We start from the raw sequence: 71,749 nt of genomic DNA on the forward strand, positions 1-71,749 counted from the left end.
TCAGACCCCGCCAGGCTCGGACGCCCGCAGCTGGGCTCGCCGCACGGCCGCCGCGGCTCAAGCCAACGCCCAGCTTCCGGCTCCCAAGGGCAGGCGAACGCCTCACGGCCCAGCCCGCGGCGGCAGCACCGGGCACAACCGGACCCGGCCCAGGCGCTCGGGAGGCGGCTCCCTTCAGCGCCGGGCCCGGGCCCCGCCGGGGGGGGAGAACAGGCCCCGCCGACCACGGCCCCCGAGCAACCCCCGCCCGCCCCATCGCCCTACCCGGGATGGCCAGGTTGGAGAGCGGGTAGGAGCGCAGCGCCGCCGGCAGCGAGCCCATCCAGTCCGCGCTGCTCTCCGCCATGGCCCCCGCGGCCCAGCGCCGCCGCCGCTGCCGCCGCCGGCCGCCCTCCCTCCCGGCCGGGGGCCTCATCCCCAGGCCGGGCCGGGCCGCGGCGCCGAGGCCCGCAGGGACGGAGCCGCCAGCGGCCGCCGGCCGGCCCCGCCCCCTCCTTATGTAACAGGTGCGGCCCGTCCGGGCGCGGCGCCGTCACGGCTGCCCGGCGGCCAGCCATTGGCTGCCCGCTGCTCGCCCCGCCCCCAGCCCCGCCCCGCGGCGGGCCGGGCGGCCGTGCCGTCAGCAGCCGTGCGGGGTCTGGGAGCTGTTCGGTGCGGGCAGCTGGCTTCCGCGCTTCTCACACGGGGCACGGAGGGGAGCGGGTGCGCGGCGCTGCGGTCTTGCCCCATCGTACGCCGGTGGAAAAGAACCCGAGCGCTGCTCTGAAAGGCAATTGCTCGCTGTCAAATTAGCGACCGTTGAACAGCGAGGGCGCAGATGGCAGATGTCCTCTGCTTCGTCTGTAAGGAGGCATTTTTTAAACAACCGGGTGTTCTTCATCTGGCGTGTTAAAGTTTGCACGTTATTCACAGAATGCTTTCATTAATACACAGTAAAGCTGCTAATTGAACTATATATTGAAAATATACGTTAAGTATCTGTAAATACATGGTAACTATGTATTTTCACAGAATCATAGAATCATTAGGTTTGGAAAAGACCTCTAAGATCATCGAGTTCAACCATCCACCCACCACCACCATGTCTGCTAAACCATGTCCCAAAGTGCCACATCTACACGTTTTTTGAACACCTCCAGGGATGGGGACTCCACACCTCCCTGGACAGCCTGTGCCAATGCCTGACCACTCCTTCAGTAAATAAACATTTCCTAATATCCAATCGAAACCTCTACTGACGCATCTTGGGGTCATTTCCTCTCGTCCTATCGCTAGTCCTCTAATACAGCCAGAATCCATAAACCTGTGGTTTCCTTTTCAAGGAAGCGAACAAAGAGGTTTTGCTTTTAGAGCTTTGATATTAAACAATCTCGAAAATAGTGCAATATCTATGCCAGGAATTCACCAAGCCCTCCTGACCTCGGACCCCTCATGCCCGAGGAGGAAGGCGGAGGACGGGTTTGCGTGCGTTCAGCTGCCCCGCAGCACCATTCCCCCTTCCCGTTAGGACTGCTCTGACGTAAGCAAGAGGAGGCCACGCTAATCAAAGCCGTATGTACGGGATCAGCAACGATTTCTCTTGTAATTAAATTTATATCTTCAACTGAAAGACAGATTGTTATGTGGGAGCTCCAGCCCGTATCTCTGCGAGTTTATCTCTTTAAATGACTACTTTTCACTCTCTTTCTCACGTTCCCACCATCGCAGCTTGGGACCACCCAGCAAAACAGCGCTCGTGAGCTCATTAAATACGGCTGGCATCCACGGCTGTGTCACAGTGTGGCTCTCCAGGATGCAACAGCTTTGCAGTACAGGGGTAGCTGTTTCACTGGGGTTGATACGTTCTCGATGACGTCTTTGCATCTTCGGGGCAGCACTTCACTGTTGTCAGTGAAACTGTAAGCACTGGAGCTGTAGTCCAGAGCCAAAACTATCCAGACTGACCGCTGACACGGTACCCTTGGTGTCCTTGCCAGGCCCCATCCTGGATTCCCCACCTTTCAAATGATGTAAAGAAGACGGAGTGTGTGTGACAGACAGCGGAGCCTGAAGGGGAACAGGCAGGGTGTGCTCTGGTCTAGGAAAAGAGTCGAATCGCCTCTACCACGAGGGCAGGTCTTAGCAGTCCTCTGCCATCAGATCAGCTAGAAAAGAGGAGCGGTAAAGCTGGAGGAGGGAGAGTCTCAAACCTTCTCCCTTCACAGCCTGCCAAAAGTGTCTGACCCTTTGCCATCACTTTGCAGGAGTCCTGGAGCATGTGACAGCATTGGGGTGCCTCAGTGCTACCGCAGCACAGCGACTTTCTCACTCGTTCATAGCTCGTTCCCCCGGCTACGGCGTGCAGCAGGAGTACTCCCTGGCTCCTGTGGTTAAGGTGGTTTCTAGACCTCCAAGCTGCAAGGGTCATTTAGACTGTGCGGGATGCCAACAGCTCGAAACCAGAGTGACGAGGGGAGGAGGAGGTGCACCCATTCAGCGCTGCGGGGTGTGCATTCAGCTGTGAGCACCAGACGTGATGCACAGGTAGTTGCCGGCAGTAACCGCTAGCAGAACTTTCTTATGGTCCAAAAACCCTTCCTGTGCTTTTCTAGAAAAAAAGAGCATTGAACTACCTGTTCCCTACCCCAAAACCTCAACCTCTTTCCATCTCCACAAAACTCTGTCATTTTGTTCTGTAATCAGGACCGAACCCTGCAACGATGAACATCAATTGCGATGGCCGGAGGGAACAAATGTGCATTAATAGTACCATTTTATTTTCTGTAGACTAAACCCACAAATTATCTAGGGTCTTGTCACTTGAGACCGTTCAAATGCTCCACTTCCAGCATGTGTTTAAGTGGCTGCAAAAACGAACGCCTAAGCAGGCAGGACAAACATCATGCCATTGATGTTATTTTTAAGTTCTGTTTCAAGGTCAGTAGGTTGTTGTATTTTTCCACGTTTCTGGAGCATTCACATATGAATCACGTTCAGCAGTGACGATGGCCTGACTAAAACTTGACTATCCATTTTTCCCCACGGGTTATATAGCCATATTTATGCCTTATGTGGATTTACTGAAAGAGCTCAGCTATTCCCTTGTGCCTCGGTGCAGAGTACAAGCCAATGTCATGGGCAGCCCAGACAATCTAGCAGCTCAAATCCCATTCCCACACCCTAACCCTCCTGTTTTCAAATACATAGTAAAAGGATTAGCTGTGCGGATCAGGCTGATGCAGTTTAAGCAGTAAGAGGCGTCTGGGTTTCACTGTTAACCGATTCCAAACACACAAATGCGTTTTATTTCAATTTTAACATGTGGTTAGGTTGCTGTATACAGAACATAAAGCCAGAACAACAGACTTTTCGAAGTGCTTTAAAGCAACTGAAACCAAGTTGATAACGTCAAGTGCTACAGGGACCTTAGCCTCCTTCTCCTCACCATGTTGAATACCCTGATGACACATGTCCCATTACCCAACAGGGTGCATCGCTACTGTTAAAAAGCTTCCAGCTGATGTTTTCAAAATCTTCCATTTCAGCCCAAAATCTACTGTGCCATGTAAATTCCAAATCCTTACACGCAATTTATCAGCAGACAAAAGATCACACAAGTTATTGAAAGAGCTTCTGTGTCATCCGCATATTTTAAAGGTCACTTCGCTACTGATGAGAAGAAAACTGCAGGATTCACTCTCACAGAGAGAAGCTAATTGCTCAACATTTCATGTAAGTGTACTCAGACTCTTCCAAGCTGTTCATTACCACTTTTGCCCTGACTGTAATGGAATTATTTAACATTTAAAACCATCAGACACACTCAATCACAAAGCTCTGCAGACATCACTGCATTTAAAACGCCGCTTCTTCAAGCGCAGTAGACCAAAGAGCGCTGTTCATTTCCCGTTGTACATTCAAGTCAGAAAAACACCATGACTGTCACAGCACTTTCTGCATTTCCTAAGTCCATTGCAAATACTTGGATGCCTATCATATAATACGCCCTTCGTCATACTGTCTTCCCCCCGCCTTTTTCTGTCCACTGCTCGGAGCCTTGGTGTCAGTTCGTATCCGTGTATTACCTGCTTCTCCCTCTCACCTTTGTTTGCTCATTTCTTTAAACCAAGCCCTGGCATCTGCGAGTCGACTGTCTGACAAAAGCCAGCTATTCAATACTTCATTTACACCACATGAGGGTGTTTCAAGCTGTGTAGGATGCCAGAATTAATTTGGAAGTCCTCCTGTTCGGAAAGGAACCAAGGGGCAAACAGATACATTTGTTTTCCGCTGATTAAAAGTCTTACCAGGGCAACCTGGTGCGGGAGACTTTGACAGGAAAGAGATGAAACATCATACGTGAGAAACAGATGGAAGAGGAGTTTGAAAGACATAATCCGATGTTCCCTGAAATCAAATAATCTTTGCTGGGGACTTGCCCGAGCTTTGTCTTGTCCTTAAGGAATCATTTTAAATATAATATGATTTCATATTATTTCCATTAAAATCTCCTTAGACAGGATTAAGTAATCATTATCCCCCTGCAGAGCTTTTTAGAAGCTTTCCATTGGCTTATTTCTCAAAGTTAATTGCAGAGTCAGGAAGAATTACCTACTCACATGAACAATAAATAAAACAAAATTTCTCCTTTATATACCATTTCTTCTGGAGTTTAAGTGTACACGGATCTGTCTAATGATTGCCTGCTCTGATAAGTGATGATTTTAGATCCCGCAAAGGGCATGTAAGGTAATTAATACCCTGTTCTGGTTAGCAAGTATAATTTCTGTAGACAGCTTTTTAAAACAAACACATTCGTTCACACACAGCCGGAGCACTTCCCAAGGCTTTCAACATGGCTGCAACGAGGAAAGCATCTCCCTAAAAGGGAAAACTCTGTGGGTCCGATTGGAGGTGGGCTGTTCCGCCGGGAGATCCCAGGCGGCAAAGCCTGTTACCGGCGGCTGCAGGGCTGCTTCTCACATCCGCAAGCCACACTGAATTAGTTTACAGGACCAAAAGGTGCCTTGTAAGAAAAGCCACTGTAAAAGTAAAGACGTGTGACTCGGGGCAAGGCGAAAGGTGATGCAGGACACAGGTACAGGGATGCCTTGGCCAGGGCATTCCCTAAGCCAGCAGCTGACCCCTTGGCTGCCGGAGCCGTGGGAGCCAGGCAGAGGCGAGAGGCCACCAGCCCCACGCACCCACCCGTGGGCTGGGGGCTGGCAGCCCTCCCCTTGCCCTGGCCAGCGGGGCCCGGCACCGCCCAGGTGCAGCCAGTGGGGACAGGGGCTGCGGAGCACCGGGAACAGCCCTCGTCCCGCTGAAGTCCCCGGGCCCTGACGCTGGCTGCACCGGGCATGGCAGTAACTGAAAACAGATTTCTTGCTTTTATCCTTTGCCCCCTCCCCGCAGCATTCGCTGTCTCCCCGGAAGCAGAGGAAAACCACGTGTACGTAAAACCACCTCGCTGCTCGGCTTTCCAGGGTGTTGCTCCTACAGCTGCGCGATGCACGTGCTAAAGGCCGTTCTACAGCAGACCCAGATAAATTCACAGCATTACATCCGTGTCGTATGTGACCTCAGATTCCGGCTCGGGTCTGCGTCATCGATCTGCACTGAGCAGCGTAATGCTCAAGCCTCTCGTAATAAAAAGCTTTTCTACCCATGCAGCAAGCTCTGAACACCTTACTCTTACAGAAGGGCTTTTATCTGACACCCCTGTAGCCACCGTCAAGCATTGGATAACTTGATCTGGGCCAAATTATTCCGGGGTTGACAGCACCCAAGTCCAAGCTGAATGACTGAAGCCTGCACACTGGGGCAGCTGATGCCAAAAACAGGGGCTTGAAGGTCTTTTTTTTTCCTTCTTTAAATTAAAGCAGGAGTCAATTTTGAACATAATCACAGCTCTTGAGTAACTAAATATACGTTACACGCTTATGCCGGTGGGGAGCAGACGGAGTCAAACAGAAAAACAAACTGCCCCACGCTCAGTTTAGCGGCAGAAATGGAAATTTGGGGGCTGGCAGGTGGGGATCTCCTCTCCCTCTTTCTCCGCCCAGGTCCCGCGCTGGTGGCAGCCCCTTCCCCTCTTCCCTCGCTGGGGCTGGCAGGGGCCGGCAGGCATCGTCCCCCAGCCCCGCTCTGCCGGGGCCACGCACCAGCCCGCGCCATCCCTCTCCGCCATCCCTCCGGCCGGGTCCCCCGAGGGGCGGGGCGGAGAGGGGCGGGGCGTGAGGGGCGGAGAGGAGCGGGGTGAGGCTTGAGGGGCGGGGCGGGGAGGAGCGGGGCGGGGCGAGCTGCGCTCGCCGCCGGCTGCAGTGCTGCGGCGCCACCTGCTGGTCATCGGCGGGAGCGCGGGTGCGGTGCCCGCCGGTACCCCCCGGCGCAGGGCGGGGACACGGCTCCGAGGGAAACCACAAGGAAGAAAGCCGGGCTCTCCACATCCCTTGGAATATGGCTGTCTGGCCCTTTTTTCCTGCTTTTTTTAAGAACAAAAAGGTGCCTCCTTTTGCAGTGACTGACGGCACGACAGAGGTTAAACTGCTTTGCTTCTGCAAGCCCACACAGACAAGAAATGCTCCGATTAGTATTAAGCCTTCCATGCATGCAAAGTCCATACAGCTCTGTAGGAAGGAAGGCGTTTTCTGTTCAGCACAGATATTCCCTTAGTGATGGATTTAGACCTGCTTGTGACGTGGTAAACAATACCACCAAATACTTTAAAAAGGTCTGTCAGATCATTCTTTCCAGTCAGTCAGTCATCCATCTAAAACCCTGGGAAATACGGTGCTCTGCAGCCTGATACTCATCGACCAGTCTTTAGCAGTAAATAAAGCAAATCCCACTCCTAAATCAGAATACCTATTTTAAGCTTGACAGGATTGAGTTTTAGTTGATTTCCATTAATTACAGAAATACCACCGTGGTAACGATACGTTTTCCAACAGGCTTGGAGGGACAGTTTCTTGGCTGGCTGAAGGTGATGTAAGAACACACAGCTGCCAAAAGCAGCGTTCCTGCTGCAGCGCTCCTGCCTGGCGTTGACATCACGCAGCTGCTGACCCGGCTGAGAACCCTGCAGCGGGCTGAGCTGATCCCACCCTTGTTCAACCTCTAGTGCCAATGAGAGGAAACATGCAGCCCGGGCAGGGTAGGGGTAAGTCTGGACCGTCCCTTCCAGAGGCTTAAGCCACCTGAGAAGCTACCCCTGAGGCCTTGAAAAATGTGAAGATAGCAAGTGACAGAAGCTCATTAAGACCAAAGGGGAATAAAATTATTATATTCCTTTTTTTCTTCACGTGTACCGTGGATATAATTTCAGAAAAGCAGACTCAGGAGTAATTACTGTTCCAAAGGCACAGCACTTCCAAAAGGACTGGCACTTCCTATTGCCTTTAGAATCCTTATTCACTTCAGTCTTTAAATCTCTGGTCCACAGATGGCTTGCGCATGAGCCCGGAGTCAACTCATTCTTGTGACTTCACCACAGGTAACTGAGTCTTCTTCGCAAACACTGCCACCAGGCCTGCACTGTGCCCTGTCATCTCACCAACACGTCCCCGAGATCCTGTGCTGTAACCCCATGATGACAGATGCAGACTGTTTTCTTTCAGTGTAAGGTGAGAATTATTTTTTGTTTGGTTTCACAGTTATATATTGGGTCATATTAGTCAATATTTGTATAGTAAAAACTAACATTTGTGAGAATGGCTGATGCAGGTATCAAAAAGCTTGTGTTAAGCCAATGCTTCCCGTTTAATCGTGGTGTCCATATGGCAGAACTGTCATCTCTATACACGTAGTAGAACACAAAGCTTCAACACTCTTCAGGCAGGCTGGCGGAGTGATGTGTTAATCTGCTCCCATTAACAAGACAGCAAATACCCAGTTGACTGCCTAATTCAAATTAAGCACATGTAATCTCACGGTGACACTCGCTATGGTGTTAACGTAACGCATACATCGAGATAGACTGGATGAAGTAAGTGTCCTCAGGAGTGCTCAGCTTCCAACATTAATATCATTCAGGCGCTCTGAATTTTAATATGGGTCATTAACACCAAACTCCTGTAATCACTGTTTTAAAGACAGAGCCTTTTAACTGTGTCTGTCTTCTGCGCGCTGCGCAAGGGGTGCAGAGGCAATGTTACAGGTTTTCCAGTTCGTGGCAGGATGGGGGAGTCCCATCCGACTCCACCATGGATGTGTACTTTATGGGAGGTGGCGGCGGCTTGAAAGATGGAGGTCTGTTCATACTGAAACAGTAGAGAAAAAACAGGCCATCACACAGAAGCCGTATAAAAGACAGTTGTAAAATGTCTGTTTTTACAGGAGGAGGTAGATGGACACGAAGTCATTATAAGAGCACTTGACATTTGCTCTCACATACCGCAACTTCCCTGTTTCTGTTCTACAGCCCCAATGCACCTGCCGGTATTCATTTGGCTTTCTCAGCTCTCACTTAGCAATTTTACTTTATTCATGCTTCGAAAAAATGGATCACGGTCCTAGTGAACCATTCAAAACCCTCACAGATGTCTTCTGCTCACACGGCTCTCTGAAGGTATAGTTAAAGACTCCTAACATTTTTTTGTCACTTTATAGGCCAAAATAAAGTAAGATCCCACCCCAAAACAGTGAAAAAAATCAATTACTTTTTTTACTTTTGATATGCAGGATTTGCAGTCGTGTTTCGAAAGGGTTTTGTAGAACCACAAATGATTCATGATCACCATGAATTTTTCAAACATTTTAGTAATGTTAGTAAGACTAAACATAATTGGCTCTTAGACACTGCTTCCATCAGTAGATCTCTGAGTGCTTTAGTAGGGAATTAAACTTTGGTAATAATTACAAACTCAATGCTTCTTTGACTGGAATTAAGTTTCAGGTGGCCTACTTTCACATATATTATTCACAACTCGAACAGAGTCGCCCTACAAGTACAATTCCATTAAAAGATGTCCTCAAGTAACCATGCAAAAGGAGAGAGTAAACGCAGCTGGCAGGGAAGCTAATAGAAGTGGGGGGCTCTGGGGAAAAATAATGACTTGTATTCCTCCCTCACACCCTGGAGCTGCACCGCAGCTCTGTCTTTAAAGTTTATTTTATAGATAAGTTGAAAGGACTGGCGTTTCGTACTGCTGTATGAAAAAAAACGACATTAGCCATCCATGTACTTGAAGGCCTTGTGCACTATGGGTGGTCTCAAATAAAAATGTATAAATCCAAATGGCTGGGTTAGAGTTTATGCTGTCCCCTGTGTCACCTCTCCCACCCCTGCAGTCCCCTCCCTGGTACTTACATCTCTTTCTGGTACTGACACCATTTCCTGATGCCCAAAGCTATCAGAAAACTGCAGAAGAGGAGAAGGACAGCTACCACTGTTGGCCAGGGGAAGCGACTGGCTTTTGTGTTCCTCATGCCGCCTGGAAGGGACACAGGAGACAGCGCTCAGCCAAGCGTCCTCGGGGATGAGGGAAATCCCTGCTTGCTGCCTGTGCCTCGCTGCTGTGAGAACCCAGCCCCAAATCAACACCGAACTGCCAGGTTCCCAGCCTGAGGATCCCAAACACTGAGCACTGCAGCTCTGATCGGTGGACTTCAATCACTCTTGTTCTGACTGGGCATCCCCATGCGGCCCCAATTGCCGCTCCCCACCATGGTGCTGGAATCCCCCAATGCCCCCTCCTGCGCAGCCACCCTCAGGGGTGCTGGTGGCTGGAAGCGGTGCCCTCGGGGTCCCCGCTGCGGGGAGGAAGGCGAGGAGGAGCACGGTCCTCCTGCAGCCGCCACAGAGGGTGCAGCGGTGGGCTGGGTGCCAGAGGGGCTGGAGCACAGGAGTCACTGGGTGACACTGCTTCAGTGTCACCTCCCATGGTGCCGGCGTCACGACCCTTTGCAAGGTTGGTCGTGCTGGTACGTCGCCCAGCTCGGGTCTCAGCCACGGTGGCAGCCAGCGCTGAGGCCAGGCACCAGGTCCACCACACTGCACGAGCCGTGAGTGGCCCCAGCGGCGCAGGCGTGTGAGCAGCCAAATTCTGCAGCCAGAAGAAAACACGCGCTGGGGCTTTGCTTGTGGGTGCAGGGAGACGCCAAAAGCCTGCAACAACCTGCATTGTGGGGACACAGCAACTGTGACTGCTTTTTTCATCTCTTTTCCCTTTTCTGAACTCCCCTGGTCAAATGTACACGACACTCTGGGTTTCGTGCCTCTCTGCTTTTACGTACTGCAAGAGCACGCTGAAAGAAGAGGGTTTGTAGGATAATGTCTCACCAGTACTATTGAGCAGACTGCTGGTAGTAAAGAAACCTTTCCCTCTGGTAACTGAAATTGGTTGGTCTGTGATGCTGAAGGACATGTTACCTGAAAAAACACAGACACAGAACATTTTTAGTAACTTAATGGTTTTTTTTTTTTAATGAAGGTTGTGTTTTGAAGCCACTGTTATTCACCCTGCTGAAGCCTGGAAATCAAATTCTAGAATGAGGGTGTCAAAATTCACTCGGCAAGATGCCTACATTTTTGTCCTACAACCTGATGTTAGACAAAAAATGTGCATTTATCAAATTAAAGAATATTAAAAGAAAGAAAGAAAGACTATTAGAAAACACCTATTGAGATATTTCAGCAAGCCAGCGTTGAGCTGCACAGCGGTCTGGGAGAATGATAAGCTTTTTACCTCTTTGATGGTAATGAAAAAGCTAAAGATATTAAGTGGCTTAGCAGCAACACAAAGAGTCTGCCTCTGCCGTGACTGAGCGAAACCTCAGTCTCCCCTGTCAAGTATTGTGTCTGAACCACAGAAATCATATTTCGTCTGTTAGCAGACAGATATTTTGTCTTTCCTAATACAGCTAAGCTACCTATGTTTAAGATCAGTGCTGCCTAAGGATACATTCCCCTTTGTTCTAGCCGTCTCCGTGTTCGTGTCTTCCGAAATAACAGCTAAAATATGCGACTAGACAACGGCACAGGGTTTGCAGAGCTGCCACGGCACTTACGATGCGCCAGGGTTGTATTCTCGGGGGAGCGTGTGGCATTCCTGAGGCTTTGCGGGGATTCGGTGGTGGAATCGTTCAAATCTGTACAAAAAGAAATAATGTCCTGCAATTATCTTACAAGCCTGTACGTGACTGCTTCATTGGGCTCTACTGTGGCTATTTTATACCCTTCGCTTTTCTCCGATGCAAACAACAAACGAAATAACAGAGATACCTGAAAGTCTCCAGTATAATTGCTGATTTATAAATCCAGGAAAAAAAAAAAATCCACTGTTTAAATGATGTAAATGAGTAACCAGAGACAGGAAAATCTGTTTCTTATGAGATGCCGTTTCTGATTGAAATTGAGCATTCAAGTATATGCATGTATGTATGTAAGTATGTAGGTATTAAAAAGCCCCACCAAAATCAGTCCAATTTTAGGGCACTCTAAAAATTCACTGAGAGTTTTGGACATGAATTCAATTCAGTTCTTCTTTTCTCCTTGTTTATGAAGTGTTTAATTTTATGGGGATAAGCGTGGTAGATCTGGCATTTTAAAAAGTTATGATAAAAAAAAGGAAATACACTTAGAGATTCCATAACACAGTGCTGTATACAGCACGCCGATGAGCACTACATGTTATTATTTACATAATGGCTTGTGCCAGAGCCTCTGAGGATTGAACTGATAATGATAATCCCTGTTGTATGAGCCTGGTGGCCCTGGGAGGGCAGAGGGAAACAACTTGGTATGCCTTGGCAGAAGCACTGGTGCCCGTGAGCTCTGAAATCATCCTCAGTCACAGCCACCGGACTGAGGACCCTCGAAGGCCATGGCCCAGCTGGTGGTCAGGGGGCACAGCTGTAGGGAAGATGACGAGTGGTGCAACACACGGTACCTCCTGCAAATCACAGCTTAGTTCAGCACGCTTTTAGCAAAGATTGCAACAGCAAGCTGTGCAAGAGCAGGCTGGTGAAGCATTAGAAATTGTCACAAGGTTTTGGTCTACATGCGTGGCTGTGGGTTATATGTGTGTAAATAAGCACCAGAGTGTTGCCACAAATATATTCAGAAAATGGAAAGCGGCTGCTACATTTGAGCTTCAGCCAAAAGATGACTATCGTGCAAATGCAGAAGTGCGTTGACAGGACCTGCCTGTTCCAAAAGCACAAAGGCCAACCAAGATGTTAAAAAAGAAAGTCACTTCTGGTTTTCTGCTGCTAAGCAGCGATTTTCTATACAGAAGGTTTTGTGAAAAAATGTCCACCCCCAGGGTTCTGTTATTGATTTATTGATCTTTAATGACGCCGCCTTTCGATGTTCTCTTAGCCAGCTTTTATTGCCCCACATTATCTCATGGTTTCATTGCTGCTCTGTGATTTTATTTAGCTTCTCCAGTAATTTATTTCATCTATAATGTACCCACAGTGATCACTACACTTGCCTAGCAACTCTCTCAATTTTAATATTATTAAATTAAATACATCTAACAAAACCAGGATATTCAAACACTCTTTGTTCCTCTCTTGCTGCTGCAAATCCTTGATGGCTTGTAAGACTCCAGTCTTTAACTCAGTGCAACTCAGCAGGGGGATAGCTTCTGTGGAGTACTGAAAAGATGGTACAGATTATGCCACACGACTTCTGGCCTCTGCTCGGACACAACTTTTCCATGTTTAGTAATAATTTTTGCACAGTGGTGCGATGACCATCAACTAGCAGCTGAAAATAAGCACTGCAGAGCTAAAGTTCTTGGCAAAGGCGTCACAAACTGAGGACCATGTAGAGCCGAGTACCTGCTGCTGTACTTTTTGCAGGACACTCCAGATCACTGTAGATTTGCAACCCAACATGCACTGTCAGTGCCACATTTGCAGCACGTGTATTTAGCTATGTTTAGCTACATAACTCCCCTGTTAACAGTCCTACGAAGCAAAGGAGATACATCATCTACTCACGTGCTGTCGTCAAACTCTCACTGAACGCTATGGCATCGGTGTAGCTTTTTGTCTCCGTGGTAGAAACCAAGGCTGCTGCTGAAAAACACACAAGCTTGTAAAAATTGTTGTAGAGAACCCTATCACTTCTTAATTTTTCCCTCTTTCTTCCCTGTTTCCTGACTGAAAAGGTAAAAGACTTAGAATCATAGAATCATAGAACAGTAAGGGTTGGAAGGGACCTTAAAGATCATCTGGTTCCAACCCCCCTGCCACGAGCAGGGACATTTTCCACTAGACCAGGTTGCTCAGAGCTCCATCCAACCTGGCCTTGAACACTGCCAGGGAGGGGGCAGCCACAGCTTCTCTGGGCAACGTCTTCCACTGTTTCACCACCCTCAGGGTGAAGAATTTCTTCCTAATATCTAATCTAAATCTGCCCTTTTTTAGTTTGCAGCCCTTCCCCCTTGTCCTATCACTACACACCCTTGTGAAAAGTCCCTCTCCATCCTTCCTGTAGGCCCCCTTCAGGTACTGGAAGGCTGCTATAAGGTCTCCCTGGAGCCTTCTCTTCTCCAGGTTGAACAGCCCCAACTCCCTCAGCCTGTCCTCATAGGAGAGGTACTCCAGCATTCTGATCATCTTTGTGGCCCTCCTCTGGACCCCCTCCAACACATCCATGTCCTTCTTCTGTTGGGGGCTCCAGAGCTGGACGCAGTACTCCAGGTGGGGTCTCACGAGAGCGGAGTAAAGGGGCAGAATCCCCTCCCTCGCCCTGCTGGGCACGCTTCTCTTGATGCAGCCCAGAATACGGTTGGCTTTCTGGGCTGCAAGTGCACATTGCCGGCTCATGTTGAGCTTGTAACCTACTACCTGAGATGCTGGCTTCCTTCCAACCAGCACCACAAAATTCTGTGTCTAGTCTGTCACCAGCTAGAATACGAAGACGAGTTTGGTGAGAAGGACGAATAAACTTTGAAAAAACATATGGGGCATTTAAGCATGCATTTTTGGATTTCAGCCAAGTTTCAGTTGAAACTGAGTAGTTCCGAGTGCACTGGCTTGTTTCCACCTGAAGCCAGTAGAGTGCGATGAACAAACATAGGTAACTCAGAATTTAGACAAGGTTTCACCAGCTCCATGAGACAAAACTGTTTTTCCTACTAGCAAAGAGAAGTTTTGAATAAGTTAGTGTACAGGAGTCACACCTGCGATGCCTGGTGCCAAATACCAACTTATTTAACATTTTCCTTTAATTTTTTTTGAAGTGCTAAATATTCTAGAGCTGAACTAGATATTTATCTGATATTCAAAAACAGACAGATGGTGGTTAGCAAGTAGACCTCTATTTTCCCAAGAGGACTCTTTCACATTTACTTAAAAGAGTCCATCTTTTCTAACATCTGTCTCATTTTTGGAAAAGTACCATTAAGCCATCTGAACAAAGCTGAGAAGGTGAAATGCAGCTGTAACCCAGCTCTCAAAGCCTGAACATCTCTCGGCTCAGAAATGGAACAATTGTGGAAGACAAGCAAAGACCAGGCTGCAGTTTTAACAGCCTTGGTTTTGTCTCCCCTCCTCCTTCTCCTGCCTATATCTATGCACTCTTCCCTCTTATCAATTCCCAGCTGTCTCTTGGATTTTCGTTATAAACTTGCAAAATAAGAGGAACTGAATCAACCTCCTTTTGACAATGGCAGACTTGGACTTCGGAGAAGCACTAACCCATTGTTGGCACACCACAATGGCCACATGTCAGGGGCATTGGTTAAAAGGCAGTTGTTTCCTGGGCTATTTACCGAACAGAAATGGCTCAGTTCCGGATTACACTATGACTTTGACCGTGTACCTCCTCAACCAGTGAAGATGTGTAATTAAGTGAGGAGAATCCTCTCTGTTCACATCGTGTATTTATAGCCTTTGTCATGACAAGGGGCAATGGGCACAAACTGAGGCAACAGGAAGTTCCGTCTGAACATGAGGAAGAAGTTCTTCACCCTGAGGGTGACGGAGCACTGGAACAGGCTGCCCAGGGAGGTTGTGGAGTCTCCTTCTCTGGAGATATTCAAGACCTGCCTGGACAAGGTCCTGTGCAGCCTGCTGTAGGTGACCCTGCTTTGGCAGGAGGGTTGGACTAGATGACCCACAGAGGTCCCTTCCAACCCCTACTATTCTGTGATTCTGTGATTCTGTGAAATTTTTTGTTGAGACAGAAGGGCTTTCAGTCTGCTTGGACAAGTACTTTGCTACCCTGCTGTCAGCCAGGCTGGGCGAGCATCTCTACTTTGGGGATGGGAACAGGAGTGTAAGAAGCAGCAAACTTTAATTTCAGTGCTGCTGAAATCTGTGTTCCTGCCTGGCATATTTCAGTCTAGTCTTTTCATGCCCCGGGCCTTTGTATTAAGTGATTCAGCTCCCAAACAGCACTCTGCCGGGGCAGGCCAAAGCTTTGTGTTCAGCATCTTCCTGCAGTATTACCCCCCACACTGCCCATCGCGTGACACGTGCATCTCTGGGTAGATACTGCTAGAGTGTAATACAGGCTACTTCAGGTCAAAACTGCAGGACCATAATACCCAGCTTAAGGAGGACGTTCAGTGCCCCACAGGCTCGTGAAAGTTCGTCTGTTGCAACTGCTATTTTTTGTTCAGGAGAACAAGGCCGCTGCAAATACCAAGGGCCAAATTCACCCTGGCTGGCTGCTGCCTCAGCAGTGGATCATTTCCCAGCCCACGCTTTGGTGCTGCTACGGAGGGCGAGACGGCGTTTAACAGCGGCTTGCCACGCATTGCCTGCGCTGCCTTTTCACGCGGGCTGTTTTGTCTCCGAAATGGCAGCGAGTGCCGTGCCTGCGTTTGTGCAGGCCGTGCGGCAGCGAGCGCACGCCTTGCTGCCGGTGCGGGCAGCCCCAACGCCCTTCCAGGTGCCGCTTAACACCCGCCAGTCCTGCAGGGATCAACAGCTGGGCTTAAAAACGGGAAGAGGCTTTAAAGAAAAAAGCGTTCGCAGACAGGCTGGGCCGTGAGCAAATGTGCTCTGCTGGGACTGGCGGGCATCGACCCTTTGTTTTGGGATCAGAAGGCAGGAGGGTCACAGCTTCACCAGCTCTTGACCCAGGCTGCTGCCGCGCTGCTGGGTGCGTGCCAGCCCCTGGTGCACGCTCCTCTCCCTGGGGACGTGAGGTTCAACCCTCCCAATGAGTCACCCTGCCCTCCACTGGCCTCGGTGGCACCAGCCCACACAACAAGTCATCGAATTGAGTCATCTGCTGTGAATATTTTGTTTATCGGTGCTTTGTATTTGCACTCCTGTGCTCCGATGTTGGAGATGCTTTTTCTAGCTCTAATGTCATTCTATTTTTGTACGATATTTAATTAAAGAGATACAAGGAATAAATATTGTAAAAATATATACTCAATGTCTATTCACATGCTGAAATTAATACATATATCCTGAATGGAGCATTAAAAAAGATGAAATCAAGACAGCATTTTCTCATATACCTAGTTTTGAACTCTGGACTTCCTAGTGCATAATGCATTAGGAAAAGGGGTTCAGTGGACATTAAATTGTTCGCTACAAAAAAAATTCAAGATGGTTCTTGTGTCTCCTACATTCTTGAAACAATAGAGAAAACATTTCGGCTGAATTGATTACCTTGTGTTGTGGAAGCAGTAGCCAAGCTTGCTTGACTTGTGAAATCTGGAGAGGCCAAAGATATCGACTGATGCTCTAAAGACAAACAGATTACATGGTATCACACTTAGTTGATAGGATCTTTTAAAAATAAGACTAATAAATCATAAAACATCCTGGATCAAAGAGCTTGCAGTAGCTGTTAGGTTAACATGGACTGTGAGGCAGGAATCCCAATCAGACTTAAGGTTAAATGCTCGAAACACATCTCACAAACTCAAGGGGCAATCTGAGACAGCTGACTTTATTAATGCAGACCCTTTCACATGGACTAGCTGTATGCGTTATTAATTTACATTTTTATACACAGGGTTCAATTTAGCTGCAGTGGGGTGGATTTTGCACTTGAAGGTGGTGCTCCCCTGCCTAGCCAGGGCCTTGCCAGAGACAGTTCTGATGATGTGCGCCAGCCGTATAAGCCCAGGAGGTCGTCTGCTCCTGTGGGTTTTCCTGTCAATTGCTGAAGATAGTTTTATACAGTTATCCATATGCATGCTCTGGTAAAGCAGTGGTATGTATCTTATATCATTAATGAATGGGAATGAAGAACTACTATTGAGACAAGGAAAAGTGGTGGTTTTAACTTTTCTATGACAGGCACCTCTCAGGCATAATAGGACAAATGTATTCACAGTTGTATAGCGGGTTTTAGTCCATTATGTGAAAAGGTATAAGAATAATATATGATATTCAGCATTTTACATGCTGTCCTAACACGACAGTTTTAGTAAGATTTGTGTCAGATCTCTTCTTGGGTAACTTCATAGCTCACAAATTCCTGTCCAACAGCATACAGGTACCATCGATACCAGAGTGCGCTGACCTTTCCCTGACACTCTTCTGGCTCTGCGTACACGACATTTAAGCACAGGTCAAGCAGAGATCATACATCTATTGACTGAGTAATAAAGAAGGGTTTTTTTCCCCCCTTACCTGAGGTAGTCATGACAGCTGATGGAAGCGCTGAATTTCCAAGGTCTATAACAAATCAAAGCAAGCACTTTTACTGAGGGTGAGAAAGGTGTTTATTCTGCTTTAGAAAAGTGGGTCATTCAAGAGTTCAAGAGTGAGAGAGAGTGCACCACACTTAATTTCCAAATAATCTTTCAATGCACAACGTAATAAACGGTCCAGCGAGAATCAAGAAACACCTGAGGTAACTGTTCTGTGAAATCCAGAAGGAAACAAAGGTTTTTTGGGGGGAAAAGGTTTGGAGTCCCGGGCCCCTCCAGTCTGAGTCTTCAACTCAAAACCCAGAAGTGAGTTACGTGATTTTATCTCATACAAACAGAGGCACCTTACTGGTGTGCAGGTTAAAATAAATATAAATTATTTAAAAATAAAATATGACTCGGTGGTGAGGCCTGCATAGCTCCATCCATGAGGTATTTCAGAGACTGCAATCCTGATAGGAAATTTCAGGGACACTTTGCACTGATAAGTGCTTGCTGAGTCTTCAGGGAATGGGAGAGAGAGGGATTTAATCCTTCTAATTAAAGGACTGTTAACTAGCCGGCCAAGCACAGCAGAGACACCATCCTGCCCAAGCAGTATTTACATCCTGATTAAGAGCTGTCTCACTTTTTCTTTTTTTTTTTTTTGCCCAGGAGGTGAGGCAAAGTATCTCCTGAATAGCTTAGGAGGAGGGATTAAACCTCCCCAAAGGGTTCCATGAAGGAGGTGAACCATGAAAGCTCGCACACCCCATTGGAAAAAGATATCTGAGAAGGCAGCCTAAGTACCTCTCTGTGGCCAGGTGTGCTGGGAGGTTGGACAGGGAGTGATCCTCTGTGGACAGAATCTTAGTATGAGTAGGTAATCATCAACTCCCCAGTTGCTCTCTTGTGCAAGCGTCTGTACCTCCTTTGACTATTTTGAGTGTTGCTCTTCCATTTGCACTCCATTTTAGCCTCTCCTGTGCTGACAGGGATTTCATAGTGTCTGGCTGACATAAGAGGATCCCTTACCAGGGATGCAGAGGGTCTAAAAGCAGGGTAGTGGGGCACCTCGAGGTGTGCTCAGCTTACACTACATTACTGCAGAGCGTGCAAGGCGAAGCATGGTGGTGACCTACGCAAGCTGCCAGGGCTGCTTTGAGACATCACCTTGCAGGGGCCAGCGGAGGACAAAGTCTCTCTCTCAGGGACCCCTGGTACCTGGGTTAGCTTTCTGGTGTCCAACAGGGTATTGGGTGAACCCCCAGGGACTGCCACAACCTGCATGCACAGAAGCAAGCTTACACAGAAAACCCAGGCTGTTTGTCTACAGCGTATCTCTGCTGCACTCACGTAAGCCACCGGTGGAACACAGCTGCCTCCCGTGCGGAGCAGAGCGAGTCGCCCCGGGAGACGCATCTCCAAAGGGCTTCCGCTGAGGTGTGGAGGGAACGATTTACCTGTCTGCAGTAAGCTGATAATCAGACAAACTTGCAGGGGCAGAGCGTGGATTTAGCAAATTTATGCAAATTAAGAAACATCCGTCGGTTCTTTAATTAGGCAAAAATGTTGGGGATCTTGGCTGTCTACTTAAGCAGAAGGTAGAACCATTAGTAGGGCTGTTATTTTTAATTATCAGTTGAGTGCTGAAAGACCTATATTTGAATGCCAGCTGAAGCATCAGAAATAACTTTAAGTGCCCCTCAAGGCTGGAGTTTAATCATGTTTGGGCTTAATTATGATAGATTAAGTCACCAAAATATCTGTTCATTGTATCTTCTCTGAAGTCATAGTTGCAGAAGGGGGTACCTTACTACTAATCCAGAAACAAGTTTGCAAAACCATTTCTCCAACAGCTTTAGGAACTGGTAGATGCACCTTTAACATAACCCAAATTATTTCATTCGCTAATTTATCCTACCTTCTGAAGCCATGGTAGTAAAATGTTCGGGTAAGGCTTCATTAGACTTATTGTCTGTGAAGAAAAAAAAAAAAGAAAGATGAAAGCAGTTCTGAAAAGTGGTTAGGCTTTTGTTAAAAAGGTTGAAAATTTAGTTTGGGGTTTGTGTCATACTGTGCATTAGTACGGCACCTTCACAGAACATAGCTGAGAATTAATTTAATACTTTCCTTTCTGTCACATCTAAATACATTAGCGTTTTTATACAGAGTGGATCTATCTTAGTGTTAATACAGCCTGCAGGCAAGAAAGCAGACTTCTTTAATTGACAGCTCTTAATTTGAATGCATTTCTGCAAATTGGGCGAAATGAGTAATTTTGGAGAAAAATGACCATTTCTCTCTCTTCCCCCTGAAGCTGTATTTCCAGAGGAGCAAGATCTGGCTTTCGATGCTGTCTTTCTTCCTGGAAAAACATGCCAACAAGTGTACCCACAGCCACAAGTGAACACAGCTGAGCTGCAAGTAGTCACCACGGTACATGACGTGCCCATGGAGGTTGCTAAGGGGCAGCAATTCAGTTGTACTATTCAGTTGCACATCTCCTGCTTTCACCAAGTACTTGAGACAGCATATCTCTACACTCCTCTAATCATGTAGCTAATTCTTATAGTACAGGTTATAGGAGAGGTTCTCCATTGCCCAAAATGATTCAACTGTTTTAGGGGCCTTTTGCAGGTTTCACTGAAGATGTATAATATATCTCTGACTCTGTGGGTTGGATTTTCCGGAGAGCTTCATTGCACACATGCAGACTTTCTGCCAGGAGTGCTCAGTGAGAAACACATGATTATAGTAGCTCACTGGTGCCATGTGGCTAAGCTACTGTATTTTGGGGTATGGGAATTGCAGTAAGATAGTGCCTAAACAAACAGCAAGCATCTTACATTTGTGCAGGAGTTGTTTAGTTTGTTTAGAGTCTTCAGCAAAGACTTAAGCTGAAAAACCTGGCAGAAAGTTCAGGCTGTGTGATGATCTTGTACAAAAAAAACCTTCCACACACTTGGCATTTCTTTACTGTTTTAAATAACAGAGAATACATATGTTCAATTTTCTTAACATTTTATATTTCAGGTGCATCCTATCTATGAAAAACCTACCGAGGGAAACCAATATTTCTTCTGATGAAATAGTCCATTTTTCATTCCTGAAAAACAGACATGCACACGAGAACGTCTTATGTGTCCGGTGGTTCCCTTGCAGCATCAGCGTTGATGTCAGCTGATAGAAACCTTCACTGTCTTGCGAGTCTTCTTGTGCAACAGAAATTTCTTGGGGAAAGAAAACAAAGAAAATCTGCAAGAACCTCTCTTTAGACTCCGAACCATAAATCAGAGCTCTGCAAAATATTGGTACTGAAAGGCAAGCTCAGATGGCTGCAGGTTTCTTTGCTGAGACACTATGAAAGATTTAGCAAGAACAGAGCAGTTATGCCAAGCCATCATTCCCATCACTGACAATTGCAGGGGGCGATGGTCACAGCTGTTTGCCAGCTGTTCCCTTTGAGCAAATCTGATCAGCTCCTCCACCCCGATGGACACCTACAGGCTCCCCACCGTAGGAGCAGTTAAGCAACCATCATTTTTCTTGGGAACCACTTCTACATCTGTACCGTTATCCTGTTGAGAGGTTGCATTACCTCCAGGCTGCTCCGTCAGGCTCGCTCTGTCCACGTACCACAGGAGTCTCGGCTTGGGAAATGCCTTCCTCACGACGCAGCTCACGTTAAGCTATGGGGCAGAAAAAGCCAGTCATTAGCCTGTGGCTTTTCTCACTCGGCTGTCAGCTTCCAAAATCTCTTACAGACACAGCTTATTTACTCGCCATCCCGCCTGGGAAGGAAGCACTTCCTTCCTCTTTATTGCATTTCTTTCCCCCTCATTTTTCTGGTTGGAGACGCTGTTGGGAGCCCAGGGACACTCCCATTGCCTTGGGCCAGATGTGGAGTTATGGAGCTCCAACACTTCCAGTCCTGTGCCATGGCTGGAGAGACATAGGGTGACCCCCCACCATCCCGCCCCTTGAGGGCAAACACCCACATGGAGAAACACTGGCATCAGGAATGGGCATGGTGTGTGGGGGGAGAATGAGACACCTCCTGACGGCCATGTAAATTCTTCTTTCATTAGGCAGGTAAGGAGGAAAATCCCATGATAAAGACTGCCTAGCAAGGTGATATGTTTAATATACAAAATTAGCTACCTTTGTAGAGGGTATGATATGTAAGAGGTTTTTGAAAGTCACAAGGAGTTGTGTGCTTTACATGCAGTGTCCTGGCTGTACGTCAATTGCTCCAAAAATCTATATTTGTGCTCAATTTAATTTCTCATCAAGCAATAGATGGGAAGGACCTCAAAATCAAGGCTGGATAAAGGGCTGGGAACTAGCAGGGTGGGAGGTCTCATCCGCACGCTGCCTGGATGTTCCCAATTACATTCACTTAGTAGCTGACGGCATTAAGAGAAATTGCGTTGTCTATTTAAAGAACAACAACAACAAAAAAAATCATGTGCTACTCACACAGCACAAAGCCGTCTTGCTTCCACTTTCGAAGAAAGTGGTTCACACATTTAGTTGAAAGCAAGCTTTATGCATTGCAGCAAGCAGCAGTCAATCATTCAGTATGAAGACTGAAACTACCCAGCAGAAACTCTTTACTTGCCAGGGTAAATAAACTATGAACTCATAGTGTAATTGCTTTCCCCTCTTTTCTCTTCATGATTCCCTTATTTTTCAGCCACTTTTAGTTCATAATATTTTTATAAATGCTTTTCGTGAAGAAATACAAATCTGACATCCCCTGCAAGAAAGCGTGGAAAAGAGAAAGAAAAGAGTCGGTGTTTGTTTGGAGGTGAAGAACAGACACAGGCTCTTGGAAGAGTTTCTGTTGCCTGGTCCCATGGTAGCAGCACCCCTTGCTCTGCTCAGCAGGACAGTGCAGGCAAATGCCTGCAGTGTCCAAGACCACACCTGGAAACAGGCCATCAGGAAGATTACACTGGTTTTGCAGAACCAGCTGACTCATGGCTTGTCTAACCACAGGTGGAGATGGTTATTGCAAGGTTCTGCCTGCCCACAAGCGCTGTTTCCAAGGAAAACTTTCTTAATTTGCGATGCCCACAGATCAAAAGCTTCAACCTGGACAGATGCAACAGGAAGCAAAGTGTCATAGCGAGTAGCCGGAGCAGCTTGCTAGTCAGACATATGGGCCACATATGTTTCATGTCAAGTACGGCCAGCGTGGTACAGCAGACTTTCCCTTTAGGTTTTGCCTGTGCCAAGCAGGTGATAAAACAAAGGCCCCAAATCACATGTGTAAGCGCTCAGCTCTAAACAGGGGCCCTCAGACCTAGATCCAGTCCCTCCACCGGCCCCGGACTGCTCCAGCTGAGTTGTGCTCGGAGCATGACACATTACGCCTGACAAGACCATCCCCTGTCCATCGGCATGCCAGGCCACGTCTGTGCCCCGAGCACCGCTCCCACCGTGCCTCCTACTCCCTGTGCCCAGGGGGGCTTGTGTTGGGCAGGGGCTGCTGCTGCCTACCCCCTCGGAGCGGCATCCCGGGTGGGCTTCTTTCAGAGAGGGGTTTTATGCAGAGGGGAGAGGGCAGCTTGAGGCTGCTGGGCGGTAGCCGGCAGATGGAGAGGGAAAGGGAGCATCGCAGCCCCCTGCAACACCACCAGCTCCTCACAGCCTCTCATCCCTTTGCTGGAGCCTCCCCTAGGCCTAATCCAAAATGAGATTTTGCCCACAGCACGGAGAAGCCCTTAGCTAGCTCCAGTTTGTGCTCACTGAAGCAGCTCGCTGCTGCAGGGGTGGGAATCGCTCAGAAGAAAAGCTACGAATGGCTGACACTAACTCATTGACTTGCTTGCTGCCCTGCGAGCTTGGTCAGTTAGGAGGTCCCGCCTGCACCTGGTCCCGCTCAGCCTGCCTGACCCTGCTGGGGTGGCACGGTGACGGTCATGGTCATTACACTTCGCTCCAAAATCGCTCACCTTTTGCGAGGTGCCAGCTGAGCCCTGCTGCAGGCTAATGGAGATCTCAGGGTGGGCTGGAAAGCAAACAGAAATGTATTAGTGAAGTGGATACCGAAGGTCACAATAACAGCATCTAATGAGACGTAACAGGCTTGTTTCATAAAAAGAGTGGAAATGAAATCCTACATCCACCCACACACCTAGCAAGATAAAAGCTTGCACAGCTCCGATTTGAGGCTGAGGAAGTGGTTTACAAGCATGTACCAGCAGCTACCACCACGAGACCCATGCTGTACCTCACTGCCTATCTAAACCACTCTTGGGTGGCTTTGCTGGAGAAGCGAGCACAAACCATCCTGCAGTCATGGCTCCAGCAGCAAAGCCACCCTTCCTGGGCCTGCTGAAATACAACACTCCCCGGGTGTTGTTTCCTCTGGCCGTTTGCCAGTCGAAGTCGCCTGCAGAGGCTTTAGCCATCCCCAAAAACGCTGACTGATTTTGGGTACCAGCTAGCCACGTGCTGTCGCCTGGGCAGACGTGTGACCGTGTCACGCCACAGGCACTTCCCGCCCTGCCAGCAAGCCCAGAGCTCGCCTCCGCACCAGAGCAGCCGGTCTCTGATGACCACAGCCACATGAAATGGAAAAAGTGTTTTCTTTTGTTTTCGCAGCATTTTGGTTCTAGGGGTGGCTGACTAGTATAGATAAATCTACCAGGTGCCGTAAGCCACTATAAGTTAGCATTTCTAAAATATCCATTGGGATCACTGGTTTGCAGTGTTATTAAGTGACTTGTTAAGTAAGGACTGTTGAAACTGTGCTAATATACAGCAAATCTCAAAAGCCTTGGGTAAATTGTTCTTCTGGCTCTTTCTGAGCCTTAAAACTGGACTGGAAACAAGTGCAGCACCTGGATTGCTTCATTATCCATAATTCTTTCTCTTTCCAATCTAAACCTCTTAAAAGAGTTTTATTTTCTTTTTTTTTTTCTAACTCTGTTATGGTCACCGCAGTTCATTACACTCCCCTCTGAGGTGAACTGCTCACTTACTGCTCACTTTTCCATGTTGTTTTATACAGCGCATCCACCAAGGACTTTCCTGCCTTCTTTTTTTAATCTTCGGTTTTTCTGCCTAGTGTTACAGATGGATTATGCCTGGGGCTGACCTATATCTAATTACCATGGCCTTATGGTTTTCTGGACTTGGGGTACTTTGTAGGTGGAATTTCCTTTTATTTTTTTTTTCTTCTGTTGTTTTTACTTTTTGTGGATCCTTCCTATCAGAAAAAGAATGTCTTAAGATTTTGTCCTTGTTTCTGCCTTGCCAACACTGTACAGATGGTAACGGAGCTAGCAGAACACAACCATACTTTTTCAGATGTAAGAAAAAGTCTGGTAAATGGGATCTTCTAATCTCTGCTAAAAGCTAGCTGAGGGACTAAATAACACGTAGTCTAGTGCCTGCTCTTCTTTTAGTTTTTTTTTATGAGAACAGGTATGCTTTTCCACATCTGCATTGGATGAAGTTCTCTGCTTTCCCAGAAGACATGTCTGCTGGGTAGCTATTCTGGCAGGCAAATCTCAAGTACAGCTTTGAATGATCTAATAGATCTTTTCCATTTAACATCTCAGCCCCTGTTAACAGTTTGACATTCATTTGTCTTGCTAGGATATTTACAGATGTTTTGGGTCTAGCAGAAATTCAATATTTAGTATAGTAGTTTCTGCTGCTGAGCTTTTACTCTTACAAAAAGGAGAAATCAATATTTGGCAGTTAGAAGTGAAAAGGCCATGTATTTTCTCAGAAATTTGTGTCTAAAAGAGCTCTGTTTTAGAAAAGAAATTTTTTAAAGCTTTTTAGTCCAAAAGTAACCTGTCAAAAAAAATCTGTCTCGATGGAATGTCTATTTTTCTCAACCTATCAAGACTCTTAGCTTCATTGAGAGACTTGTTCATGCCTTCCCCATCCTCTCCTGCTCAGCTCTCAGTCACATTCAGGCCACCTCAAACGTCTGTGGGGAAGCACCACTGCCACCCGTCTGACCTGGGCTGTTCTCCTGAAGCGTTTGTCAGAGGGATTCTGTGCATGGAGCTCTCCCCAGGCGACAGTACCTTCCTGTCCTCCTCCTCGCTCTGCCCGTTACAGCTCTGCATTGCACCAGGTGCCTGCCTTCCCTGCCCTTCTTTCGTGCCACCCAGACCTTGGGGTTCAATTGCACAAGTGTTTGGGTGGCAGGAGGGATGCTGGCTACCTGAGATGGGAAAGTCTCCTAGGTTTCAGTTGGCCTTGGTTCCCTAGCTATGTCCTTCCTAGTGGCCAGGATGACAGATAGAGCCAATAGAATGTGCTGTTGACTTTATATATGCTTACTTTCATGCTTTAGATCCTGCCTTGGTCATTTGAGGCTAGGTCTACCTGCTAGGACATAAAAGTTCATTTCTCCATGCCTTGGTCAGCTTTGACACAGGAACAAGAGAGGTTGTGTCATCTGACGTGGCTGTTTATCTGTCCCCAAATGTCAATTGGAGATTGCTGGATTATTCTGGCCACTGCCTCTGCCTGTTCTCTGCCAGCTGCTGCCCTGCCGGTGCATGGGTGTCTGGGCTGGTGCAGGGGTGGCTCTGGACTATCTGCTCTTGGTCTCCCCTCCTGCTGCAGCACAAGAGAGGCAAATGGAGAAAAGCTGCTATGATGCAATCGTAAGCAGTGTGACTTCAGTGAACACTAACAAAAAAAAAAAAGAGTGAGACAGCATGAAAAATAGTTATTTTACCTATAAAATACCAGAAGTGATAGGGTTAAGAGCACAAAAATGCACTTCCACTGAGATCTGGACGCTATTGGCCTGAGGTGTGAGAGAGCTTCCTCAGCACCCACCTCAAATCAGCTCTCAGGGAGCCTCTCCACCTAACCCTGCTCTCCCAGGACACCTGCGAAGGAGGCTGATGGCACAGCACCCTGGTCCAAAGCCAGCCAGCAATTACTGGGAGCATCACAGGCTGTTCACCACCAAGGACCATTGTTGCTTCCTCTTTGCCTCTCTCCACCATTGTACTAATATGCTGATGTGGGTGCACAGGCAACCACAATGTGACACAGTAATTCAAAGCATCAGCCAAACGAAGTAACCTCTTATACTAACAGATACACAAACCAAGGCAAGAGCATCAGCAGGGATGGACGGGAGGGAGAGTTCAAGTATGTGAGTGTACTCATACTATTATTCAGGTAACACTGTAGCTATTTGACAAATGTTGATTTTTAAAAGTAAGATCCATGTCTGAATCATGCAAATGCAAGAGGAAATATCAGATCATTAACTTCTCTTTTTATTTCTCTTGATTCAGTGACCAACAGCCCCCCGACAAGGGTTCTGCCTTTTTTTTTTTGCTGTTCCATGTTGAATCCTTCTCTGCATTCAAAGCATCAGCCTCGCATGGCTGTGCCATCCTCAAGCTGCGGGTTTCCTCAAGCAAGCAGCTACAGTCAAGGGACCGGTGAGGGATCCACTGTTTAATACTCATTCATTTTAGGAACTTTGGAAATTTTCTGGGTCCACTGCTCTATAAGCAGAAAATGCAGCCTGGTTTTCAGTGGGCAGCATTTTTCTCATTTGGTTGTACCTCAGCGATTGTGGAGTAGTTCCTAAGCCACTAGCAAGGGAACCGAGCAAGTGACAAAAGATGGGGAAGGCTTCCAGCATGAAAAGCCAGCCCACACATCTGTGGTACGCAGGCCCTGCCACTCCTGACCAGTTTGAGACCCCCAGGCAGGACCTCATTTTCAGAAACAGAGCCTTTGGCAGCAGTTGAACATCACATGCCTTCGAGGATGCTACTTTGCAACAACAGTAGTTCCAAATCACTTTAGCGGCTTACTAAATTTTGGCCATGGTTTCCTAACCACAGGCAGCATGGTCATTCTGTAACTGGGGCACAGACATCTTGGCGGCCAAGGTGTTTACTTGTAACCCACAAAGTGCCAACATAAGCTTACACATATTGATTGATAGATGTGCAATGGATCCACTGTTTTTGATGCCAGAAGCTGAAGGAGTGGCCCCAAATTCTTCCTAAGAACTATGGGGCTATTTACCAGCATTTTAACTCATTGCAGCTGAAAAAAACCCAATGTAAGTATTATATATAAAAAAACCCAGTGTATTTCAAAAGCCTGCAGATCCAGACAGGAGTGCTACCTTTCCAAGTGCAAGTAAGCGGGCAGCTGGCATAAGCCCCTCACCAAATACTTTCACGGTGGTGCTGCTCTTCCGGACTCTCTCCGGGTGGTACATCACATGGCAGGAAAACACCCTGCCATCATCCATGATTTTGGTGGGGGAAATCTTCAGAGCATTATTCAAACCCAGATGGACTCTTTGCCCATACAGCGTGCTGCCGTTCCTGTACACTGCAGGAGAGGAGGCCTCCTTGGTCACAAGTTCCTCTTTCCCGCCATTTTCCCCCTGTGAAAAGAACAACCCACACAAAGTGTGAAGACCAGACACACCTCCCCCCCAAATATTTTTGTAGACCAGTTCTGTTCCTGCTATGAAAATCTTCCCTTGTACTCCTAGCATTGCCTAGTAGTAAGTGGACATGTGCAACATCTGTTTTTTTTCAAACACATTCTCTCCCAGAGCTTCAAAACCAAAAGCAGTCATCGTCTTATGAATAAACCATGGAGTAAATAGCTGTATCTTGTGAGTTCTGATCTCTGACCTACAGAGAGGGCAACAGAGCTGCTCTCTCACATAGAATCATAGAATGCTTTGGATTGGAAGGGACTTTTAAAGGTCATCTAAGTCCAACCTCCCTGCAATGAGCCGGACCATCTTCAACTAGATCAGGTTGCTCAGAGCCCCGTCCAACCTGACCTTGAAGATTTCCAGGGATGGGGTATCTACCATCTTTCTGGGCAACCAGTTCCAGTGTTGCACCACCCTCACTGCAGCAATCTTCAAGTTATGCTGAACATTCCGCACGTATTAAATCTGACTGAATTTCCAAGAAAATCCTTGCTCTTTTAGATTTTAAATAGCAAGAACTCGATAATAAAAGCTAAAGTCATCTCCTTTTAATGCCTGTGTGCCAGCCACCCTTCAGATATAGTTGCAGCTGACACATTCTGGACAGCTGTGCCTTGGTATGTATTTGCAACCTGTACTCTGAATGATGCTTGATGACCCACATATGTCGTTATGCTGACCTTTGGGTGTTTTGCCTCTTCCTCTACTGCTTTGTGGAGTGAACTAGCAACATAGAAAGTGGTAAGGACAAGGAAGTCCCCTACAAAAATTTTAAGAATTTTAGTATTAAGAATGCACTGCAAAGGGAAGGTCTAAATAGAAAATGAGCTGGGACAAAAAACTAAAAAGCCTAAAATATTTGAAAATCACCTTTAAGAAAACCTTCAACAGTTACAGCTCCTCAGTGACAATAGATAAAAATCAACGGGCAAAGCTCAAGGACGCTGCTGACTGATACTTATCTCTACGTACTGAAATTAGTGCTAAAAGGTTACATTAAAGCAAGCATCCAAATATTTATCCAGAAAGTGAGATGCAGTACAGAAATATAACGAACTTTGTATCTCACAGCAAACTGCTTAAAAATAGTTTTCATGCGGTTAGCTAGATAACTGGGTTTGCATGTCTTTGGCGTGCATCTGTAACACAGAGGTCAACAAAAACCAAAACATTACAGTCTGAGGTATTTTTTTTCTATTTCAAAGCAGCCTGATATGTCACTACCCTACTGAGTAACCGTGTATTTTTCAGAGATACTAAAGCTTCGCTACAGCAAAAATCCCTGAAAAATCCAATGCAAGGGATATTTTCATTCTGTTACATTTGCTAAGTTCTTTGCCGCTTTCCACGGACCTTCTCTACACGTTCTCCTGAAAAATTAAAAGCAATTAAGGTGGAATTTTCCCTTTTTGTTTCTTTAACAGCTATTGTTTGTGGTGTCTATGTTGCAAACCCATGTTTGTACTTTTCCCCTTTATTATCACAGTCCAGCAGGGGCTGATAAGTTTTGTTTAGCAGCTTCTGCAGGACACAGTAAAGTCAAACATTTCTATTTCAATCTGCAAAAATACCCTGTAGTTCCTTCTGAAATTTGTACCTGAGATGAAAAGTACTTACCACTAGCCATTTCAAAGGATAATTGGACAAATCTTCTGAGGTCTTGTCCTCCAGGCATGGAATTTCTAAAGTCTGGTTTAACCGCACTTCCTTCAGGTAGTGCTGCTCCTCTTTTGTCAGTGCAACAACAACAACAATAAAAAAGCCCAAGAAGGAAAATAAGAAACCCAGTGTTCATTGTGCTTTAAAAACCAATGCTGTTCCTTCTGTTGAAGGAACAGGCACTTTTTTGATTAGAAGGGAACTGTAATTTTCAACCATTACCCATAGACACGTTTGTTAAGTGAAAGCCCTGCATCTGATTCTAGATACAGTTTCATGACTCTAATTCATGGCTTTACCTGAGTTTTTGGGCAATTCATAAAATCCTTTGCTTAACTGCAGGATCAGGCTGTCTCCTTTTCAAGCTGAGAGTAATTTGAAGCTTCAGTATTTCCTCTTATAATTCTTTTCTGTGGCAACAAACCTTCACATCAATTTTGTGCACCTATATTTCCTTTTCTCTGAAGATATCCACAGCACTTCTTTTTACTAAGCAAGGTGTTCAGCATATCAGGCAGGTTAAGATTAACCCTGGTTTTCAGTGTAAGTGCTGCTTTTGTTATTCTCTGACCTGCTCACTATCGGAAGCAGAGAACTTGTCACTCTTTCCTTTGTCACCGATTTAAAAGAACATTTCAGCATCTCCTCCTACCCTACCCATTCCCAGTCCAGGGCTCCAGTCCACCTGTGGAAGGGCAGAGCGATGCACTGAACAGAGCACATCTCCGGTCCCAATGTTGGGTCTGCGTGCATGCGTGCTTTTGAGCAGAAAGAGCAGCGACGATGGCCTGGAGATGCTCCGAGTGCCTTGCTGAGCGCCAAAGTCTCCGACTCTCAGCCTGCCCACCACCGCTCTGCCACACGGACCTGATTTTCCTCGTCCCTGCCGACAGGCATGAGCTCACACCGCGGTGAAACTCTTGAGCTTTGCTCCCCTGGTAGCTCTGGCTTGTGTGTGGAGATAGAATAGATAAATATTTGGTTTATTTCTTTATCTTAAGGGGAGAGAGAACACCTAGCAGCCCCAGCTTGTTACATTATTTGGCAGTGGGGACTTTCTGATGACTGTAACTTCCTTTATGCCTGGCACCTGAGCATGAAATGACCATGCCAGCATGCAACGTGTGCCACAGGGACGTGCAGAAATCTGGCGCCCAGAGCGGTGCTGAGGAGACACAGCAGCAGAAGCAGCTCATCCCTGCTCTCCACCAGAGCAAAGCAGCTAGGGAACCAGCTATCGCAGCTGGACAGAGTGCACAAGCCCTAAAGGGGCTGGATGGTGCAGAAAGGATAAACAAAGGGCAAAGGAAGCAAATCTATAGCTTCCCAGGGAAGAAAACTGCACAGGAGACTTTGCCAGGACAAGTTACCATGCAAAAGTGCTGTGCAGCATACAAGAAGTACTAGGATGAGTAGTTGCCCCAGGAGCTTCATCTGCAAACAGCCACGTGTGCCAGCTTCTTGTTTTCTCTGGTCTTTGGTTCCCATCTCACTTAACAGCCTGTTGGCTAAGATCCTCCGTATTTGTCAGTCCTATGTAGGCCTGCTGCTCTGCAGGTTTTCTGTGGTATCTACAAGTAGAAGCCATCTGGATTCACTTCGCTTGGTGTGGTTGGGAGCTGTACTTCATTAATGACTAGCACCTTTCTCCATCCCACTGGTAGGCTGGATTAAGGGCTTTTACCTTCTTTGGAGTCGAAGTCGTTCATTGCAAAAGATCTGGTTACCTTAAAACACAAATCTGCAAGAGGTGTGTTGCAAACTGAAATTTTTAGTTCTCTCGAGCAAGCAGTTATCAGTAGAGCAGTTCGCTACACCATGCGCTTGCTGAAAAAAGCCACAAAGATGCTGATATGAACAAAAGCTGCCCATGTTTAACATGTAGAGAGTAGAAATGGTATTGAACGTGCTAGTATCAACCAAGGACAACCAGCAAGAGAAAAGGAGCAATGCCTGATCAGCACTATTACTATATTACGGAAGTGATAGAGTAAAATTACATGAAGAACAGAAACATGGGAAGGTTTCACATGGTTACCAGCACTGTTTGTACCTCACTGCTCTCTGCTTGATCCAGCCCCTCTGCCCTGTGAAATACAGGAAAAATCCCGCAGGGGAGCCTACCACAGTACACCCCTATACAGCAGGTTAAGTGGCAGCTGCATCCTTGACATAATCATCAGCATGTACTGTTTAAACACACCCATCCTCTATGGGACATGCAGAGTTGCCGGCTCTAATTTTGCCTTTACAAGTTAATTAGGGCAGGAAAGTACCGCTGGGTCACCCCTGAGATCTGACTCTGGGATAACAGCACTGAAATGCTTGGAGCCGCCGCCACACAGGGGCCATCGGGGAGCGAGATGGCAGCTTGGATTAAACGTCCCTGTGTACGAGGCTTGCATAGGACTCGGAGTTTGTTCGCCCAGAGTTGCCAGCCTGCTGCAGAGGGAGGCCACTGCTGAGGAGCCATGCGTTGTCCCTGACACCATGGAGTCAAGTCTCCTTCTGCTGCAGGACCGGCGTCCCTCTTGCCACTGGTCTGGCCTCACGATGCAGGCCAGAGAGGCTGTGGGAGCACTGCACCCATGGATGCTGCTGCCTCAGTGCTCTGCTGCCATCTGCTACCCCTCATGCCACCCGCACCCACCCTGCTCCTGACCCCCAAACCTGTGCTGCGCCTGCAGCCCTGGGCATGAGCAAGGAGAGCACACTGGCCTTGCAGCTCTGAACTGAAGCCGTGCCAGGTTTGTTGCATTTAATTTAATCCTTCTTGGCTTGTTAACAGAAAGCTGGGTCAGGAAGAGGTTCCTGGGGTCATCAAGTCCAGTCCCCTATGTGCATAACAACAAGCTTCTCCAGCTTGCCCAACTTCCCTGACCAGCTCCACCTTCATGGCAGTTTGGACTTCTGCCCGTACTGCTGGCATTAAACAGCTGTTCCCAAAGTTGCTGCATTAATGGTTGCCACTGCTGTTTAATTTGTAGTCAAATCCATTCATATCCTATTTAAACCCATTTGTACCTTTGCCAGGATAATTGAAGTATCCTCCCTGGAGTTCACACTCTCCCCTGAGGCTCACTTACCAGGAGCAGTCGTGCTGCTTCCCAGCTTCCTTTTGGCTGACTGAAGCAGCCAAGTCTCCATTCCTATGATCATCCTAAGCAATCCCCGCTTTGCTCCCGTTCGTTTTGGAGGGTGTGGACACACATCCCTCTGCTGAGCCGACACCCAGAACACCCTGCAGATGCCAGCCCTCAGCCTTGACCAGATAAGGGTGTTTTCTCTTTTGTGTACCCAGTGCTGCATGCCCATAGCAGCAGCACAGTGTGGTTTGGAGGTCCCGCATCCTCGACCCCACCATATCCTGAGCCGCTCACTCAGTCTCCTCCGCATCGTGTTTCTCTAAAATGAAAGTGTGGAAACTGCCCATCTCGCCACATTTTTCCTTACTATTTAACTTCACATTCCTCCAAACAAATACGGTTTCCTAATCAGGAACTGGATAACAACAGCTAAAGAGTGCCTGGTAAACAGGAAGCTGTGTAGACAGTGACATTCAGTGACACCATTGCAAACTCCAAACAAGTCACCATCACCAACCAAGAAATGGTCATCTATCCTAATATTCCACTCCCCGCTCAACCCCGCTACGAAAAAGCAACGTCTCTTTCGTAATCACTTACCGTCTGCCTTGACGATGAGTAGAATGCTTGCAGCCTTTGTCCCGTACGGGTAAGTAGCAAAACTGCACTCGTACTGCCCGCTGAGTGAGACGGTAATGTTTTTCAGACGCAGAGCCCACCGAGTGCACTCAGACGTGACGTTTGGATTGGGGGAACAGAAAGCCTTGGTAGCATCCCAGTCACAGCACTTCCTCGTGCTGAAGGACACCGAAAAGTTGTAAGAAGCCTCTGGAAATGTGAAGTAATGGGTGCCATAAACGGGGTGATGAACAGCTATTCTGGTAAGGTGGGTGTCACCAGTCTTGGACCACTGCGTCTGTATTATGTGGGTGGTGTGTGGTTTTGGGAAGCTGCACACCAGGGTCACATCGGTACCCGGCAAAGCGTGGAGCACTTCTGTTTGTGTAAAGACAGCTTCAGGCCGGTCTGAAAAACAAACAGGACCTGTATCATTACGCGTAACGTTTAAACAAAGCTTCCTCCTAAGCCGACTTTGACATACTTTGGTGCCTTAGCCACAGATGACCACAAAGACCCTACAACTGTAACAGCAGGCTTTCCAGTGAGGAGCTTTACAGCAGATCTCCACCAGTGCAAACAGTAGAGAGAGGACCAGGAGCAGAAATGTGCACTTGTCTGGAAGTGTGGGGTGGTCCTGTCGCGCTGGCGGGAGAGAAATGGGAGCTCTGAGGGCCTCGGTGAAAATGGAAATCTTTCAAGTGATATAAATAAATCAGAAGCTGGGACCAGTATTCACCAGCTATTTTTGTGAGAACAAATGAGTTATCCCTGCGGGCTAATTCTGCCCTGCACGGTTCCCCCTGCCCGTTTTCATTGCCTTTTCTGCTTCAACAGAGAAAGCTGTTCTTTTACCTCCATATTATTAAACAGCTCCTGCGTGGCCTAAACAAGCATCTGTTTCGGTGTCAGAGCGAGCTGCCCAGGTAGGTATGGTTTCTTTCTCAATTAATTTCATAAAGCATGTTGGCAGTCCTTAGTGTGCCATATAAAGGAGTAATGGATCGGTGAAATGAAGGGGCTTTCAACAGGAGCCTGTACTACTTGGTTTTGCTGCTGTGTAGTAAAATCGATTTCTCTCCCTTTCTGTCTCCTATGAACAAGAGGCTCGCAGTCCCCAAACCCCTGCATGCAGGGCACTGATAGACTCCAGGACATGAAGACTTCATGGATGAAGGAGTCTTAGGTACAGACTTGTTGCCTCCCATTTTCACTGGATTTTATCCTCCCTGTGTATCAAAACACCACTGTGAATTTGCTTTGGGAACTTGCCCTGCAGTCACACCAGCCATACCACCGACTCCCCATGGCAGCAAGTGCTTACTGCTCACCTTCTTTACTTGAAAAAAGCGGGTACCAGTTTCTTTGCTTTGGCTTCTGCTCTGCCATGTGGTACAGGGCTGCAGGGTGAGGTAGCCAGGGGCTGCCCTGCCAGGGCCAGGCAGCCTCCACAGTACTTGTGGGGGGGCCTGCGTGCCCCACGCTCGGCTGGCTCTGTCGGGAGCGAGCCAGGGAGCCGGCGCACCCGCAGCTCCCGTCTGACAGGGGAGAAGAACGAGGGCAGAATCCCATATCCCTGCAGAGCTGGCTGGGATTTGGTGCCTAACCACTGAAGCGTGACTTGAACACGCAGAGACTGGGTGCATGGAGAACAAAGCTACTGAATGGCCATGGCCAACATTAATCTCTGGTTTTTATTGCTGTGCATGCTCTGTTCCTCTTTTAATTGACTTCCAAGAGATGTGATGACGTCAGAGGGTACATAAAAATAAGCCTGAGTGACAAGTGCTGTGAGAAAAATTACCAAAAACTATTTTTGTCCGTCCAAGGAGCTCATTATAGCAAATGCTTGCTGATTTCACCGCAATTTTCGCATCACTAAAAGTTAAGTAAAAAGCAATTAATGATCTCACGACAAGATTAGCAGGCAAGGGACACCTAGCACGTTATCTCTCATATTCACACTGATGCTGTATTAGATCAAAAGACCATGTAAAGAAGCCTACCAAAAATTACTTGAATATGTTATATTAAGATGAAAAAGCTGCATACGTAGAAACAACATTTTAATTGAATTTGTGTTGTTTCTTAGTAGCCTAGCACTTTAGGTTATTTTGACTGAAATGCTTTTGTGCAAAAGTATTCTTAACTTTTTGTTAGCATCTCAATATAATTAGTCTAATTTTATGCCAACTTTATTTTTCCAAATCAAATACTGTTCCTTAGCCCATACTTGTGCACCAGCTGAACTTTAACAGAGTAACTCCCAGACACTGAGATATCTGATCTCCACAAAGGGCATGGTGGTGTCCACTTTCACATTTGAGCGACTTCAGTAAGGATTTCATCCTGAAAGGAAAAAACCCAACAGTCCTGTTTTTCCCTAAATAGTGTTGTTTTCCCACATGTACATGTCTTGAGGCTTCTAGTTCTTTGCATGTGAGAACTTCGATTGTCTCTGAATACACAAATGAATTATTTTCCTTTCTTCCACATCCCAGTTTGCCCCAGTGATGTAGAAAATAGGAACAGCCTATGCCAGATTTTGAGATACATCTTGCCATGCCAAATACATGAACTTCTTACTTTCTTAGTTGGAAAAATGTGTATCCTACAAAATTCTACTTCCTAGCTGGCAATAAGTACTCCTGCATTTAGCATGGTCAGCCTGTTGGGAGTGGTGGGGTGTGGTGATGGAGAAGCCTGTGAACATCAGGCTTTTTCTTGGCTTTCCTCAGGTCGTTTTTGGTTTAAACTCCCTCTGACAGGTACGCAGTTCTCCTTACTCAACTTTTCTGAAAGTTTTACTCCAAATGGCAAGCTTGTTTCTCAAGCCTTTAATGCAGCACGTAGCGCTGGGTGGGGAAGAGGAAGGGAAGAATTTAAGGGGTTGCAGCTGTACAATTTATCCTTGCCTTTAGGTGTTTCAACTCTTCCTCTCTCAGCCTACATGTGTGTGTGAGAGAGAGAGAGAGGGGGGTAAATTTTTTAATTGCTCTTTGAAAACAGTTTTCTTTTTTGTCCATTGGAGATGAGCACATTGCTCTAAACACAAGTGAGGTCATCTCAGTAATTATGCTGGTGAAAGCAGGTTAAGTATTTTGAATAAACTAATCTGCTAGTCAGCACAAGCTGTTTACTCCTTACTAGCTGCACATTATAACCAGGGCTATTAGCAAGCTGTCAGGAAATAGAAAGTCATTACGAGCAGACACAGCTTACCCTAGTGAGACACACGATCCCCAGCCTGCACATCACCACCCTGCCCCTCATCATCCTCCCTCACAAGCAGAGGCAAGGCGTCCGGACACGCTTACCTGCAACGCTGGGCACCGAGAACAAACACAAGAGGGAGAAGAGCCAGCTTTTTTCCATCTTCGCTTGGTGAAGTTTTGGTAAAGACGTAGCGCTCTCGGCCTGCTCCTGGCAGCCTCTCAGAAAAGGAAGTCGAATTGGTCTGCCCTGGGCAGGCAGGCAGATGTGCAGCACCGTCAGGCTCATCGTTTTAGCGTGACTTCAAAGAAATGCTTCATTAAATGCGAAAGCCTCAGTTTCCTGCCGGAGCGATAAAATTAGTACATCTTGTGAAACCTTTATGCTGAAAACACTACCTATGCTGTAAGCTCATGTTCAAAACTATTCATTTTTTTTTCCTTTGTCTTTTCAGATAAGCTCAGAGTAAGCAATTTACTGGGTTAAACTCGCTTAAAAGCTTGTCAGGTGTCTAAAATTGAACCTCTGGTACAAAGCGCAGAAAAAAGCTGACTTCTCCCCCCTTCTCCCCCCCCCCCCGGCTTAATTTCCTTCACGTTTTATTCCAGAATAGCTCATGTTACTATTTCCAGTCTCTCTACACTCACTATCTTTTAAGAAAAGAGCAAAATAACAAAACAAATCCCCCTAAATTAAAACAGAGTAAATTGAGAGTTTTCCAAATTCACCTTTCTTATTCCATTTTTTTTCCCTGAGAAGGAGACCATTAATTATTTTCCGCAGGATGAAGAGCTACAGCATCACAAGCGACACCACTGCTCGGTGTGGTTAACCCGTGACTCACTCTGTTCAGCCAGTAGCTTCGGTGTTGGCTTGTGGCTCCTGCCAGTCCTGTGACCTGTCTTTATTGCAGGCCACCTGTAAATCCTGCTGAACTGTCCTCGAAGCGTGCTGCATTTCCATACACTGCGCATACACCTGCCAGGAAAGCACCTCATTGCAGATAGGTCTTATGCAAACTGGACCTGGTGCTGGCAGCTTTTCAGAAAGACAACATATTGGAGTTCTTGCTCATCATGCTGCTTTTCCCAAAACCAAAAGTGGAGGGCAGGACACCTCACGTACACACACGAGTGTACGTTATCTGCCAGCCCTTCCCGGGTGGGGAGGGTGTTTGGAAGCGCAGCTGGGCGGGAGGCTGGTTGCCCCAACTGCTCCCTCCCTGCGGGCCCGAGGACAACCCACCCTTTGGCCCCGGGGAGAGCCCATTGCACCCCACCCACCAGTACAGAGAAAGCGACTGGCCTGGATGTCGCAGCCCCTGAAACAGACCCCTCTCTCCTCCAGCAGTGCCTTCCCTTGGGAGGTTGGTCCATCCTTCGGTGATCCGGGTCCTGACATTTCTCTCCCAAAGCATTCCCAGGGCTGCCTTTTTTGGCCTCTTTCTTCTATGGCCCCACACTCTGCTGCTGAGGCAAGGCCTACGGAAACTGCCAGCCAATACCTGCAATTTTTCTTCCCAGCTGTTTTCCATTTCCTTCATGACTGTGGACTTTTGCTGACCGTGGAGCTCCCCATAACTCCAGCATGCAAGGCACAGAGTTCAAGGTAAAAAAGAACGAACTCACTGGTCATTTGCCTATTTTATGTGCTGCTGGATGCAAACAACGTCTCTACGACTTCCCTAATTTGTGCACCAGCAATCTTTTGGTAGCACATTTAAGCAGGCTAAGGTCTCCAGCTGGAACAGCTGGTACTGCTGGCCAGGCTACAGTCAGGCCTCCAGACACGTCTTGAAGGAGAAGTGCTGTGGTACGGTTCCTTTTTTGTTTGCACTGCTCCCTCCACCTGAGGAAACGCAGTAAAAGCAGTCATGGTAAATGCACTGGGTGCCCTGGTTACTGCTAAGGGAATAGTCTCTGGGGATGAAATCTCTGTTTGTCACTCAGAAGCCTGACAGAGGAAGACCTCTTTCAAAGGATCAAGAAGTCCTGAAGTTGAGAATGAACAGAATATTCAAGCCATTTTAATTGACAGTCAAAGAAGGGAGTAAAAAATATTGAAAAGGTATATGTTCTGGTTTCCAGTTCAGAGCAGACACCACAAAGAACCCAGAGATTATCTGCAGAGAGTAAAGTCCAAGATAATCAGACTTCAGTCTAGAATTTGGGCTTTGATTCATGAGTGAAGTTACTTTAGCTTCTCCTGCTGATCAGTCCGTGCAAGCTTTGTACCATGAGAGAATGTATTTTGTGTAACACAGGGAAAAAAATATCTCAAGTGAGCCTTTTTGTTGATCTGTAACATACATCACAATTCAACAAAAAAGTCCAAGTGCCATGTGGTATATTCAATAGCCACAGAAATCCCTGAGCAGCTTGTTTGAGTTACTAGATTGCTATGTCTTGCCGTTAGAATTTGCTTCTCCCACTAAAATAGCATCCTAAAAATATACTGCTGCCATGTCACATAGTGTTGGATGAATGCAGCCACCCAGCATTGTTGCTGAGCTTACTTATGAAAGACAGACAAGAAAGAAACCTCCCAGGTCGACGGCTTTTTGTTCGCTTCAGACCTGTGTTTTGCCCCAATTCCTATCTTAAGCCCAAAGTCTGAAACAGTCATTCACCCTGCTGCTGACATTGATGTGTGTGAGCAGCTAAGGTCTGCCTATGCATATGACACCAAAAAACACTTCTGAGACATGGCACTTAGCCTGCTGGCTGGGAGCCGTCTCTTCCTGGAGCAGGACATGAGGTCCCACTAACAGCAATGCAAATTATTGTGAGAGGATCCTCCCCAGCAACCCCTTTCCTGAAGGGATACACACAGACAGCTTGGTGGCTGCCATGGTGGGATGTTTCACACCAGGTTATGGATGATGGGGATGTGAGGAGGTACTGACACATGCACAGGGGCAGTGGACCTCATTGGTAGCTGGCAGGAGGACATATCTGTAATGGGCTTTTCCTTGGTGGGGCAGCTGCAGGGATGTTTTTCTCAGGAGTTGGGATGCACAGGTTTTTCCGTCACACCATGCGTGCCTTACCCAAGAGACCCAGAAAGCACTGCAAGGTTGGGAAATAAGCTCTGCCCAGGTGAGAAACACGCTTCATCAGGTGATACGTGAATCAAAATGTTTTCTTCTGGGCTGGACAAGCAGTTGGCCTGCCGGTCCTCATGGTTCCCTGAGACCCAGGCAGTGGCAGTGCTGGAAGGAACTGATGGGTCCTGATCTTCACCCAGGATGGGGCTCTGGCAGGGCACTGCAGTGCAGCTATCTGCCTGCTGCTCAAGGACAACTCTGCTGCTTCATGTGACATTAATTTTTTTTCCCCTTGGGCAGCAGTAGGGGTGGGAGGGAGGGGTCCTACAGTTCTTTTCTGCGGATCCGCTCACCACTGGAGGAGGCATTTTGAGCACCACAAATGACTCTTTCCATGGCAGTCACCTCTATTATGCATCATGCTCACAAAACCCTCGACTGCAATACAATTCTTCTATCTCAATTACAGTAAGTTGCACCTAAGGAAGAAGCAGAGCTGCAGTCAGCCCCACAGAAAAAGAAATCTTGAACTCCAGAGACAAATTCAATTATTCACAAAGAGAGCCTTTTCAGAAATGCTACTGCGCGAGCTCCTCCTGCCAGAGGCGAGGATGATTACCCTTGCAGACTGGTGTCCTCTAAACATTGCTTAAAGGAAGCGCTACTCCCCAGTGAAAAAGAGATGGAGACTTTGAAGCAGGAATTTCATTAAAGAGTAAACTAAACTAACCTTTCAGGTTTGCTTGGTGCCTGGCACAGAATCTGCCAGTTTGTCATTGTGTTTTGTTTTTGAGCTGCTTGGAAAACTGTACTAATGACTCTGTAGCTGGCAGGCAGCTTTGGCTATGGCACCTCATGGAGTGGTGGACGAGTGGTGGCACAGGCTAGAGGAGCAGTGTGGCAGGGGACAGGGCACTGGGGTGGCAGTGGGATCGCCCCCAGGCTTCTTCAGTGACCCTCTGCTTCCTCCACGTCCCCATCCTCAGCTCTTGTGTCTCTTGCCTGCTCGCAGCACTGTCTCTTCTGCATGGGGAGGAGAGGGGCAGGGGGTTTCTCATGCTGCTTCCTTCTCCTCCTCCTCCTCCTCTCTCATGGTACACACGCTTGTCCACACGCTGTGTTCGATGTAATGCAGCCCTGGTTTCAGCCAGGGTGTTTAAGCAGCATGGCAAGGTGTACACGCTTCCCTCTCAACAGCAATTTTTCCAGCTGAAAGACGTTTAAAGATCTGAAGGGATTTATGATCCCTTCTCCCTCACTGACGGCTCAGACTAGGCTCAGCCCTGACCACCTCTCTGCTCCAGCACCGGGGCTGCTCCATCACCTTTCCCAGTTCCACTGCCGCTCCCAGTGCCAATGCCAGCAGAATTCGAGACAGCCCTTTCTACAAATGTTTCATTTGCCATTAAGTCCTGCAGACATTTTGGGGCCAAATCCAACCGGACAACATCTCTTTAATTATGCCTTTTGCTCATCCCACTGGTTTCTTCATTCTGTAAATAGGGAACTTGCTTCTGAGCAGCCTCGCCCAAGACTGTAAGTCAAAATGAATAGATAGACAAGGACTACTGCCCTTAAATCCTCTCTTCTTGCAGTCTGCATTAAAAATCTCTTTGTGACCACTCTGTGTTTACAAAGCCTTTCAGATAAGGCAACAGGGTGCTTTTTGGGACAGCAGAAGGATCACAGGGAGTGATCTAGTGCTGGGTTCCTCTATGTGCACATCTCTGACTCAATTCCTGTGTTACAAGAAGGGATTGCAAAAGCTGGCAGTAGTTCTGCTAATTAGAAGGCCTAACTTACAGGTCATGTTCCAGAGAAAGAGAACATATGTTTAGGGACAAATTGAAGACAATCAGACCCCTCACCTTCTCTACCATTCCAACACAGGTCCCTGTGTTCTTCTGTTCCCATTTCACATCAACAATGGTCCGTCAGTTTAAGCTGTTGAACATCGCAGTGCAAAGTGTAAGTTGCTCAAAAGGCAAAGTATAAAAAGCGCAACAAACTAACAAAACAAATACAAAGCACATTGACCAAACAGCCACACACCAATGAAAAGCCACTGTGTGAAGCCAGCCATTAAAAAAAAAAAAAAAAAAAATTTAGAGAGTCATTATTTTCAAAATGAAATGGAAGGCATATGTGAGACCAGCCTTGCTTTCTTCAGTTGTTCTCTTTTCCAGCTACAGCACAAACCATGTTTTCCCTGTGTTTTGCACTTCATCAGCTAAGACTTTACACTTGTACGTCTCATCCTCCACATTTTGTAAGAAAATGTTTCTAACTAGGTTAACAACTCTGTGATGAAACGTAGTGGCACCTATAGCTTTAAAAATGTATTTCTTAGGAAAGGGTAACCCACTTCCAGTGCTGGGAAACATCCGCTCATGTTAGACTACAAGGCTGAGGTTTCCAGTGAAGCTTCCCAGAAGGGCCATGTCATCCCCTGGTCACTTTGGCAGGAGCTGCAGAGATGATACTTGGAGCACCTTTCATGAATTGTGCCAGCAAGAGAGAACAGGACTCTGCTTGAGAAAGGGCTCTTTGTAAACACAGCTTGTGGGGCTTTATCTTGGGGTCTGTGTGAAAGAGGGAGTTATCAAGACAAGCAACAGACCACTTGATCAGAAACAAAAAGCTTAGGTTCGCATCCAAAGGGCTGCAAACCTACATGGGTTGTACCGCCCATTTTACTGTGCAGACTATCTCTAATGGATTGTGTTCCCCGATTAATTTAAATTCCTACTGTATGCAAATACCATCTCACAGTGGCACAGCTGCCTAGCCAGAGCTCAACACAGCAGACTGGTTAGAATTCATCACTGAAGAAATACATCAAATAGAAAAGATTAAAGGTGTGAAAGTTAACTTCAGATACAGTAACAGTGACAATTTGAGGGCAGCAGCTGCCTTTTCTTTATAAAAATCAAATAATTTACAGCAATAAAAGGCCAAGTTACAGTGACATTGAGAACTATAACTTGGATTCCTTTTTTGACAGAATACTTTGGAAGCAACAGACTTTAATGAGTTTGTTTGCACACAGTGTCTTTGTAGCCCTATAAATACCTCTCATGCTATCAGCCTGTCAGAAGTAACCACAGGGAAGTGAGATATCTCTCCCATCACATCCATCATCTATTAAATTGTCCACTACATCCTAATTCTATGTCTCTTTAGAAAAGGTGGTGAAGTACAAAGGAGAAAAGCAAAGCAGAGGTTGTTTATCGTGTGGAGCCTGACTCTGCAGAGAAGAAACTGTATTGTCAGTGGAGCCCGAGTTTGGCTCCCGAGGTACTTTAGCCTGGAGCCTTGCAGAGCAGGACACCTCACCCAGGTCCTGGAAAGAAGGTCACCTCCAGAAAGAAACTCAGAGCTGAGTACACTTTATACAAAAGCAGTGTAGGGCAAGGGCATCCCTAAATTTGGGTATCTCAATAGAGAGTTAACTGCCTGCAGTTAGATGGGATGAATATAGCACAGGAGTAGCTAGAAGGTAAAACAGAGAATAGAAAACTTCTCAGATATTTCTGCATAATGGCATTTTCCAGACCACAAGCAGAGTAACATTTAGCTACTTCAGATGTGAATCCTTTTGGTTCACTCCAAGCTCCAAGGCACAGTATGAACCTGCCCTAAGGAGCTTGTGAGGACTTCTTAGTGCAGAAATGTGCACTGCACACCCACCTCTTCCCAGGGCAGCCTTGGCTGAGTAGCTGAAGGAAAGGGTAGGGAATTAAGACAGTTTTCAACAAATAACACTTCTCTCAACACTCAATATGAGTTCCTAAAGTTTCAACCACGATTAAAATTGAGAAACATTTCTAGCTTTTGGTTAGTTTGTAAGGGTGACTGCCCATGTAAAGTAAATGTTCAGTTTCTGGCCGAGTCTGTTACCTCCTGAAACAATACTAAGAAGGGCTTGCATTACCTTTACTTGTTGCAGTGAAACACAGTACCCCAACTAGTGGGGATTTGAGTCACTGATCACATGCTTGCTGTCTGAAGTACAGGGAGGGATGATCATGTCACTAAAATCATTCCCAAATGCCATCTGTCCTGGAGTTTTGGTTGTGAACCAAGAGTAGCCTGGTAGTCACTGCCTCCCAGTTCGAACCCTTGTCCTAGATAGCATTTCCATCCCAGTCACTGATGTGTCACCTACCTGTTCCTGGGATCCTGCTCCCGACCCACCAACCTTCTGGCACCACTCAGCTGAACACTGCTCTCCCTCCTGCCTGAAATGAGGTTATGCTTTAACTTCCCCACAGCTGATTAAGCTTAGCAACGCTGCTAATGGCAATGAAATCATTTGAGACCTCTACCAGAGCAGTTAACTTCTATTTTGCATGATTGCCTCCATTTTCGAAATGAATATGCAGCGGCTCAGCGAGTTTAAGGGCCCTACCAGAGCTCTGCTGGAGTTGATGGGTGGCACCTGGGCGCTTCCAGACTGTGTGTCCCCAAAAGAGCACCACTGTGTAGACAAGGGAAGTTGCTTGTGTTCCCCAAGTCTTGTTTCCCAAATGGCTTGAGCCACCTTCTGCCCCTTGGAAAATCAATGATTCAGTAAATTGATTTCCATCTGTTACTGTAATTGGATTAAAAAAAAAAACCAACAAAAAACCATCTTACAAGACTTTCCTTAAAGTCAGTAAACTGCGGAATTGCACTGTGACTGAGCACAGATCAAATACTTCTAATACTATTTGACATTTTAATTGCAAATAAGGAAAAATCTCTCATTACTGAACTGAACCAAGTTGGCTTGTTGTGAATCAGACTCTCCAGAGGACAGTTCCCTCCCCTACCCCCTGCTCAGCTGCACAGCAGCCAAGGCAGCAAACATCGTGCAAACCAAGGCAGCCACAGCCATTACCAGTCATCCTTTCTCCATTTAAAATTATACTGACTCACACGGTGTATTTCTCTAACAGATGCTATCATACAGCACAGAGCTTGTCAAGAAGGAAAAAAAGCCCACTGCAGAAAGGCATTAAAAAACAAGAAGTGCCATAGATCTGTCTGCAGGAGGCTAGATCAAAATAACTTTAGTCTCATTTTAGTGATTTACCTGAATAAGCCGGAGATGCATTTGGCTTGTAGTGCTTCTGGAAAGTCTTGGCCGTGGTCTTTCAGGATGCAAGAGAAAGTACCAGGGCTGGGGATCAGTACAGCTGACCAGCTGCTCAGCGTGCAGGTACAATTTAAGAAGTCTGATTTAATATCTTGTTCTACCAGCAATGCTTGTGGCTAAATGGGAAATAAAACTAATCTATCCATATTAGATTTGGGCTGTAATCTCATATCACCCTCAGATATTGGACTTCCCTAGCAGGCTTCCTGCTTTGCACCGGCTCTAGTTCCCAGGAAGCTGAAGAGGGTGCGGTGGATAATGAAAGAAATGTAAGTTCAAAGAAAATTCATATACAGTTCAGTGGTTTGAACAGCAGAAACAGTTAACCACCTATATATGAAACAAAAAGGGAAAGAAGGAGCCTATGGATGTGGTCCATTCACCCAGGAGGACAGTTTTATTTCACAGATGTGGATGAAAACACTGGGTGCAGTAAATATATTTCTTTGACTCCTGAGGAGGATTGCCCACTTTTCCTGAACAGAAAAAGTACATGCCCGGCTTTACGGGATTGGCACCTGGTCATACGCTAGCTGCCCACAGGAAATAACTAGGATTTCTTCGGGGAAGTAATCTGCTGTTTCAAAATGGACGAAATATTGAACAGAGGAAGTATATTTGCTATCTTATGCCTAGAATTATTATGTACAATAAAATATTGACCAAAAAATATCTTTCGTGTAGTTCATCTGGCTTTGGCACAAAATGAGGAATGAGATCTCCTGACAGGCTCTCCAGCCATTTTCCATTTTTCAGTTGCAGTGGCAGTTTCCATCAGTCTTTCTCTATGGGTGACTTTTCCTTCTCTTACCAGGACTGTGCTTTGCCACCCCATGACCTGCTCTTCATGCAGTAGCTCAAGTCATTGAGCGGCTCCTCTGGCGAGGAGGTCCCCAGATCAAGCAGCCACAGAGTTACCTCTGTAAGACCTCACCCGCCACCCCTCAAAAGGCAGGGATGACCTAACGTTTTGTTATTTAAACCCCTCACACCAATTCTCAGAAAAAACTTCTTTGTCCATTGTCTAGACAAAAAGTCACAAGTTCCCTGCTAACAACAGCTTTTTCATAGGGCCTGAAGCATATGTAGGAGATATTGACATTCACTGGTTTGCATTTTCTAGGAAGCAGGATTTAGCAACCCACATTTAAACACCACGAAGAAGCCTATGTTTTTTTGCTGGTTCCCCATGCCGTATACTTTTTCTTTGGGAAACTGCCAAAGTCTGTCTCAGGAGATTGTTATTTTGCTCCAAGAGACCAAAATCAATCAATCAATCTGTGGCTTGGCAGCGCCGAAACAGAAGATTAGAACTCTCAGGCAGATTATAAACACAATCCCCTCAATTAACTTCTCTGGGATGGGCTGGAGGCAGCTCGATCCTCGTTAAGTCAATTATTAACACAGATGGTCAATGCAATGTGCATATTTTTTATGACAAACCTTATTAATTTCATGTGCAAAGCAGCAAACCCGGATCAAGGCTACGAGGCAGGGCTGCTGCCCTGCCTGCCAGGGCACCAGGGACAAGCTGCTGTGGCCAGAGCGCATCTGGCTCAGGTCCTGTGGCCACGTGCAAATGGCCGTTCCCTCTGGCCAGCAGCGCCAGGGCTTTTCCCAGCCCCCTTAGCTTTCAGGCATCGCAGACCCTGCGCCTTACCAGTCCTTCCTGAGACACGTTATAGAGGTGTTGACAAGGGAGAGGGGTTTGAATTATGTAGCTGATGTTGGTTTGCTTTTTTTTAAAGCTACTAGTTTGTGCCCCAAGGCTAGTGCTCTGGCTTCAGAGCGGGGAGCAAGGCTGGGCAGGGCACTGCTGGCATTGCCTTTCACGGACAAAGTCTCTTGCTACTCTCAAGTGAGGAAGCTCAGCAGGTGCCCACGGTCCCTGCTCTTTGCAGGAAGAGTCAGCTGAAGGAAACATTTTGTACCTATATAGTTTAATCTGTGACTACGTTAGCTCTCAGTAAATTTTAAGTTTCCCAGTTTTCTGGGCCTGAAAAAGCTCACTAGCACACAAGCATTTTTTGCAGCTGGAAAGCAGGTGCCAAAATCTTGGGCTGAAATTGTTCTGACAACTTATGCCTGATGCAGTTTTGCTGCCAATACAATCGTCATTCTCAGAAAGCCCTTCTATAATACCCCATTGCATTTGTAACAACTGAACTTCATCTGCCTTCTTCCAGACTTTTCCAGGATTTAGCTTTAAAATGATACTGGCATCTTACTACAGAAACCACTTACTTGCCAATAGAACAGAAGCTAACTATGCAAGTCACGCTCTCTGGGTCTCAGACCCTGAACATAAAGGCCAGTTTCCCCTGCTGATCCGTGTCATGCCAATGAGGCAGCCTCCTCATGTGAGTTATGGGATCAGCCTCTCTATTTGAAAAATGAAGACATTCAGGACTCTGCCAAACACCCACCCTTATCACTGAACATAGATAGAATTCTCCTTCAGGACTTCAAAGGTAAGAAGCTGAACTGTGACCCAGAAAGATTGAAATTAGTTTAAAAATGCCCTGTTCTCTGACACAGCACTATATCCACGCTCCTTGCTCGGCAATAATTTATTAAAACTCCTTGCTGCCTGAACAACATTGAAGGGTGGCTAAACGAGCAGCAGCACTGGCAGGCAGTACTCTGCACTGTCCATCCTACTGAGTAATTAAAATGGTGCCAGGAAAGCATCTGATTTAACCTCTTGTCAGGCTCCTGTAGTGTCCGTAGTGCGTCGCGTTGTACAAGACTCTGGCAGTACTGCTGACCTCCAGAAAAAGAGCCCCAGATTGTTCCCCTGTGAAAGGGTAGCAGATGGACCAGCTCGGTGGTCGATGTGCTTGGCACAGCCTGGGGAGCGCCTGGAAGAGACCCAGTGAAGAGAGGGAAGGACTGCAAGCAGCTGGAGACACCCCGATGCTCTCAGCAAGCAGGACGGCATGTCAGCAAGACCCACCAGTGAAATATGTGACTGGCTGGGAGCAGTGACAGCTTAAGGCCAAAACTGATGCCCGTGTTCGTCCATCTGCATAAATATTTGTTACTGTTATATGTGCTCACCAGTGGGAACACGATTAAAACATTTCTAATTTGCAGCACCTTCAAATGCATTCAACTCAGGGTCCCTTCTCCAGGGGACAAATGGCAGTTATATATACTGAACCTTTTTCTTACTTCAGATATTACTGCAGGTGAAAATCTGAATATTTGTAGTTTAGCAGCCTGTTAGGAACACATTGCCATTTGATGAAGATTCAGACGTATGTCTGCAACCCGAAGTCAAGCCCGTCTTCCCGGTGAATATAGAAATGGTACAGGATGACAATAGAAAAAGGCAATAAGCAGTTTTTGCGAAGATGTAATCTATCTTCTCCTATTCATCTTTCTGGTCTCTGTGTTAACACCTTTTTGGTCTGCTCAACACCCCAGCTTTATAGGAATCAGCATCCAACAGTGCATGACCTGAGTTCTTACCTTATACTCTTGACTGCTACCAGAGGTGACGTTTTCTTTCTTCTGCCTCTTTTTTCTGCTCTATTTATATAGGCAAAAGTAGCACCAGCCAGACCAGAAAAACAGGAAGCCTAATCACTGGAGCTGTGCAACTGAAAGGATGGAGCTTCTTAAGACTACAACAGAGATAAGAAGCTGCCTAATAAACAAACAAGCAAGATGCCTGTAGTCTGTCAGAGGAGTAATCGAAGCCTGGATAATACACTTGGGGTACCTTAAGACAAGGCTGTGCAGACCTGGAGAAGTCCAATTACAGAATCTCAATTTATATGGAATAAATAGAAGACAGAGCTGGTGGTGAACAGACCTGGAATGAAAGCTGAACGCTTGGCAGCAGACAGCAATTGACAAGGAAATGCACAGCTCCCTCTGTAAAGAACTTCTTTAATTTATATAAAAGGAGAGCCCAACTCCAGCCTTCAGACAGGGATTTCTGCAGTGCTGGACCCCACTAGGTGCAGTGTTGCATTTGCTACTTTTCTGCAATTCTACTTAAATAAAGTTGAGGATGCCTAACACAATACTGAATCAGACCTGTGCTTAAAGACAGCTGAGTAAATTAGGATTCCTGGCTGGGGAGTAGGAGGAAGCAGAAGGGGCACGACAGCCTGCTGAGCACTCGCTATCACTAGCTGGTGATTTAAAGCGGCCAGCCTTGGGAGAGCTCTTTAAACTGCCACAGTGCTGGTAGAGGCTGGTGGGAGAGGGGGCTCCTGGGAAGAAAGCAGCAGTCGTGGCTGCATATCAGTGCTTGGAAAGTCCAGCACAGCTTTCTGACAAAGTTTGGAGCATTCATAATTAGAGATGTGGCACAGTCGTGAGGTTTTCATCCATGGTAATTTCTGTTGTGGCTTTTCAAAAGCTGTAGACAGGGCCACCCATTGTTTTCCTAGTATAAAAAGTAATCTGAAAAAATAGAATTTTTTAAAAAACTTTTTTCCCAGGTATACATCTTTTATTCCAAAAGCTTTGGTGGTACAGAAAAGCAGAGTACAGACCTTGGGCTGCTCTGGCTGAAATCAAAACACCTCTTCCCTGCTCCCCATGCACACTGTTGTGCTTACAGGGCTGCTCCTGAGATACCAGCACCAGATGCATCAAACTCCTGGGATGTCTAAGATGAGGATGGGAGAAACAACACGACCCCAATCACTGTGCCCTATGGAGGGACATGGCCAGCCTCCACCACAGCCCTCAACATCCCCACAGTTGTTCCCCAGCTTTATCAGATTTATGACTATTCTTGAACTTTTGTCATCTCAGCTAAGCTACAGATAGCTGCTGCATGTTACCACACTGCAGGCCTTCAGCTTCTCAAAGAAATAAACTATTTAGAGGTCCCAGACATCTCCTGAGGCCAGGCTCAGCGGAACCCACACAGCTTTGCCTGCCCCTTATCCAAGGCAGCAGTACTACAGATACCTCCCCAGCCCTCATCTTCATAATCGGTGCCTCAATGAGATGCTAATGAGCAAGACAAGCATTTCTGAGGGTTAAAATTTTTTGCAGCTGGTGATGCCATTCCTCCACAATTACAAGCAAATGTCTCAGAGGTACTTAAATCCTTATTTGCTGCCAAGATATCTATGCTTTTTGGAACGATAGGATTAAATCTTTTAACAGAATTCACCTGGCTGTCCTCTGCCATTTGTGGGCTTTCCAGAGGTGCAGCAATTGTTATGCTTCAGGTGAAACAGTGTAAAATGAAAAACTCCCATAAATCAGAAATATTTGACTTCAGGAAAGGTAGAGTCATTAATAACAGCAACTATGTAATACATACTAATTAGATTTCTAGGAAAAGTTTTCAGGGAGAGACACAAGACTGTGTGACAACCCAAGCCATTAACATTCAAGGCTTTATTGATAAAACAGAGGCTTGACTTAGAGATATTTTGCCTGGCAGTAGCTTGTCCCACCACCTCAGCAGGGACATCAGCTGGCTGCTATCACATTTTTATTCACACTTAGTGGCATTCTCCAAGCTCTGCTCTCCATGGGGCCAGGCTGAGATGAGCTGCCGTAACTTACTTTAATTTCTTCAGTTTCTTTGGGTTCTCCTTGTCCCATACTGCTTCAAAATCCAGCGAGTGCCTCACTGCTGGTTACCATATAGCAACTTGCTACCATTTTCAAAACTCTCCATCTTCTGTCCTTGGTGTTTGCTATTGAGGTCTGGGGAGTAATTCCTAGAAATCAGGTTTTTAAATACTAGTGTTAGTTCTGTACAAAGATGGTTTTACCCTACTGTTCCACCAGACTAGGACTTTTTAGTATGGGAAGCTTGTTTGCATGTTCAGTCTTCACAGAAGACTTTCAAAAAAGTCAGCTTAGCTGAACTTAGTCTCAGCTCTGTCTAGGCCCACCTCAGGGAGAGCAGATGCTCCTGAATGACACGTACTCACCTGGGTTATTTTATTGCTATTATTTGTTCTGTTTCCAAGCACTGTTCTCAACCCAAAAATCTACAGAAGATAAATCTAGCAAACCCTCCAGTGCCTCAGTGCTTCGCAGAGAATTGTCTCCAAACTCTCAGCTCAGCAAGGGGTACCAAGACAGTCAGGTAAGCCCATCGCCGCCCGCCGCCCTACCTGCAGAGACACCCGGAGATGTCGTGCCTGCTGTCGGGTCACTGGGGGAAGGCCATCTCCCCGAAAGCCAGAGGCAGCCGAGGCGAGAGCAGTGCCTGTCTCGGAGCGGAGAGGCAGGAGCCGAGCGCTGCTCCTCGCCGCCCGCGTTGCTGCGCGTACCGGCAGTCAGGTGTGTCAGAGCGGGGAAGAAGGGTTGGAGCGAGCGCCCGCTCCCATCCTGCCAAATCCCACCAGCACCCTCTCGCCGTCTCTGCTTGGCAGTAGCAGGGACTACACATGAAAAAACACACTAATAAAAAATCCCAAACTGCCTTTAAAGCCGATTATCGCCTGTAAAGGCGATTCCCCTGCCCTTCCAACCGTACCGCAGTGGGGTCGGTACGCGGGGGCAGCAGCGGGGACCGGGCAGGAGCAGCGACGCCTAGAGACCCCATGGTCACCGGGGGAGACATGGCTGCTGGTGCAGGCTGCTGGCACCGCGAGGTGGGGACATGGAGTCAAAAATATGCCAACACATAAGTAACCTCTTTGAAAATGTGCCAGCAATTTCTTTGCACGCAAAAATCCAAACATGCCTTACAGGAAAGCCTTCCCCATCCTTCCCTCAATGCTGCCCTGCCCACCGAGCGCAGGCTGTCTTGAAGCTGATGGTTTCCTGGTGCCTGTGGTTTTACAACCACAAGGTTTTAGCATGATCAGCCTTTGTCTGGGGCTTTGTCCAGAAAATATATCTGTGACCTATGGCAGAAGTTCTTTTTCCCCTTTCCAGTTTATCTGGTTATTGGGAGGCTCCATCTGTGAGCACATCAGTTAATTATTTTCTTCTTGCCTGTCATTTAGCAGTCACCTCTACTGGTTCAACAAACCTAGTGACAGTGCATTTTCAAACAGGTTTAGAATTCAAATTGACTCAAATTATCCCGAGGTAATTCACCCATGAACTGCCAAGATAAGGGCATCAGATAGTCCAGGTGTCACCAAAGCTAAGAAACAAAGCTACCCTAGTACACAGGAGCAAGCTCCTCGCTGCTCACGTCTTGAATCGCTTTTAGTCCAACAATTCACCTTAAAGCAAGCACAGAGCAGAGTATCACCCAGTCACTGCCTCCTAATGCATTTTGCAATGTATTTGATTTTAATATCAGAATATTACAGCTTCCAGTACCAAGAGATAACAGGCAGAACACAAGGGTTTCCTTGGGACATTGGTGTATTTTGTCTTTTATATTTGCTCTGTGCTTCGCTTTGGTGGTACAATACACTTATATGCCATTACCATAAATTCAATTGTTTGCAAATTCTTTCTCAATTTTCAATCCTCTGGCAATAAAGCTACATTTAGAAAGGGCTGTCTTTAGCAATTGCTTGCCATCCTTTTATTGATGGATTCTCTGAACATCTCATTGCACTTTTATTCTATTATCCGTTTAATGGTTTTTCATTTCCTCCAACATAGACAGCCCAAGGAATGTTTTACCACAATAGCTGCCACTTCCACTCTCCCATGTGGGTAGTCCGGGGGGTGGAGGGGGAAAAGTGGGGATTTTATCCAATTTTTTCAATGAATTAATCTTTAAAATGAACTCTACTTCTATATACTGGATCTTTGGTGCCTTGAAGATTCTTCTTCCTTATTTCTCCTCCCTAGGATATAGGGAATATGCACTTAAACTGACATTTAAAATTCTGCTAACATAAGTGTTGGCTGTTTAAAACACCTGATCTGTAGAACTTAAACTGAATAATTTATTTTTACAAGTATTTCAACCAAATTTAGTTTACTAAATTTACCCAGAGACATTTCTATTACGGGTAAAATCAGGTGATAGCTACCAGGTGAATTATCTTTATTCATTGTGTATTTCAATGTCTCTCAATTCACCTGGTTGCTTAAATAGCATGTGCCTCCATTAAGCAGGTGCAACTGTTTCTTAGAAACGTGGTAGTCTATAGAGATAAGTGAGATCTGCAAGGAAAGGGAATGTCTTTCACAAAACCAGTTGATACGACCGTAAAAAAACCCAAGAAAACCAAGAGCCGGGCACAATGTTAGGCACACAAGAGCTGGTATGGAGTATAAGAAGCTAGTTTTAATTATGATACACAAAACTTCTAAAATCAAAATTACAGTGGACAAACCTCAGTTTTGTTATTCTTAGTTTATATATTTTATTAAGCCAAATTCTTCTGTTGATTAATAACCACAGTCTAGTCTAACAATTTCTAGAGAAGTGGTAGCTACTCCCTCTAAGGTTTCAACAAAATCCTTCTTTCTGAAGGAATTATTTCCCTTCATTAAGCCATTTAACATCCATCTCCCCAAATATCAACAAGGTCAACCCTTCCGTGACAGTGAAGACATCTTACCACTGTTTTGACAGTCTTGCGTGGAGATGGCTTTATAGCTTTTAAAGAAAATTAATCTATTTTCCATTATGAACATAGCAGGAGGTGTATTTCTCCAGGAGGCTCCATTCACCCATAGTACTCTATGAACTACTCTGTAATGAACAGTAACATAGGAGTTACTCAAGGCATTTTCCAGATAAACCTGTCTTAGTAAATGCAGTTTGAAGAAGCTATTTTGCATCCTGATGAGGTGCTGTGAACAGAGATTAGCTCCCAAGCTCCAAAACAGCTGAGGTTTCCATTCACTTCTATGGGAAGTTCAGTCACATGAGAGTGGTGCCGTCAGTCTCTGAGAGACTTGTGCAATGCAACCTGCCATGGGGAGGTTTTCACCACACAAGATATAGAGAGAAGTAAGTCCTGGACATTAGAAAGGGTACCTTGGCCAAAATGTTTAGCACAGCACATAAAATATTTTCTACTTAAAGATCGAGTAGAAGCAAGTATGAATTAAATCTGGTATACTGAAGAAGTACAGTGAAATACCTAAAATCAAAAATAAGCAATTAAATTAAGAAAAAGAAGTGCAATTAAATCTCATTTTAAGATTAAATGATCACCAGTTCAATTCAACAATGTTTGAATTTTGGATTAAAAAATATCTACATGGCTGAAACTAGAAGCAGCCATCAAAATAAACCTCCTTCTACTGCAGATATTTGCCTGTCTTGTTTGAAGGGGGTTTTGTCATTGAAACATGAAGCTAAGGCATACGCTAGCGGTCTTCAAAAGCTTCCACAAAAAATAGCTGAAGGCTGTATAATTCTCTGTAGCATTGTGGCTGAAGAAAAAAAAATGTAAACCCTGACCAACCTCAAGAAACACCTACATGACAAGGAGAAGCAAAGCAATAGAATCAGAAAATGAACAAAAAAGACCCCAAAATGCCATCCTTCTCCTACTGTTTTTCCTAATTCACAATGAAATCTTCTTCCATTTCATGGATTTCAGTAGGACTGTATAGAGGGGACAGTGTCCTCTGGGCCCCGGGTGCTGCTGCACGTGTTCAGCTGAGCGGCAAGACTGGCACCCCTGGGCTGGTGGCCCCGACACCCCTTGCTCAGAGTAGTTACAGGTGAACAGAAACTACTGATAAAAAAGGCAAATGTAATCTTACTAGCAAATGGGAGGTTTGTGGTACAACTTGACTGGGCTGGTTTGAAGTCAACTGCTTATCCTTTGTGGACCATGCCAGGTTTTATTAACAGACATGGGCATTTTACAGTTGTTTAGAAGACAAGTTCATTTAGAGGACAATCCTGCAGGACACAGACCACCTCATCCCACCTTCGCTTCAACTGCACAAAAGCTGACTGACTCAACCCCAGAAAAACTGAATAATCCCTCAAAGAGTGAGACTAGGCTCCAGCAGGATCAGAAGTTTCTGTTTGACCACAGAGAAATAATTTTATTTTCTTTTCACTGTTCTCCAACAGAGAAACTCATCATCTTGTCAGGAATTTACAGATCATTTCATTCATGCAACAAAGGAAAAAAACCCCGGGAAGCATGATCGCTTTGTCTGAACTCAATCATTCATTCTGCTCAATACCATTCCAGGCTGAAATTAAATATTTTCCTCTTCTCCACCTAAATAAAATGTGATCCAACATGTTATGCAGTTCTAATCTATTTTGGCCAGCTACATTTTTATGCTGATAAGGGAAAATTAATTTAACCATATATACACAGGAATATCATCACATTGTGCATGGAAGATAAAATCTCACAAGGCATTTGGCTCGTGAATGTAGCTTCCAGGATGATGTTCATTTCCAATTGCATTTTCTCCCCAATAGATTCTTAATTTGCCTTGTTCTATATGGTTTCCAGTTATCATTTTGTACGGCAATAAAAATCAGTGAAGCAGCAAAAGCTTACAGGCCTATGCCTAGGTTTGATATATATAATGGATGGTGCAATATCGTTGGTCTGCATAATTGAAATTCATTCAGCTCCGACTGTTTATAATGTGGTTGTAAAGTGCAGTATGTATTTATTGATAAACAATCATTGCAATAGTGCTGGAAAAAGAAAGGTGTTACTGTCATTCTCTTATTCCATGTATGTTCTATATGTATAAAGCTTGTAGAACTGTGTAAAACCTATTACTGTATTACCATAACCTTCTGCTTCAAAGCCTTAAAGTAGGCTCATATATCCTTAGAAAGCACAATTGGCTAAAAAAAACATGCTGTGGCAAAAAAGTCAGAATTTTGAGACTTGAAGTAGCACTCATCTTTATGTAAAAAAATCTGAATAATGAATAAATTCAACAGCTGACCTGAACGTGTCTCAGATACCCTGCATTCTCTCACAGCAGGAATGCTGCGGCTCCAACCACTTTCCTGAAGTTTGATTTTCCCCTGATCAGGAAAAAACAATCAAAATGTCATTTTCTGAGACAACTCCTGTAAGAATGTTTTTTTAAATAACATTTGTTTAAATAAAACACTGAAGCCTCACTCAAAAAAATCGTAACTGCCTCTTGCACAAATTTAATCAGGTGTCTTAATCCTACTGTCAGGAAAAATTGTGTGCACTTTTTTTATTTCTCCTCTTTTTCATAAATGCTACGTGCTATATTTATATTTCTGAAAGCATCATTTTACAGTCATGTTTTCCCCTTTATTTTCCCCTTTTCCTCGTGGTGCAAATAAACAAAATCATATTTCCTGTAAAAGCTGTATTAATTTTGGTGAGGATCATTGGACTGACAGCTTTGAAGTACAGAATTTTTCATTTATCGTACAAGAAAGCAGCAGAAAAGCAATAACATGCCTTTATCTTAACCCCGAATGAACGTCTTCTGAAGATTGGTCAGAGTAAATACAGTCTCAAGGGCCTGCTCCAGTCCATGACATCCCTCTGGGAGTGCTTGCAAGGATCAATAGTATTTCCCGTACAATGAGAATTCAGTAACGTGTCCCTGTCTATAAGGGATGCGCCTGTCTCCAATAAATTTATTTCACGCTGGACAAATCTAAGTCACTGAAAGGTGATCACTTTAATTTACCTCTGGATTGGACTGAGTGCGTTTCAAGTCCTGCTCTCAATAACGTGGCATTTTACTACACCAGAACCTCGATATATGATATGAAGCTTTCAGCAGGTTTTACTGTATGGTGGAAAACCAAACCAGTTTATGGAGTTTTGTTCCACTGCTTCAGCTGGAGGTCTTTTCGAGATGTCTCTGTCCAGAATTTAGACCTGGCAGCCTCCTGCCCTCTGTCCTCACCTTGGGATCTGCAACCACGACTTCCAACGTATTCTGCTTCTCGGTAAATGACAGGAGGGGTAATTGATACCTTTGGTGCCTAGAAACAGTGCTGAAACATGCTGAAAGGGTAGGGTGAAGAAAGTCATGTTGTTCACTGCTTATCCACACTTCTTGGGGGCAGCAGAGGCGGTCGTGAGGGGAGAGAAGACTTCCCTCTCCATAGCAACTAAACTCACATTTCAAAAGCACCGACTGAAGTGCTGGACACAAGCACATGCCTTTACAACGGGCGGTTTGCAGCGCTAGAGGCAGGATCTCTCTTTTACCGCTTTTAGGGGACAAAAAAATAATTGAATGGGTTCTTTAAGATTTCCTTTTCAACAAGAAAGCCTGGATAATGACTCCGCCATCCTGATATTTATCTCTGGAAATGTTTCACCCGTTAATATGAGGCAGGCTCCTTTATGAGCTATTGCAGCCTGGTATCTCTTGACATCTCCTGACCAAACCTCCTCTCCTTCTAGCAATCTAGAGGATTGATTTACGGTGTTCAAAAGCCATTTCTGACATATATAGAGCCACTGGTATTGGCACGCAGTGCTATTTCAAATGGACCTGAGCATTTTTGCTCTTTTAAATGTAGCTGGCTATTGGATTTATGGTCCCCTACGAGGCGACTTCAGCTGCTATGCTCACAAGTGTACATGGACAATGCTAGTTGCTTATTTTCCTTTGCTTTCTTTCCATTGAACAAAAGATTTAGGAGGTACATGGGGGACTGATGGATACAGCAGGGGTACCACACCACTGTTTTCAGGTACCGGGTCCCTCTCGTGGGGTTTCCTGTTGGGTTTTTTTGTGTTGTTTGACTTCAGGAGTCTGGCTCCAGGGTCTCCCCTAAATGCCAGCAGCGATGCTCTGAGGACAGGGAAAGCCTCTGGGCATCTGAAAGTTGGATGCCAACAGCAGAAAGCCCCAAGACAAGAAAGCCTCAAGAATAAGTTGCTCTGAAAGCAGCCCTGGTGAGGAGCCATCCCACACGCCTCGGTCACAGTGTTTATGACAGGGGAGCTGCAGGGACCGTGAGGTGAGGAAACCAAAAATGTGTCAGGGAGCCGTTTTTCAAGGCCGTAGCTATGCCCTGACGGTTCATCTCACAGTGGCAAGGTGTAACCAGCACAAGTGAGGAGCTACAGGTTTGCTCCACCATGACAGGAGTCATGCTCTAGTTGGATTTGGTGTATGAGGTGTCAGAACCGAGGCTGGGCCAGCCCATTTATTTGCTAGATAATGAAGTCTGGAAAACAATGATTCCACTGTTCACCCATCTCACCCACAAATGGGGGGGAAAAGGAACTGATTTTACGTCACACAAAGAAAACTCTATATTCAGGATGGTTTTAAAAATTACAAGAAGCTGGAGCTTGAAGGGGTATATGGTAATTTCCTTTTTCACATATTGAAAAGTAACATTCTGTTGTACAAATATTTTCCTTTGTCAGATTAAAGTAAAAGCTGAATTTCTCAATTACTTTTAGTCATCTTTAAATTACTTGGACTGTTCAAGCATTCATCTCAAACTTCTCATGAATCTTTTGCTAACATTTAATAACATAAAGAAACAAAAAAAGTTTTCTTCTTATGCTTCCCACATGCTGAAGTCTCTTTCCCTGTCCTATCCTTTATTTGATTTTCCCTTTTGAATCCTTACATATTGTACGTGCCAGCTTCATTGACAAATGTGTACATGAGCAGCTACATGTGATTTTTGGCTCAAAGAAAATGATATGACACAACTTACCTAGTGCACTGTAAAACTGAGCACAGAAAACTATGGGACAACCAGTGGGGAATACACAACCTGGAAGGAACATCTTTGAATGTTTAGAGCTTAAAAAGAGATACCTTGGGTTGGGGATTTTTTTCTAGCACTTGCTCTTCTCCACCCCTAGAGAATATAAATCATTTTTTATAGCTGTCATTCAAATTTATAGCATGTAGATTTACTAGTGCTTACCTTTCCTGCCCCTTCTTAACTACCAAACTCTGTTGCTTATAATACAAAATAATCCTCAAAAGTTTTACCAAATTTTAAAGAAGTATTGGGACAAATGGAGAATTCTCCCTCCCCACCTCCAAAAAATTATCCCCTCTCCCTCAACTTTCATTTACTCTGTATAAGAATAACACAAAAATTTTTCTGGACATTCAGGTGCACTGCAGATTGATGTAATGTAAGATGCGGTTCTCAAGACACTCTAGAATGTACAAAAAAAAAAAATCTTGTTTTCATTAATGTGCCAAAGTAAATAAACATTTACAATTTAAAAAATACATGCTGCAGAGAGAGATCCGTGAAGCTTAATGGTAGGAGTTTATACACTCTTTTAGAAATGTTTTTCTAGGAAAAAATATAGTTACACATCAGAATTATTAAAACCCAGTGGGCAGGGTTCTCCCTCTCAAGTCAGTGGTTTGCTTATGATTTGCAAGACTCTACCGAGAGCAAGAATCTGGCTTATGTAGCCCAAATTAAAATGGAAGAGATGAACGTACTTCAGCTCTTTACTGGCAACTTCACCAGAAGTATGAGACTTCCTCCCCTTCCCTGCAACAATGCTGACTGACTGAATGCGCTATCCATACACGAGATGGTCACAATTGGGTTTTTGGATGATTCATTGCTTTTTTGGATGATTCATTGCATTTTTGGATGATTCATTGCTTTTTTTGGATGATTCACTGCTTTGGAGACTAACTGCAGTAGTTGACTGGGATAGCTTGCTTTATGCCCAGCAAAACACTGACAATACTTTTTAAAGAAGTTTCTACAACTTTTTCCTTGTCACAAGGAACTTGTGCTCTGAAGCTGATGACCTGACCAAAACTCTCGCTGACTGCTTTCAACAGGCATGGCAGTGACTGGTTACCTGAAACCAAGTTTCATGTACACTTGCCAGAAATATTTGTCTGGCTTTCAGGTTATCAAAGAAAGCGTTGAATTGGTAATAGGCTAGATGGGAAAACACTAGGATGTTGAATCTTCACAGCTTGTATTCAGTCCTTTTTGTGCAGTCGCATTGCTAAATGTGTGTGAAGATCCATGGACAGAGCTGAGTGTCCAAATACGGTGTGAGACACGGGAGCAACAAGTTCATGTAGCAAGCCGAGCAGCACATAGAATGTAAAGAAAGTTGTACAGCACCTAACTGCATAATAAACTACTGACTAAATAAAATTAGGGAGAAAACTGAATTTTTAAAAACTACAGCTGTGATTCTACAAAGGGACATTTTGATTCTCTCAACCCAATGCTATGTCTCTGGGCACTGGAGATGACCCAATGGGTATCATATAGCAGCCTCTCCTAACTGAACCACAGCATCTCTTGACTTCTGAATGCAAAAAGGAGACACATCCACAGTAAGAGCTCTTTCCAATGAATAATTCAGCAAGCTCCAGTCATGAAACCCGCAACAAGCATTGCAAGGAAGATGAAGTATTTTCGCTGCCCATCATTATGTACGTTCATGCCACAGGGATTTTTCAATTATTGAACAGTGTAGAGTTGCCTTTGTTTGTAGAAAATGTCAGTTTGAATTGTGTGGCTTCTACACATTCATTTATGTTTGCCAAGGGCTGCTTAACATTAGCTTGGCTTTTTACTCCTCTGCCACAAGAAGCTGCAGATCAAAAATTCTGAACGATTACTAACATTTTATGAAGCATCTTATGTTGGATGCTTTAACCGTCAAGACATTTTCAATAATTTCTTCTGATATGTTCTTAATGGAAAGAGCTCTATTAATTTTGTTTTTATTCACCAACCTAACCATTGTAAACAACTGCTGATGTTACAGAAGTATAAGCGTCACAAGTAACAAGAAATGAAAGGTGAAGTAGCTAGTGTTAAGTTTATAAGCTCATATCCTGGAAAATGCTGCTGCTTTTTTTTAATTCATATTGAAATTCAACCCACAGCTTAAGAAGGAGCTATCTTTTCAATTTACAGAGGGTATGAGAGCAGTGCTTTGAGCAGGCAACAATATTTTGCATGTTGATATACCGAGATCAGTTTGGTTGTGTAAATGACTTATTTTAGCTAGCAATGACAGAAATGAAGGAGTTCCTGATGTGTGAGCTGAGAGGCAAGCATCTACCATTTCCTGGGGCAACAGCAAGAATGGAAATACACCTTGTAAATTACTGTTATACGTATTGTGTGGCAAGAGCTATTGCATTTAATTTATTTGTGCGATATGAGGAAGAAACTCAAGTTTGTTCTATAATTATAACTGTGGTGTAATCAAGTCTGTGCCTGCTTGTACTTCCAGTGCATTTTTGTCCTTAATTCCTTGGGTTCCAGGTTTTTAGTAGAATTCTGGCTGGTCTCTGCACAGAAGAATCAGTGGACTGTTCACACGAAAGATGGATGTGAGGCATGGTGTGGACCAAATTCCTAGTCAATGTCACAGCAAAACACATGACTAGCTTTTTCAGGAGCTATTCAGGAGAGAATTTTGGAAAGTACTAGATTCCCCCAGGTAGATCTTTGCTATGGGTAGTGCAATCTTTTATGAGTCAGTGTGCTGATGAACATCCTAGGTGTGTATCTGGCTGTCCCAGTGACTCCCCAGGCAGTTCCTGCTGCAGAATTGACCAAGTTCTTGATAGGTGGGGCACTTGGAAGTAGTAGGAAGAGATCCAGCAGATGAAGAAATGTTCACCATCTCTTGAACAGTTAGGTGCTTTGTATGTTGTTTAAGGTAATCAGTAACAATGGATACAATGCTGATACAAATGTCCTTGCAATGGAGAGTCCTGTTGCCATCCAGATTGCAAACCACCAACCTGTTCAAGACATTTGAGCCCCCACGCAATCACTACCCTTACACAAAGATTCCGACATGGTTTTGTTTTGATTTGTTTTTTTAAGCACTCTCTCAATGTCTGCAACAACTGAGTACAACAGGATTGTACATACTACACTCATCCCGATGATTTCTCCTCTGGTTCAGACAGTGGATATGCTACAAGCTAAATATAGTGTTTTATTAGTCAGACAGGTTGGACTGATCGTGAAAGCAGTATCACAGTTTTATAACAAAACAGAACTGAGAAATGTGAAGTGACAGGTTTCCTGAACTAGAACTTCGCAGAAGGGTACTCTATTTCACATCCTCTGTGTCATCAGCATCTATGTATGATAAATCATGCTCAATAGCAAGCCACCATCAACAAGGTGATGACAAAATCATGAAAAGAAACTTTCCCAGAATGTCACCCTTTCCTATTATTTTAAACTTATAAATAACATCTCCACAGCCTAAAATTTGTTACTCTGACATTGAATCAGCTGCTAAATGTTCGGCTCCAGATCTTCATCCCCAGCTTCCTGTCTACAAGCCCACAGAATAGCTCCTTTCAAACACAGTCCACACTTCCCTAATTGGTTAATAGCTGACACGGAACAAGATGATCCCTGTAGAGCTGAGCACTGTTACCTTTCTTAACCCTAAAATAAACTTAAAGGTTCCTGAAGTGATTTTGTTCCCATGGAGACAAAGCTAATAACTGCTGATGTTACACCCCTCAGTGAAACCTGAGAATTAACTTATTGATTATGACGAAGTTTAACTGAGTAAGACAAATTGTAAAACATAAATGCAACAAAGATATTCAGCAATTACTGCTAATTAGTTCAGTAATTTTGTCTGAAAATCCATTTCTCAAATACGGAACTATTTGTATGTGTGTCCATCCACTTACAGTTTTAACCTTTTTGATTTAGTTGACGCTGTTTGAGTACTGCCCACTCTAAATAATTGGGAAAAGCCAATGAAGGAAAATTCAGAAGAAATGAAGAGATATTGTTACATCTAAGGCTTTCCAAAGGCTTACAGAGATTCTACTAATTAGCTCACTGCAGCAAAAGATACCACGCAACTGCCCATTAATCACCATGTGCCCTTTCTGTTTCTAAATTTGTGTAATCATTGCATTGTTTACTCAGTCCTGCACCCTATGTCTGTGGCATAAACTCTAGAAATGCATGCTTGGCCTACAATACTTGGCTGATAAGCACCCAGCAGTGGATATCTGTGGTGAGCATTACGGGCATTCAAATCTAGTGCACTTGCATGCTGGCTGCATTCCCGAGACACGGATGTGTGTAAGAGTATGTACTGAAGCACTCTAAAGACCCAGCTTCCTTTTTTGTGAATCGCAGCCAGAATCTCTGTCCTTTACCTCCTCCATCTGAAGTACTCCTCCTTTCTTACAGGGACACCGTGAGTGGGAGTTACTCCTTTAATAAATGGGCCCTTACGGCCATCACCTTTACCAAGTCCATAAACGGAAACCTGACTGAACACGATCGTTACCACAGGTTTTCCTGGGAGAGGCAGAGCCCAATTTCAGATCGTCAGACCAGGAAAAGTAACGCAGAAATCAAGTAAAGAAAGCTGCATCACTAAGACAGCTTGGAGTTACTGCTGGGCTGCTCGCACAGCTCCTCCTCACCCTTGCTGTACTTCTACCCTGCTCTGGGGTAAGATCTCTGCTTTGCTGTGGCAGTTCTTGTGCACACACTGATCCTTTCTGTGTATGAGTGCCTTCTGGCAATTTTTGCCATCAATAGTCATCTATAGCAGGATAAAGAACAATTATTTGATTATATGACACAATGATTGCTCATTGGCCTCATTTGTCCTTGGAGAAATGCATCTGAATATACACCACATCTGACACTGCAACACCAGTAGACAGGGAAGAATTACCACTGGAGTTATCCACCTCTGGTAGAGTTAATTTAACTCGTGGTATGATCCTCTTTAGTCTCCACTTACAGCTGTCTGTTTATCAGTGTATTTTTCAAAGGTACAAAAGGACCAACACACAGGGATCAGAGGGACTCTTGATGAATATGAGGTCGTGAGCAATCACTGTGTTCTGCTCCTGACCTTTCTGATAAAGCACCACTTCATAACTCACAGATATTTATGACATCCCCATTACCTAAGCCCATTTTCCCACTTCTAATTTGCATAAGGCAGACTGAATGTTACGCCTCTGTCCTCTCTGTAGACATTACGATAGTACCTCTAAAAAATGTCAAATAAGGTAACTAACAAAGGTCAGTCATTAAGTTCACCTGCAAATCACGACCTTCCCTTCCATGCTTCAGAAAACAGCTCATCCTGCCACGAGCAAGCCCAGGCAGCTGGTATTGCTGAAGAAAATTCTGGTTTTCTATGTGGCTGTGAAAATATACACAGAGATACTTTTCAGACTCCAAATACCCTAGCTCAGTTCTCAGCTCCTGCAAGCTTTGTAAACCTGGGGAACTGGCTATACCTCTTTGTCCTTCATCTCCTCACATACAAATCTGGCTTCCTCTTTCCCTTCTACTTTCCTTCAGGCCAGGATCCCTCCAGTTTACCTGCTGTGCCTGACAGAGCTGGTTATTCTGGCCAGTGATAAAGCCTGGCGTATTTAAGCTACGCTGAGCAAAAGTGCCAATTTCAAAGCCAGCCTGTCTTCAAGCCAGTGGTGTGCCTGTTGGATCCAACACAGAGCCACAGGGTAAAAGTCAGCTGGAGGGGACCCCGGGGTCTTGGGTCGAGCCTCCCACCCTAAAGCATGGTCAGTCAAGGGGGGCCCAGAGCCTGAACCAGCAGAAGGGAGAGGCTGCAGTTCTGCTGTGTCACCACGTCACTGACGATGCATCAGGCCAGGCTGGGAAGATGTGAGAGGAGCCATTGGGCGAGTCTAATGTCCACAGCTGGGGACACCGACAGGTCTGAAAACTATTGATTGGCTTTAATGGAGCAGGGAATTAATAATATAAGAGCATTGCTTTGGAGCTGGTACAAATAAAGCGATTTGTGGGACTAACGGGTGAGGAAGAGAAAATATGTTTAGCTACTGTCCAGGCAACAGGATGTGTTAACAGAGAAAGATGTTTTGGTGAGCTTCACCATTCACCTAACCTCCTTTTCAGCCCTGAAACATTTAGGTGCAGCCGGGAATGAAGAGGTACATCACTAACAGCAAACACTGGGGGACTCCAGGCTGAGAACTTGGGGAGATTTTCAGGAAGTGACCTGACACAGCTTTAGTTGGTTTTGGTTTGTTTTTTACCATGGTTATTCATCTGGGACTCTGTGCAGCAGCGATAACACTGTGCTTCTGTTATTGGTTGTCTTCTGTCACTGTCTTTTCATAAAAGTACTTGATGACTCTACCATCCAACCTCACTCACCTTCCTCTGGCTGCTACCTGCACCTTCACTGGTGCAGAGCATTGAGGATATTATTGCTTGCCTAACACAGCATCTTTCCTACAAAGGCCCATTAAAAAGCTCATGCATTTCACTGGGTGCTTATCATGTCCTTATGATACATCCCTTATTATTGTAACCTGAAATTTCATTTCCATGCCAGTGACTCTCAGATCTGTCTTAGTGATGGAAAGCCCATAAACTGCTCTAAGCTTCCTAGTTGCCTGTAGGACAAATAAAAGCTGAATCGGTCGAGGCTTTTTTTTTAAATGTGTCCTGGAGAAGCTTAAAACAGGTGCTGTCTGCTCTCAGTCTCAGTCTGTGACCACTGTCTACATATTTTGATGCTTCAGAAGCATCACTTGAAGTCTGAGCAAAGATCATGTCTTCAGGGAGAAAGTTCATTCTGAGCTGATTTACAATTATATTTTTAACTAGGTAGACCACAAGAAAGATGAGGCTATCTTTCAGAATACTGTATTTTTTCAACCAGGTCTCTTGCTAGCTTCCATAAAATCAAGCCACACACATAATTTTCCTTTGGACATGATCAGAGCAATACTCATCTGGTATACCAGCTCCATATACAATGACCTCTCTTCTTTAATCAGCATCTTCCCAGTATGGCTGCCAAAAGATAGTTCAACAGGTATCATAGCAACTCTACTTGCAATAGATATGAGAAAGCTAAAGGAGGAAAGATTAATTTCAAGGTTACGGTGCTAATGTGCAAAACCTCTTTAAGGGCAGGGTTCTGACTCTACTTGCAGTTTCATATCTGGGTGTAATTTGTTTCTGTTATTAATGGTCTAGCAAGTCACTCATCCCAAGCCTTGACATCCATGTGTCTTAGTGACTACGACTAGCTAGATTTATGTTCTGTACATAAAAAGGTCCCTTGGGAATCTGAGCCTCTGAGTAAGCTCTGCTTTATTTTTGATTCCTGAATTTTCTCTTACTTTCTATTTATCACATATCCCCTTTTAGAATGACTGTGCTTGATGTGATCTGTTGGGGTATGCAGGGGTAAATTGTGCTTGTAACAGCAAGGTATCACACACTGAAGTAAGCAGATAGTTTGGAAAGACTGCATGATGAGGTTCATCAAACAAGTTAATAGCACCGAAGGGAGGGGAAATCTAAAAAAAACCCCAAACCCACATAGCAGTTACATATATGTCTCAGATTTTGAGTTTATTTCTTGCCGAGTAGGGCTGAAGAACATGTTAAACTCTAGGGGAGTGCCACCTTCTACTAAGAAACTCAGGTCCAGCACTGACGTGCCTGCATGCAATAACTCCATTGGAAAAATAGATTTAGTCCTAGCAAAATAAGTAATCAGATTAAATGTTGTGGTCAGCTTTCCTTTTACTTCTAAGGCCAGAACTAAAGTGCTGTGTAATGGGATTTACATTATAGAGACCTCAGTGGCAATGCTGGCCAATAGGACCAAGAAAGTTTAAAGCCAGGAAAAAGAATTTGGATTTTTAAACCTTTATTTTTTAGAAGACTTATTATTAAGTACTTTAATGGAGGGGTTTTCCTTCATCAAACACATTAAGTGAGAATGGGAGAGTCCTTCCCATTGTGCTTGTTTTGCATGACACATCCATTTCAAGTCAGAGGTCAGGAGTGTAAAGAGCTCAGATCGCTTCTAATGAAGCCATGAGCAGTTTACAGTGAGGCAGAAAAAATCCTGCTCATTAGTAATTCTGGCTTTAATCTACAGAGTATAAAATGAAATAGTAGGTTGTTACAACAATGAGGATAATTACAGCAGAAAAATAAGCGAGCAGATCAGCAGCTTCTCAATTCTACATCTGAAAGCTCCCAACTGTCTTAGGCCTACACAGGTTAGATTTTAGAGTGTATTTCGTTCCAATGCTGTATTAAGACCAGTGATTTATTTCAACCAAGTTAACATGCCTTGCTGCCTTTCCTTGAAGAGCAGGGACCACATGGAAGGCTTCTTTTTCTTCAGGCAGAGAAGAGACACTGCACAGATGGGTTTTTTAAGTACAATGGAGATGGATTCCTACAACCTCCATCTTTGGTTTCTCCACAATCAAAATCCATCACACATCTCTCAGCTGATATTCTGTTTAAAATCCTGAGATTACAAATAGCTGAAGCTCTTTCCCTACAAGTCTTCATATGGGTTTGTCCTGTTTACCAACATCATTACCTTTTAGCAAATTACCACGCTTAAGCAAGTTGTTTTGACATGCCTTTAGGAGGGTTTGTATCAGCCACAAGGACAGGTTTACAAGAAGTGTGATAGTAATTTTCCTCAGTCTCAGCATGCTTGAAGAAGAAAAAAACCAGAAAAAAGCTATGTGATTTATCGGCCTCACTACTCTTCATAGGGGTTCTTGTAAGGAAACCAGACAGTAAAACAGTTTCAGAGGTATGCTGCCCACACAATGCATCTCGGCATGGGTGTGGAGAGATGAAGGGAGACCTACATGACCTAAAGAGACAGAGATGCTCAGCCATTTCAGAAATGGGGAGGCATATTTCAGCTTTCAGAAAAAGAACTAGTGCATGCAGGCGTGGTAATTAGGAATAATGCAGACCTTTGGGGGCAGCTGAGGGACCTATGGCACCTTCAACAAAAGTATGGAGCAAATGCATCCTGCAACTAGAAGTTAATGCTGCTCTGTTAGTGCATTTTGGGCAAGTCTAGCCCTTATACCTCGGTGTCAAGCTGTGCCAGACACTTTGCGCCCTGGTACCTGCAGAGAAGTGCTATAAAGCTCTAATATCTCTCTCCCTTTCAGGACCAGGAAAGATCATCAGGCCGCAAAAGATCTTAACAGATCACCTCATAAACAAGTGTCTGTTTTCCAGTCAGCACAGTAGCTGAAGCAAATAACACAAGAGAGGAAAAAAAAAAAACAAAAAAAAAAAGAAAAGAAACTAAAAAAAGTGTCAAGATCTAAAAACAAGTTCATTGAGCCAGGCCAGAATTCAGAACTTGTATGTAGGCTCCCTAGATACATAAATTGTCATGAACCTACCAGTGTCATTTTGCCACCCTCATTTTCAGGCTGAGTCAGCTACGTTCTCTGCTATCATCCATAACTGTGACACATCCTGAGAACATTGCTCCAGGCCCAGCTGGGTCATTTTGTCTTTACACACCTCCACGACTCTACTTACAAAAAAAAAAGCAAAAAGCAAAAAACAGAAACCAACTTTTAAGGTAAAATATGTATTTTCCTTTTTATCATGCGTAGTGATTTAGGTCACTAGGCATCAGCAGCTGCAGGCAGGTAAAATATAGTATTTAGCCTTACAGTGTCACATCTATCTCAGCTAAATTGCATTGCTATGATCTTCACAGGGCAAAGACGATCAAGAGCAGAAAGATGTAGTTGTTTATAGGACTCTAATGATGATTAGTTTGGGCTAGGTCAAAAACCAGAGAGTATCCTGCATTGCCAATTCTTTGACACCTTCTCCAAAGCAGCTTGCTAGCTTTGTAAAAATATACCTCCTGTGCATGCAATTTGGTTAGCAGCGGGAGAAGTAAAAGCCTTACATCTTTCTGCGCTGGGGTTAAGCAATATTAGATTCAAGGGGTTGGTTTGTTTTCTAAAATGAGGTTATTATACCGCTTCTTCAATTTACCTTTCCCTGTGAAAGCGATGAATCTTACCTACACCACAGACTCGCACAACCTAACTCGAGTTCCAGCTGTTTAAACAGATCTTTTTTTTTAAAAGAGAGCACCATCTGATCTGTTTAGAAGCCTTTTTTGCAGGGTCAATATGAGGATGTCCAGAAAGAGCCAGAATGGCGGTGGGACCCAAAGGGAGTGAATACATGCTCATTCTCCACCTTTCTTAAGGATTGAAATCCACCAGGGAGCACAAACTCCAGGCACCATGAAGCACCCACGGCTCTGCTGTGACTTCGGGGCTATGACCGTGTCCTACTGGGTGCAGAGATGAGCATGGAGATGAACCAGTATCCCTGCCATCATCCTTGCAGCAGAATAATCATGCAGAAAGTGAGACTACCTAAGGCACTGGGACAGGAGTAACTTGTATTTCAAATAGCCTCGTCATGCCCAGCAGGCCACAGTGGCCACATGAAAGTGTCTGCACAGTCAAAGCCAAGAAAACTCTACTTGCACCTTCTTTCACGAGAACAGAAGGGTTTTTGTGTTTGGTTTGGTTTTTATTGTTCAAGACATCTTACACATCTTGCATGATAGAGGTGGCTATTGGAGCATGAATTTAATGAGAAGAAAACTACAGCATTTAACCAAGCCTATTACCAAAACAGCAGCATAACATGAAATGAGGACAATGCTAAATTTAAGCCCACGAGGCCTTCAATACAAAACTTCAGCTCATCAGTAGTCCACTGTTAGCAGTCCGTGAGTGAGGTTGCTTGTGCTGAGATCTGGTGACAGAAGGAAGAAGCAGTAGCTTTAAAACTGTTACTTTTATCTAGGGAGAGCGCTACTGTCAAAAGCTGTTTCTGACAAAAGATATTTTTGTCAAAACAGAGACTTCACAATTACACAGACATTTGGACAAGCTTCTATTACTATTTCTTTTTGATGACGCTATATTTCATGTTCATGTTCTTAGAACTGAAACCTTTTCAGTTTTCTTAGAAAAATAAAACTAATTGTACTTAAACAAATTAGAGCTTTGAATTTGAAAAAGTGAGCTGTAGCATTGGGAAGTCTCCAGTGGGCTCCCCCTGCTTCTGTTTTCCTGAAGCTCACAGATAGGTATGTGGCATGAATACACAAAGCAGGTCTTACCCACTGTGCATAGTGAATGACACCATGCACGGCCAGTACAGCATGCTGTGCTGTGCTGCGCTGAGCTGTCTCTGTATTCATAACACGAAAAGAGAAAAGCAAGACACTGAATAAAGGTATCAGCTGCGCCACTTCCACAGCATGGACCTCCCAGTATGTCACCATTTCTATCTCTAGAATAGAAACAAAATCAGACTCCTTAACCACAAAGCTCAACCCATTCATATTTCTGAAGCTTTTTTCAGTTATGAGAAGAAAGGCCCTACATGAAAACAAATTTCTCTTTCATTAGATGCATTACTGGCAGCAAGAGCGGTTCTGCTGGGTGCCAGTCTTCCGCCAGCTTCAGTCCATCCGTGAGAGTTAACTTGCAGCCACTCACCTGCCTTATATCCCTGGTCCTTGCTGGAAAGGCAAGTCTGGTATCCAAAATCACACCACCACCTCCTCTTCCTCTCCCCTTCCCCACATCCATGCCACCACTTGCCACCAGCCTGCTCTGAAGCGTCGGAGCAAGGATCACTGCTGGGAATGCCTGCCTGCGTAAAGGATCCATAGCTGACAGAGCAAGGAAAGCAGTGAAAGGACTCAAATCTCAAAGAAATTATGTCACGAGGGAAAAGGGACTTTAATCAACAGCAGCTCACACGACAAGGGCCTGAAGGATTAAAGAAAACCACTCCCACCTGAATGCTGCCATCTACCCAGTGGCTTCACGGGACCATGAATTTCCCCTCAAATCAAGGCATTTCCATTCACACTAAGGCAGTGCAGGTTACAGGGGCCACAAGAAAGGGCCAGGCATGAAAAAGACAACCCCTCACGCATCCAGATATTCCCAATTCCCTTGTGTGTTTAGCTCGAGACACGAGTCAGCCTCTGCTGAATGCAGGCTGTCAGCTTGGTGAGGCACAAATGTTCCAGGTGAAGCAAGCAAGGACGATATGTGAAGAACTGTCACAGCTGCAGAGACCGGAGGTCTATGCAAAACACGATGCACAACTTCAGTGTATTTCTTTCCTAATCATAGGTCAGTGTTTCCCACCCTGTATCCAAAGACCCTTGGGCTATCAGTAGTATCCTGCGCACACGTTGAGCTGCGTATGGCTGAAGGTTCCCCCTTTCCACCAGAAGAAAGCGTCTCTGTCTCTCTGGTCGTAGTGCCACGGCCCCCCTCCCTGGCTCCAAGAGCTTTCCTGGTTACGCCGTGTGTAATTCAGTTTCTTCACTGCTTTGTGCCATGAATGATATTTAAAAGAGTAACTGTCCTCTTCTTTTGTCAGCTTATGGTGTATTTCATCTCCCACTATCTCATAAAGTGACAGTTTGATTATAATGTAATTACTTTTTTTAGTGAACCTAGCACATAATTTTATTTCCAGATGGGTTTATGTTCCTTACATTTAAGCTTATTATGAACAAGAGGGCTGCACAGGAAAAATAAAAAGTAAGCTGTTTTTTTTTTTTGCTTTAAAAGGCGAACATTTTGAAAGGCCTATATAGTGAGGGAAAAGCTACCAATATCACATGGTAGAAAAGATGAATTTCAAACATGAGAGCACACAAGAGCTGGAGAGCCCTTTAAGGCACTTACATGGAAATTGAAAAAATAAATGTTTAATTTTCATTGCTTGGAATTTGGTAAAAGCTAACAGGCTGAATAGTTTCAATATCCAAGAATCAAGAGCCAGGACTGGAGAGTGGCTGCAGAGGACCAAGGCAGGGATAGCGCCAGTGCACAAATTGGTGAAATAAAAGTGGTTTTTTACTCAGTCAAGTCTCCAGGTCTCCCGTAGCTGGGTACTTGTCAAGGAGCTCATTTGCAAGTCAAGTATTATTTGTTGATGCTAAGAAGCACAAGCTGATACATTTTGCCAAAACATGTGACAAGAAAATCCATGTAAATCAACAGTGCTTTGCAGCAGAAACTGTGGTTCCTCTCTGAAAACTGTCTTAGTCAAATGGCACCCTGGGGTTTCCTGTTTATTGCATCCCAGTGACTTCCAAATCAAACACGATCAGCTCAGACGCAAGCAATAATGATTTTTTTAACTGCAGCTTCTATGAAAATAGAAATAAAATTGTACAGTCAAGATGTGCTTTCTGGCTCATGCGTCGGCTGTGTAGCCCCTACAACTGGTATTTAGTCAATAATCCTATTTACAACTCACAATCTAGT

General features: G+C 45.2%; 2 protein-coding genes across 2 annotated transcripts in view; both read right to left on the bottom strand.

The window, feature by feature from the left end:
• Positions 1-415, bottom strand: part of PLCXD2 (phosphatidylinositol specific phospholipase C X domain containing 2) — a 22,217-nt gene extending 21,802 nt beyond the window's left edge. The window contains exon 1 of the mRNA XM_075435192.1: positions 265-415. Within this exon, the coding sequence (XP_075291307.1) occupies positions 265-415 (151 nt within the window). The remainder of the gene's footprint in view (positions 1-264) is intronic.
• Positions 416-7,400: 6,985 nt separating this feature from the next.
• Positions 7,401-36,755, bottom strand: CD96 (CD96 molecule). Its single transcript, XM_075412225.1, has 13 exons — positions 36,692-36,755; positions 33,357-33,782; positions 29,629-29,738; positions 27,726-27,948; positions 23,501-23,556; positions 21,139-21,229; positions 20,600-20,770; positions 19,462-19,515; positions 16,567-16,641; positions 12,931-13,008; positions 10,262-10,351; positions 9,290-9,413; positions 7,401-8,240 (listed from the first exon to the last, which is right to left on the bottom strand). The coding sequence occupies exons 1-13, from the start codon at positions 36,747-36,749 to the stop codon at positions 8,132-8,134; spliced, it is 1,665 nt and encodes a 554-aa protein (XP_075268340.1). The 5' UTR covers positions 36,750-36,755; the 3' UTR covers positions 7,401-8,131.
• Between the last annotated feature and the right edge of the window lie 34,994 nt (positions 36,756-71,749).

Source organism: Opisthocomus hoazin, chromosome 1, assembly GCF_030867145.1.
Source record: "Opisthocomus hoazin isolate bOpiHoa1 chromosome 1, bOpiHoa1.hap1, whole genome shotgun sequence".
NCBI classification, from domain to species: Eukaryota; Metazoa; Chordata; class Aves; order Opisthocomiformes; family Opisthocomidae; genus Opisthocomus; species Opisthocomus hoazin.

Bases quoted from the DNA above. Each gene is read 5' to 3' on its own strand.
- CD96 (XM_075412225.1), bottom strand. From the start codon at position 36,749: ATGGAAAAAAGCTGGCTCTTCTCCCTCTTGTGTTTGTTCTCGGTGCCC. The intron at 29,739-33,356 runs GTAAGTGATTAC...CACTGACAAAAG, and splicing joins ACTCATCGTCAAGGCAGACG to AGGAGCAGCACTACCTGAAG. The intron at 20,771-21,138 runs GTAATGCAACCT...TCTTTCCCCAAG, and splicing joins CCTGACGGAGCAGCCTGGAG to AAATTTCTGTTGCACAAGAA.